The 72,089-nt window shown below is 28.4% G+C and overlaps 2 protein-coding genes across 4 annotated transcripts; both read right to left on the reverse strand.

Annotated features, from left to right (window-relative positions):
- Positions 1-3,909: 3,909 nt before the first annotated feature.
- LOC111628178 (glycerol kinase-like) lies at positions 3,910-8,748 on the reverse strand. Of its 2 annotated transcripts, none has more exons than XM_023371918.1 (2): positions 8,643-8,748; positions 3,910-8,307 (listed from the first exon to the last, which is right to left on the reverse strand). In XM_023371918.1, the coding sequence occupies exon 2, from the start codon at positions 8,301-8,303 to the stop codon at positions 6,654-6,656; it is 1,650 nt and encodes a 549-aa protein (XP_023227686.1). In that variant the 5' UTR covers positions 8,304-8,307; positions 8,643-8,748; the 3' UTR covers positions 3,910-6,653. The 2 variants fall into 2 exon arrangements, with proteins under 2 accessions (XP_023227686.1, XP_023227687.1); XM_023371919.1 differs by lacking the exon at positions 8,643-8,748 and adding an exon at positions 8,370-8,618.
- Positions 8,749-18,060: 9,312 nt separating this feature from the next.
- On the reverse strand, positions 18,061-55,222 carry LOC111628179 (PX domain-containing protein kinase-like protein). 2 transcript variants are annotated; one of them, XR_002757130.1, is made up of 16 exons: positions 55,103-55,222; positions 48,653-48,841; positions 48,407-48,503; positions 43,081-43,158; positions 39,211-39,284; positions 37,370-37,444; positions 36,194-36,298; positions 32,096-32,234; positions 31,078-31,202; positions 26,798-26,915; positions 26,639-26,717; positions 26,091-26,211; positions 25,766-25,852; positions 25,083-25,149; positions 19,939-20,018; positions 18,965-19,095 (listed from the first exon to the last, which is right to left on the reverse strand). XR_002757130.1 is itself a non-coding variant. In XM_023371920.1 (15 exons), the coding sequence occupies exons 1-15, from the start codon at positions 55,202-55,204 to the stop codon at positions 18,761-18,763; spliced, it is 1,791 nt and encodes a 596-aa protein (XP_023227688.1). In that variant the 5' UTR covers positions 55,205-55,222; the 3' UTR covers positions 18,061-18,760. The 2 variants fall into 2 exon arrangements, 1 of the variants encoding a protein (XP_023227688.1); XM_023371920.1 differs by lacking the exon at positions 19,939-20,018 and having other exon boundaries at positions 18,061-19,095.
- Positions 55,223-72,089: the final 16,867 nt, after the last annotated feature.

The following is a 72,089-nucleotide window of genomic DNA, read 5'->3' on the forward strand; positions in this document are numbered from 1 at the left end:
AATTTCGAAGAAAATATTTCAAAAGAATTACTAGGAATTCTTTGGAAATAAACTTACAAAATTACATTCTCGTGAAGCAATACTTGCAATCAATTGTCAGAAACAAAACTTTTAAATGATGATAACTTGTTTATATATATATATATATATATATATAATATAAACAAGTGTATTTATATTATATATATAAGCCTTAGTCTTTTATAAATATGTATACTGTATATAATATTTAAGATTGAGACTTCCAGCATTGGATTTATTGTATAATATGAGGTATTAACAAATCGAAAGTAATTAATATTAAACGAGCAATTATTTATTGTGATATCGCCACATTAACGGGCTGCAATTTTTAATTTAAAATATATGCTCTCCACCTCAAATTAGTAGTATCTTGCCTCTATACATCAAACTTTTCCGTTAGCAATAGAATCCTTTCTGTTAGCAAAATGTCTAACTCCTTTCAGGGGACAATTTTTAAATTTTAGGGGAATTGAAATAACGTATGTTGCGGTTTGTACCGGAAGTTCTTATATAGTTAATCGGTTCCTTTTCCCCCTAATCTTTTCATATCTGGTCTCGGCTTTCATCTCTCCGTTCTTGAGATTAAGGAAAGACAGAGGGAATTTATAGGTCTACAGATTTTTTTCAAATTGCAGCCCAATAATATACTGTTATACAGTATTAAGTTTAATAGTACAGATTATATTAATTAAATCAATTTCAAAAGACCGCCCACCATTTATAGTATTTTAAGGAATGATAAAAATAAGGTTATAAAAGGAGAGCAGGCTGGAATATATAGAATTCCGTATAAAAATGAACAATTGGGTTTAGAGAAAGAATATATAGGGGTTAATTAAATCTATTAAGTTTTATATTTATAAGATNATTTTAATTGCTAACACCTGTATATGGATAAAAAAAAGTACAATTTTTGTAAGATCTAAAATAAATTTAAGTAAAAACAATAAATTAAATAAACCAAATTAAAAATGGGTTTAAAATACTTTTGTCAAAGATATTGATATTAAAAGACCTTAAAACCATTATAAAACACAAATTACACTGTATGAAAATCAAAAAAATTGACAATATTACAACACAATGTATTATAAACGGATGGATGGATGGAGGGAGGGAGGTTGGAAGGGATCTCCAATGGACTACCTATTATGAAGTAGTGGCTGCCAGATCTCATTAATAGTTATACCTTTGTTTAAATTCATTTTATTTTCTGTTACTTTAATAATTTCTTTTTTGAGAATTTTAACTTTCTCTAGTGAGATCTCACAACCTTCCTCATTACAATGTATGGCAACTTCTGAATTGTATACTTATTGTGCATAAATGTTCCCTTATTTCAATTTTTAGTGCTCTTCCAGTTTCACCTATGTATTGATATATTGGTTGGCAACTGCAGGAAATTCTATATATTATTTTGCTGCATCATATCAGTTTTTTTATTAATAATTTCTTTAGTTTTTAACAATTTTTTTTTATTATTAAATACTGGAGCAAGGATGATATTATATTGTATAATATGTATAATGCTTTTAATGGATGTGGGCTTGTGTTGTAGCTTCTCTTCAGGCCTAATTTTCTGTTCAGTCCAACCCTGTTCTTCCACTTGGATTGTACACTCCAGTTGTACTGTACATACCTATGTTTGTTTATTTTCTCTACTGTATAAAGTACTGAGCCTATGGAAAAAAGGAACATTGAGAGCAGGGCTTTGGAGCGACCATTCTTTTTAGTTGCTCCACTCCATCTCCGCTCCGGTATCAAAGTATTTGCTCCAGCTCCGCTCCATGCTCCGGTTAAAATATTCTTATAGGAATTACACTAATTTTGTCTTTGGTATATAAGTATGCATAAAAAAACTTGTTTATTTACAACTAATTTATTATTAAAAAAATTAACATACCACCTCATTGATTTTAATAAATAAACTGGGGAGTCAGGAAGGGGAAGGAATAGCTTGGTCAGGGGATAGTGGAGACTGGAGAGAGAGGTTCCCACCTTTCAAATGGGACATATGTGGAATGGATATAAAATTTGTCAGTGCTTGTGATCACCATTCTTTTTAGTTCAATTATTGTATTTTTAACATTTGTAAATATTACAACTTATGCCACTTCCATTCTCATCGTCTCAAATATTAAATAAATATATATATATAGGAGCAGTGGAGCACTACAAATTTCCGTGCTCCAGCTCCACTCCTGCTCCAAGTAAAAATCCATTGCTCCACCTTCTCCATGCTCCAGCTCCGCTCCAAAGCCCTGATTGAGAGGACTTTTAAAGAAATAGAAGAAATATGTGAAGAGTTTCACAACAATGTTTCTCAACTTGACAGGAAAATAATTTTTTGCAAAGCTTATTCAAAAAAGTCATGTGAATATCTTTTTATTTGCAAAAAATATAATTATTGACATTAGAAGAGGTTATTGTATGATTCTTGACATTTAATCACATGGGTATTTTAACAAAGTTCAGAATGTTAATGCATAGTCAGAAAAAATAACTTCATAAAGTTAATGAAAGTCTAAATTTTCATTTTTTTTTAAATCCGATATCATGCACGAAAGAGAGTCATTTGTGACAGAATGCAACTTCTGAAAAACAATGCTTGTGAGGCAAGAAAGGAACATGCCTAGACCAACTTTTAATGTTACTGTCCCACAATCTTCCCAAGATTCATTCCAACTGGATTTGGCATATACTGTACTTTAGTTGCAAACATACCAAGGAATAAGTTGAAGTTCCAGCATTCAGATAAATAAAACCTTTACTACCATTTCATAAACATAATGATTCCATCCATTGGTATTAAACTATTTAGTACTGTACCCTACTGCACAACTTTGAATGAATCCTACTGCAAACTGTTTGCATTCTATGTACTGTACAATACCTACATTTCAATATTCTATTATTTAATGTTAATACAGTGTGGCCAAAAAGTCACTTGCCAAATGGGAATAATCACTGTTTTTAACCTTTCAGGTACAATAACAACTGGAAGTAATCATGAATGAGTAGGGCTTGTTTTATTGTGTGGGGAACATGGGAAGCTACACAGGAATTCCATCACACCACCCAGAACTTCCAGAGCTCTGACATCACTCTGTAGACAATATCCTAGTAAAATTTAAGAACACTTTCAGTGTTGTGGATGAAAACAAGTTCAAAAAAATAAGTTTAGGGGTCAGCATGATTATTTTCAGTTGTTATTGCATCTGAAACAATAAGAATGGTGATTACCCCCATTTAGCAACACTAAAAAATTATCCTGTATGGAAGTTTGAACTAATGTATATCACACACATTATGTGAATTATTTTATTTTTTTACTTTTATAATCTGTATTAAACTTTTATCAGGATTCAGTAAAGTACTTTAATTTTAGTTCTGTATGCCAATTTTTTCATAACCTCAACTAGCCATCTCACTTGCATGAGCAAAAACTATATCCAAAGATGGCAACATAAACGAGGTTTTATTGTGGTTATATTTAGGTAATTGTTGATGAAATTACTTCAGACTGTTAGGAAGCTATACTGTAAACACTATTGGGAAGCTAAATTCAGATAAGCCTGATAAACTCATCTTTTTACTGAAGAAAAGGGTCCTGAAAGACAAATCATAAACTAGCTACTTTTTTAATGGACTGAATAAGTAAATTCCATGTATTGATTTATATTATGTCTTGCCAACTGTATTTTACTGTACATTTTTTAGAAATTTTGTAGCCAATTATTTCTCAAATCAATGGGAAGAGAATTTCCACTGCTCTTAAGAGACTGTCTTAGTATGTTAAAGACTGGACAGACTTTGATTTTCTATCCCAATTTGATACATCAAACCTGTTTTACCCATGCACTGAGACTTGTTGCATAACAAGTTAGAACCTCATTCTTTGCAGTCATTGCAATCATTTCCCAAACCAAGCTATTCTTTAAGGTTCCTCTACTTATACAATAGTGTAAAGAGATTTCCTGAAGTTCCTCTTCCACTACAAGTTATCTTTATGAGATCCCCACCTTTACATGGTTAGAAGCTTCAGTGTTTTATTCTGATAATTTTAATAAAATGGAGGAGGCAAGACTTCAGTTATTCTTTTGAAATTAGGAGTGTGTAAAAAAATTATCAAGTTTTGCATTATAATTGTAAATTATTGATGTACTGAGTGAGGAGACGACATTGCATATTGCAAATACAAAAGAAGCATTTGCAGTTCCTGAAGTAAATTGGTATAAATAAAACATCTATCTCATTTTTAGTTAGCAGTGTTAAGAAGCTAGAAACTATTAGATTTGTTTTAATTGAATATTAATGCTCCATAGTGTTGTCTGTTTCCAATTTGATTGGTTTCAGGTATGGAGTCTGCAAAAGTCTAATAAAAAACTGATTAGAATTTGCAGATAAATCTTAATTATGAGACAGTTAAAGATATATGTAGGCTACGCAATGGAGAACAGCACATAATTACACTTTCTGTGCTGGTTGAACTTTTCCTCATTTTATTTTATAGTTATTTTGTGTTTTTCTTTCATTGCTGTTATCACTATATATCCTTTGGTTTAAAAACTCAATGTTTGCATGTTAATCATCAACTTTACACTTAGCTGTTTTGATTCAAAATTGTTCTATTAGGATTCATCAAATGAAACCAGTTCATGCTGTCACATGGTTCAGTGAAAGGGAAGGGGAATGAAGTCACATGTGGCATGATAAGCATACATCAATGAACAAGCAGGGAGAAGATCAGTTGTCTTGGACATTTTCTTTTTGGTATGTAGTAGTGAAAACGTGACCAGAATTATTCAGAATCCATCCAAGGTCAAAACGTGGTGCCACCACTTTGAGCCAACCAGTAGAGAAGCAGGCATGCAATGGAAACACCCTGGATCACCAACACAAAAATTTCAAGTCAGGCTTTCCAGCTGCAAGGTTATGATGACTGCATTTTTTGACATTGTGGGGCCTTTGCTGGTAGATGTTAAAGACTCTCATGTGAGCATCAATGCCAGCTGCTATAATGCAACATTGGGCAAGCAAAATAAAGCAATAAAGAATAAAGCAACTAGGCATGCTATCACATGGTGTGATTTTGTTGCACAACAATGCTTGACCACATGTGAACACTGTTCAGGATGTTTTAGCACAAAAAGGTTGGGAGATTCTGTATCACTGTTTCTATAGGCCCCAATCTGTCATCATGTGACCTTTATTTGTCCAGACCTTTAAAAAAAGCTCTTAAGGGACAATGCTTTAAACTCTGTGATGCATAAGTCAAGGAAGCAGTCATCCAATGGTTCAAGAACCAACTAATTGTTCTTTGCAGACAGTATCTATCATCTCCCCAAGCAGTGGAGAGTGCCTGTCTGAATGCCTACAGTAACTTTTTTAATGAATAAAAGTGCATTCAAGCTTCCTCATAAATTGCTTTGTTTAATTATGCCATACCAACAGATATACTGTTTGGTTTGTCTTAATAAATTTACTGAAATGGGTTTCATTTGATCAATCCTTGTATTTTTTTAAAAATTGTCCAAGATTCAACTTCCTAAAACGTTCAATGGAAAATACCAGACATTTGTATTTGTTTTTTGAATGTCATTCTGATGGAATGGAGAGGTCCCAAAAACATTTTATTTAATAAAGCTTTGACTCCTAAAGTTTCCCTTCTGAAATCAGTTATACTCAGAAACTAGTTTAAATTTGCTCTGATGACTTCCTACTGATGTTGAATGCTCACTTTCCATTTTTAGGAGCATGTAGATATAAGTTCAAAATAACATTTGAATATACAGAACAACTCATTATGCCAGCATTAATAAAAATTTACACTATTTACTTTGTTCCCTTAAAATAAGACTTTAAAAGCTTATTTGCCTACAATTTTCTTGGTTGCCTGAACGACTTAAAAAAATACACTCTAATGCACAAAAATATTTTCTAAGTAAAAAATTCTTTTTTGTATTAATTATTTATATCATCTCCTTTTAGCACTAAAATTTTTTTTTACTTCTATTGAATCCAAACCTTGGAAACCTATTCATACTTTATTATATATTACTATTATGACACAAATTCACTTTAAAGGATTATATTACCCTTTAAATGTTACTCTGAAAACAAGTTTTTCCAGTTCAAAGTTTCCTTAAAGTTCAGATTAACTGAAGATTTGATCCAACTTTAAAACTTTTACATGTATGCTGTAAACTGTTTATCATTTGAGTACACTTTAAATTTTTGGTTTAAGTTGAAAGATGGGCATTAGTTTAAAGACAGATCTATTTGAATTGATGACAACTAAAATTATGAAATAATAATCATCTTTACACAATTAATTTTTTAATTTATCCTTATAAATTTGTACAGATAAACAATATTTCAACAATAAAATAGATTTTCAGAATATCACAATTTCCATAGAACTATTTATTAACAACAAAAACTTAATCTAAATTCTAATAAATTTCTAAATTAGTATTATTATGTATATGTAAATTATGGAATTACCTAAAATACTTATCACAATAGTTTTATTGCTACCTCTTGACATCTTAAATAAAACTGATATAAGAACTTAACCTATTCTGAGCAATTTCAGGTTGTGATAATGTAATATTGTCTGTATAAATCTATTTTTCAAATGCTTTTGCTAAAATTAAAAATATAACAGATGAAAATATAAAAATTCCACCAGGTAAAATTTTTATCATATGATCTTCAGTTCCAACAAATTCCATTGAGTTGTCTTCCCAATGAAGACTACGTTCAATAGCTTTTTTCCATTTGAAGTATTTCCTCTCTCTCTCTATATTGGTGATGGTAGGAAGAAAGGTATCTGTAGTAATATTAACAAGTTCTTCCTTTCTTAAAGACCATACTTCCACACCTTTTGCCATACCGGCAGCCATTGCTACACCTAATGCCGAAGTTTCAGGCATCGACGGCCGCACAACAGGAATTCCAAGTATGTCTGCTTGAAGTTGCATTAGTAAATCATTGACCGTCATTCCACCATCAACTTGTAATTCTGTTAATGTAATTCCACTATCTTTATTCATAGCTTCTAAAATATCTTTTGTCTGAAAACATACAGCTTCAAGCATTGCCCTTGCAAGATGAGCTTTTGTGCTAAATTGTGTAAGGCCACAAATAATTCCTCTTGCATCTGGCTGCCAGTAAGGTGCATATAATCCCGAAAAAGCAGGAACTATATATACACCATGAGAGCTTTCAACACTATTGGCTAAATTTTCTATTTCTTCAGACCTTTCAATAATATTAAAGTTATCACGAAGCCATCTAACTCCAGCTCCTCCAATAGCTATTGATCCTTCTAGAGCATAATAAGTTTGAGCCTCTTCACCAAGTTTAAATGCAATTGTTGTTAACATGCCATGGTCAGAAAAGACAGGTTGTCTTCCAGTATTACGTAATAAGAAACATCCAGTACCATAAGTACATTTTGCTTGGCCGACATCAAAACACATCTGACCCAACAATGCAGCACTCTGATCCCCCAAGCAACCAGAAATTGGTATTCCTTCAGCAGGACCACTAGCTATCATACCGTATACTTCGGACGAACTACAAATTTTTGGAAGAATTTCTAATGGAATGTTAAAAAATTTACACAAAAATGGATCCCATTTCAAATTTTCAATATTCATTAGCATTGTGCGACTAGCATTTGTGATATCAGTGATATGAATACCTCCTTTAACACCACCAGTCAAATTCCATATTAACCAAGAGTCAACAGTACCAAATAAACAATTTCCATCTCTAATTGTCTGATTTACAACATCATTGTTATCTAATAACCAGCGAAGTTTCACAGCACTGAAATAAGTCGAAAGTGGTAAACCACACCTTCCCTTCAAATATTCTTTATTGTTACCCGGTGTTTTATTAATAAGATCCGTAACAGTACCCGAATTTCGAATATCCAGCCACACTATAGCATTGTAAAGTGGCAAGCCGGTCCTTTTGTCCCAAACTATAGTAGTTTCTCGTTGATTTGTGACACCAATCGCTTTAACGTCAGTAGGGGAAACATTTAAATTTTTTAAATTATCGAATGCTTTTTCTATACATATATTTACAGATGACAATATTTCTAACGGATCTTGTTCCACCCAACCCTCTTCTGGTAAAAGCTGTCTGAGTTCAACCTGATGATAAGTGATGATCTGTGCAGATTTAGATGCAAAAACAAAAAATCTTGTGCTACCTGTGCCTTGATCAATAGCTCCAACAAGTGGTCCATAATTATTTGGCATTGTTCTGAAAAAATATATAGTTATTTTATAGTTTATAAATTTTAACATCTAAATAAAATTACGTACATTTAGTAATGAAAAATATAAATTAACTAATTTCTTCGACTTTCTTCTATCTCTGAATATATTTATGCAATCGTTAGTGTTTTTATAGCTAGAATCAAAGGTCACAGTTCATTCTGAACAGATTTTAAATTAAATCAGTTGTTTTAATAACAATATCGACTCAATAATTTTTGTACAAATTTAACAAAGAGATGATACACTGATATAAAAATTTCAGCGAGAATCTTAAATATTAAATAATTAGAAAGATTTCCTTTACAGAACAAATCTTACCGTTCGTCCTCCAAACCACGTGTCGCGGAAAGTGCTGCCTCCTACATACATTACCTGAGACCTGCCCACTCATTTATTTTTTCTTACAATCGAAGTTTGAATAATAACCACTAGGGGCGCTGTCATTGTCTGTATATTTGTAAAATTATTCAAAATATTTGTAAATATCTAAGATAATAAACTCACAAAAAGGACAAACAACTCTAAATTAATATATTTTATAAGTCGAAATGGTAGGGATTTACAATAAACGATATTAAGCTCCTCAAAAAAAGTAAATTTATTTATTATTAATGAATTTACTGTATTAAAATTAGACATTTAGAATATTACAATTGTATTATTATTTTTATTATAATAATTTAAGTTCAGAAAAAGAAATTGTCTAATACTAGACAATTCCCGTGAAGGATCCAAGATAGAATCTCTCGCGGCTGGATGGCCGAGCGGTCAAAGGTGGTAGCCTACCGCTCTGGGGACCCAGGTTCGAATCCGAACGGGTCGAAAAATCCCCAGGAATTTTTCGGGGGGTGGTCCGTTCGGATATGATATATGATGGGCCCCGTCCCTCACCACCCGGCAGCCCCATTGTGGGCCTGGCCGGACCCATAATGGGCCTGCAAAAAGAGGCCCTCTTAGTGCCCACAGGGCGGAAAGAGTAAAAAATAAAAATAAATAAAAAGATCGAATCTGATCCGGATTTTTACAATTCGTTTATACTTGGTAAGATTTTCTTTCTGCTCTCTTATGTTGACTAAATTAATTTTTACTTATGGCTCATGCGGTTAATTATGATGTATAATACAAGTGACACGCATGAAAGACTTTTTCTTTTCATATTTGATTGTTTTCACTCTGAGCCGATCCTAATTTTAACTAACAAGTCGGCTCTCCAGCGCGGCAGTATTGTTCTTATCTACTTCTGAAGTCGTTAAAATTTAAAATTAGTACATGATCCATTACGTTTGCGTTATTCAAAAAATATTTTAAGCCCTGGGCCCCCAAGTGTCAAGGCCCAGGGCTTAAAATGACAAAAATTGATTATCATAAATCTTTAATACTTTTTCATTAACAATGAGCACTTATCGTATAGTAAAAAATAGTTAATATTAATAATATAATAATATTGATAATTTATAGTATTATTTTTTTATTGTAATAATTCTAAATATAATAAAAAATGGGGCCCCATTAGACTTTAATAAGCCCTAGGCCCCAAAAAACCTAGATCTGCCACTGTCTACCTGGTAGGCGGAGCTTAGCTACTTTACATAATTTGATGAGTCGTCCATAGTCACGTGGTTTTGAAGGTACTAAAGATGATGTTCATTTTCTGCCGAAAACGGAAGTTTAGAGGGTATTTTGTGTTCTATTTAATCACTTGGCTACGAACCGGCTTGAAATATTTGGTCGAGATAATTTCCAGTTATTTCAAAATCGATATAAATATGCTATTTTATAAATAATAATAATTCGATCTAAAAAAACGAGTTAACATACACGTAGAAACCGTTTAGTTTGAAAGTGGCCTACTTCATTTAGTAGACTACTTCAGTTGCATATTACAATATGTTTTCATTGTATGTAAGTTTTCAACCTGGGTTTTCGTAATTTTCATGATGATAATGTTTACGTATATCTCTGGAATGAAACCGTTGCATCCAGAGATGCGAAGGAAGTAGCATCGTGTATTCTGAAACATCTAAAAAATCCTCGAAATGAAAAACATATTATAGCTTATAGCGATATGTGCGCAGGACAAAATAGGAATATAAAGTTAGCTTTAACATGGTTAAAAGTTGTGCAATGTGTCAAACATAAGGTGGATGTCATTGTACTGTACATAAGTTTCTGTTATCGGGGCATTCATTTCTACCGAATGATAGAGATTTCAGAGTTGTAGAAATGGCATTAAGAAAAAATAATTTTATTGTTTGTCCCCAGGATTATTACGAAGTCATAAAAAAGTGTCAAAAAAGTAAAAACTTTATTCTGAATGAAATGAAACAAGAGGATTTCATTTCAGTTAAACTCTGAAGGACTCGGGTTTAAAAAAAAAAATTAAAGAATGGAGAAACGGCAAGTTGGTCAAAAATATGTCGGATGCGTTTTTTGAGAAATGAACCTATAAAATGTTTTATAACACATCAATTAATGAGAATAAAAAATTTAAAACTCTGGATTTACTACTGCGTTAGAGAGATTAAGAAACTTTAATAATATTGAATTGACACTACTGTACAAAAATGTAATACCGATTTCAACACCCGAATACAAAGATATGATGGACTCATTACACCTTCCTCACCTCACGGACCACTAAACTCACAACATTGAATCCCGTGAACAACTAAAATGAATTTTTTTTTTTTACGATACAAACATCTACAAATAATGATCACAAAAGTTTTATTATACTTTATTAATATGAAATTCACATTATAACAAATTAGTGTGAGGTTTGTTTCTGCTTGTTTGAAATAAGTTTATAGATTCTTGGCTCTTTTCCACGAAGGACGACAATCGCACTCACAACATTATTTATTGATAACAATTATGTTTGGTTTTAGATTCAAATAAAAATTCCCCAATGAATGAGAAAAAGCATCCAAGTGTTTTGCATTTCTTTCGTAATACTTCGCGTAATCTTGAGTTGATCGATGTTCAAATTTCTCTACGGACCACCAAAATTTTCTCGCGAACCACTGGTTGAGATCGCTGGTATATCTTATACGTGCAAAATGGAGATGAATAAATTATAAATTGCGATATTTAATTTCAATGTAACATTTTTTAAACGTGAATAAAAATTATTATTTATATATAATACAATATATTGTATATTGTATTGTTTTATTTTAAGGATATTTTATTTTTTTCAAGGGGGGTTTACGCTTTTTCAATGTTAAAAAAAAGTAATTTCATAATCCTGAAAGTAGCTTAAACTTATCCAGGGATAACAAGAACGTATTATTTTAAAATAATGTTTCTTTTACTAATTGGCTAAGTAAATTTAAACACTTAAAAACATGTTATACTACTATGTTATCAGTTAACAATATTTTGAATCAATTAAAAGGCAAATCTTTAAATAACTCGATTTAAAGATAGAGTTAGCCACATTAATAATAAACGGCTCATATCACAGTTCGGATAAAATTTTCACTTCGAATTTCAAACTAACCGAATCTCTTAATACGTAAATCTTTTTATCTCCGGCCAAAACGAAAGTACAGTTAAGAACTAACGGAATTTGAACTATCGAATTCGAATTAACGAGAATTCCCTGTATTAGAAATCAGAGCAAAACATGCATTGTCTATTTTCTGATTGAATAAATTAAGTGTAATTAATACGGGTAAGTATCGATTGAACATTCTTTATTCAAGAAAGTTTTACATAATATAGGCTATAATTAAAATGTTAACAATTTAGGTATTGATATGAAGTTGTTATAATGAAATTCATTAAGAGGAAAACGTGTTTCCAACAAACTTATAAACTCTGTTTTGTATATTAAAAACAGAAAATTGCAATTAAAAAATGTCAGCAAATTCAAAAATATTAAATCTTTTCTTAAAACCATGTGCAAAAAATATCGAGATGGACGGAAATTATACTTTTTTAATATAATTATAAAATTCGAAAAAAATTATGTCTGAATATAATATTGTAATGTTTTAGAGTCGAAATTTTTTGGAAATTCGAAAAATATATCATTTAAATTTTAAAACCAGTTTTGCTTATATCTTTCGATCGTTATAAATCTGTAGAAATTACAACTTACGAAGGAAAATTATTTCTAAGTATGAATATTGTAATGTACTTTCAGATCATGGTTTCGAATAAATATCGCTGGGCTTAATTAATATTCATATGGTTTTCGTCTGTTGTGAGTCCGAAGATGTGCAATTAAGTGCGCCTTTTGTGTAAACTTCTTTTTACACTCGTCACAAGTGTAAGGCTTTTCTTCTGTATGGATTCTTTCATGAATTTGCAAACTTTGTTTAGATGCAAAGTTCTTCTTACAGTGATTACATGAAAATTTCTTCTGTTTCCTTTTCTCTGCAATTAAAAAAATTGTTTTAAATAATATTTTATCGATGCGTAATAAAAAGTATCTTAACTAAAAATAATTAAATCAATAATAATATTTAATTGTATAATAATTTTTGTATCTAAAAGAAAATTTCTGCATTAAAACACAAACAAGTAATTTTAGAGATGATAAAGTTCGAGTATAAATATATTATGTTACTAATATCTTAAATAACAGCTAAGTAGAGACGACATATTAAAGTAAACAATTTCTGTAAAACATTTTTCAAGTGTATTGATATTTTCATAAATTTTCTTCCTGTATCCTTGCAGTGGTTCTTATGCTTCTTTTATATTTTTAAATGAAGATCATCGATGTTAGTAAAGCAGTATATGTAATATTCAATTTCTCCTGAGAACTTGGAAAATATTTTCTTCTAAACTTTGTGTTTCATCCAAACAACTGGAAGTAATAACAATAAACGTGAAATAAATTGTTAAAAATTTAATTTTACATGACTTTTAATATTAGAATGAATTATTCATATTCTTATTCATTCCTATTGTTAAATGTAAACTTGTATATGTTGAATTAACGCAAAAAGAACATTGTATTTTTAAAAGACTCGTGTTAAGTATACTTCTCTTATAACTCGTTCTCGATAAAAGAAACTCACAACGTTGAAACGTGTGAAATTCAAATTCTTAAGATCGAATCATGAAATTTATTCTTGCAAAACTAAATTAATTTTTTCTTTATCTTCGTTTTTGTTTCCTGTATTTTCAGGGTGAAAATTAGCTAAATGAAAAAAATTAAACGATTTTAAATATCAGACAAATTCATATTCAATGTATATTCTACAGTGATTAAAATTTTTATTCTCTACGCTAAAATATATAAATTCTTATCTTCAACTACGAAGGAAATGTAATTAACCTACAATGCAGAAAATTTCGTAGTAAATTAGTATAAATTACTAGAAAGAAAGAAATGAAATAATCTTAAGGCGATTTATATTTAACATTGAATTGATAAAAGCTGCAAATGATAATGACGACGACGACAATGATGAAGAATAAGATATGAAATATAAAATCATTAACCAAAATACAGTTATTCCATAAATTATTGATAATCATTTTGCAAAAATAATTTTAATTACAATTCAATATCAATATTTAATTGTTGTTCTCTGTTTATGATTTTTTTTCTTACGGAAAAAAAATCAATACAATAAATTTCATAAAAATTGTGCTTATGCTTAAAAATTTCGAAGAAAATATTTCAAAAGAATTACTAGGAATTCTTTGGAAATAAACTTACAAAATTACATTCTCGTGAAGCAATACTTGCAATCAATTGTCAGAAACAAAACTTTTAAATGATGATAACTTGTTTATATATATATATATATATAACNTTTTTTTTGGAAAAGCTTATTTCCATTTACTCTAATTATAGCATTTTAATAATAGTTAATATGTGGCATGTAAACTGAGTTTGTCTGATCTCGTTCGTAGACTGAGAAAGTTTTATAATAATTCTAGATTTATTTTGGTGTCAAGGGAAAAGAAAATAGTACATTAATATAAAATGTTATACACAAAAACGAAATTCTAATAAATGAAAACACAGGGGACATTAGTAGCTTTTTCATGAAAACGATAAAGCGTGATAGATCACATTAAAATACAGTGTATGCTGAATAAGCGAGCGTGTATTAACTTTTAAAAGTTATGACCTATTCTTGCACATCATACGCTACAATAAAAAGAAAACTAATAAAAAATATAAAAAATACTACAGAAATATAAATTTATGGCATTTTGAGCAATATCTTTGTCGGTTGCACTTGCTGATGTGAGTAAGATGGTTGTAAAGGAAAAAGAATCACTTATGACACAAGGAAAAAAAATGTACATCCTGTATTGTATCATCATCGGATTAATTGAAACGTCAATGTAAACATATATTACAACTTACACAGTAGTTTTCATATATTGACAACTTACACAGTAGTTTTCATAGTAACTTATAATGCACCACTGAAAAAATATTCCTGAACAGATTTAATAATAATTTTAATAGGAATAATTATTAAAAAATTTATATAAGCACGAATTTTCAAGCTTGTGTATTTGCAAGTGTTGAAACTCCAAACATACCTGTACGTTTCATATCTTAATTATTAATATGTATTTATTATTAGATATACTATGATATAATTAATTAAAAATACAGTCAAATCTTTGAATAATGGCCACTGACGACAACGTACAACACGGCCGACTAGTGGCTAAGAAGTTCAGTTCCTGAACACTAGGATTTCGGTTGCATGTTCGCTCCTTGCTGGAGCCGGCTGGCCACGTGGAGTTTTCCGGGTTTCCTCCACGTCTGTAACGCCTAAATAGGGGCCAGTTTCCCTTAAAAAGACCTCCCGGAAGGCATCGCCCTAGTGTTGCGTTGCCATAACTAAACTAAACATAAATTCTGTAAGGGAAATAATTATACATATTTAAAAACTAAATTTATTGAATTTTTAAATAGTTTGTTATAATTTTTAACTTAAATACTGTATTTATTAATTTCATTTGCTTAACATAACATTCTATTTTTCACAATTACTTAAAAGTCTAAATTATAATAAGCAGTATAAGGTACGTGTTATATTACTAAAAAAGCGCACACATTCAATATAATACGTTATAGTATATTATGTAAAATGACATAAGATACATTGCATATTTTAAATTGACATAATATATATCCATGCTTTACATATCTTAGGATTTCCGTGTTCTACAATTGTACATACTGTAGCCTATAATATGTCCTATGTTTATGTATAATTTTTCTACTTCGAGAGTTGATACTTTAAAGTCATAAAAAAATGTAAGTGTGTAATCTACACAAAATATAGAAACATTTGAATTTATCACCATTAAAATATGAAAGCACAAGCATAAACATTTATACAGTACAGTACGTGCTATATTCTTACGTGTCGGATAACATTTTTTCACATTGTCTGCCAGTAAAGTTTATATATAATGCCGATTAGGACATATTTCATACACAATATAATTATGTAAATAACAATATATTTTCAATAATATAAAATTTTATCTTGTGACCTTTATTTTATGTCCTGTCTGTTTTTAATGTACATTTATAACCAGCGTGGGTATATAATTATTAAATGATGTATTTTTTTATGATATAGATTGATAAGGAATCATTGCCTAATTATGATTGCAACATATATAACAGCAACCTTGAACTAAATAAAATACTTTCTATTTTAAAGATATAGGCCTACAATGTGTTTAACACGAATTCCTTTATCTAAAGTTTGAGTTATATCGACGATTTCTGACGCAGATTTTTAAGGTTGAATCCAAAGGCTAAATGTCGTCTACGACACTATCTCATAAATATCATTACGTGGAATTTAGACCTGTAATCTATAAGTATATAATATCAGGGTTCAACCTACAAGTCAATGGTAAGAAAATAACTTTTGTACAGAAAAAACTAAAAGTATTAATTATTAATTAATCCAAACACAAATTTTATTTATGGCAACGAATTTTAAAGAAACCATTAACGAAAACAATGCAAATTCTTATTCTGACGGAGGCTATTCTATATAATTATATACAAAATTAAAAAACTGTTATGATAATTGCTGTATTAACTTTAATAGGTTAATTAACAAAGTTTAATTAAACTCAAAAATTTAATTGTGTTTTTGGGTTTAATTATTGATTTAGTTAAGTGTCTTGTGACACGACTGATTTTTTTGTCATTTTGTGGGAATGAAATAGGGCAATATTTCCAAAAAGAGGTAAAATATGGTAATTTTATAGGGATTAAAAATTGATTAAACTCAAAACATTCCATAATTTTCGTTAGTTTAATATGCAATTTATTGTACATGCCTTAAAAAATATAGAAGGTACAAAACGTCTTCACTTCCGCCCTTTCTAACAACCAGGAACTAACAGTCTTCCTTCGCAGAGATGACTTTTTATTGTAGGCTACGACTCTGCAACATATGCTAAACAGTCTTAAAATGTTCAGTGATAAGCCATAAAAACTTGTAAAAATTATATATTGATTTAAAATGGCAGACAGATATTTACAAAATATAGAAAAAAACAAAACGTCTATTTTGTAAATATACAATTTACAAAATAGTACTGTATACATGCCTTATTTTTATAAATTACTGTTTATTTAGTACGTCATTCAAAATTTATTAAGCATGAATTTTTCTCAGGAACGAATCAAATTTTACAAAGCTTGGCGTCAATCAAAAGGAATGAGTGGTTTCGATTCATTATTTCGGGAAATAAATATTTATGAAGCTTCCAGTAAAATATTCTATTTTGCATAAAATGCAAAATGAAAGAAACTTCTCCATTTATAAAATTTTTATACCAAAACAAAGGAATAGTTTGTCAAATAAATCAATGGATTGTCTGTGTATTGAAAAGTTATTTTAATAAAAATGTTTAACAGAAACTTAGTTGAAATATGTAATATAACAGCAAATAAATTTAATTTATTCATTTTTTCAGAGTAGCTACCTACCTAATGCTGGATAACTACCAATTTTTATCAATGTCCCTATTTCTGGTTTTGAACATAGGCAACCTTCACCTCATATTGCATTACGTATAGTATGTTCTACATGAAATATCCGGTAACAGACGGTTCATACGAACTGTTTTGCTTAGAATCATTCATATCTCCCAGGATATTGCAATTCCTCCTGAATCGCCCGGTACAGTACATTGCATGTCAAGAATTTCAGTTTAACTAATTGTTGAGTATTTTATATATATTAAAATAAGTTTCTTAACCAAACTAATTTAAAAATTAATCAAAAAATTCTACAATTTTGTAATACAATTCCAAACCCGGAGGTGGCAATCCTACATATACCCGTTTTAATTATTCAAGTTTCGAATTTTTCAGCATTGAACCTTGTGGCACCTGCTGCAATACCAAAGGTATCGCAAAGACCAATCAAAACCACTGCATTGTGTTATTTAAAAATTTAACTTGCGAGTCGGATTTAAAGTCCATAACTTACATACTGGTAACATTAGTTTTAAATAAAGTTTGACGAGTCACAAAGTGTAATAATTACATTTCATCAGTGAATATAAACTGTCTTAGAGACTGAACTCTTACGCGAGTTGTTCATTCAGTAACCACTACAACACACTAATTTACAATAAATTAATTTTTAATTTTAATAATTTCGTATTTTTTTTAAGTAACATATCTTTAAAATATTTTGTACACTTCAACAATAGTTTTACAAATCTAATTTATACGTGTATATATATATATATATATATATATATATTTGCCTCATAATTTAAACGAAAATATTTTATGCAATAAAAATGCATTATAATAATAGCGTTATCCATGGCACATTCATATTATTTAACAATGGTTGGCAACTGGATAAATATCTAATTCCCAAAATTGTTTTTGTATTTTTACATTACAAAACTTGGTTTGCCGTATCTTTTTATATAGTATTCGTGTGTACATTATAATTTATATATTTCTCGTTGATAAATGTGTTCGGAGCAGCAGTGGAGCAATAATTAAATTTTACATTTAAATAAGTTTGATGGCGATGCTAGGAGTTCGGGAATCGAATTATTATCTAGAAACGACGTTGATGCTTTTTTAAATCAGAAAAATTTAACGCGTGCGAAATGGACACTCTTAAATTCAAAATAAATGTAGAAATAAGTGATGTAAATAAAATTAAATATAAGAATATAATAATTTTTTAAACATAACATTTACCTTTTTCCTTTGATACATATGTGTATATATATATATATTATAACATTTATATAAAATAATTTAAATTGCATTTCTTGCTTTGGTAAATTAACTAGAAAATTTGTGAACCTTATCCTTTGTAAATGCATAGTATATTGTTCACGTTTTTGAAATTTATTTGCATACCTAAGATTATTAACTTCGGTGATTTTCAATTTTTATAAGGATCTATACATTTTTTTAATGTTTGGAATGTGACATTTTATACTTTCGGTGTGCTCCGATCATTAACTGTGGATTTTTTAAGTTTCCCTTTATTGAACGACTGGATGGAATTCAATAGCGCATTCCTGTCGGATGTCTGTTTAGGAAGACTCGAGGATGATGCGGGTGGAGATATGCCACCGTTCGGTACAGGCGGAGGAATTGGTGGGGGTAGTGGGGGTGGCGGGGGTGGTGAAGGAGCCGTAGAAAGTGAGAACAGCGATGACGATGGAATGAGTGGTGGTGGTGGTGGCGGCGGCGGCGGTTGTGATACTGCATTTCCAACTACCATAGAAGATAAGGCCGGCGACGAAGCACTTTTCGGAAATGACTCTTAAAATATAAAATGTTAAGATCAATCAATTTATCTTAATTTTTATTTTAAATAATATTGCTACTTAGTTTTAGCTTATTAGTTATAACTTATAACTAATAATAAAAAAAAATTACTTTAATACAATAAAATACATGCAATAATATCAGGGTTCAACCTACAAGTCAATGGTAAGAAAACTTTTGTACAGAAAAAACTAAAAGTATTAATTATTAATTAATCCAAACACAAATTTTATTTATGGCAACGAATTTTAAAGAAACCATTAACGAAAACAATGCAAATTCTTATTCTGACGGAGGCTATTCTATATAATTATATACAAAATTAAAAAACTGTTATGATAATTGCTGTATTNCATATTTAGATGATTTCAAATTCTTGAAGCTGATATATCACACAAAAGAATCAAAGCAAAGTTAGAAGTTTTGTATTTGATTCCTTTGCATGGCATGTGTTAGCTGTATGAGTCTAAATTTCTGGTCTACAGGGTGTGTCTGATGATGTTGATAATTAGGAATATGCGATGGGAACGACATTCTAGCTTCAAGCATGTAGGATAAATAAGGGTTGAGTTGGGTAGATGGTATTGAGAGAAAAGGTTTGAAATTGAAAATTTATCAATGATTGCATTATCTCTTTCAATAAATTAATTATTAAATAAATATTAATTTTTATTAATATAAAACTTTTACATTAAAAGAACAAATAATAAGTTCAGAATTAGAATCAAGAGTGCACAAACTGCAAAAACTATTTAAAAAATTAACAAAAACATGCATATAGTGAAAGAGAAAAAGAGATAAGAAAGCCTTTTTCTTTTTTATTGCAAGAGCACCTACAGAAATGGGTGTGAAGTCCTGGATGAACACACATTGGAAATGAAGAATTTTGATGTGCCACAAACATCATGATGTGGATCCTAAGACAGTGAAATAACATATTTATTATAACAAAAACAACTCTGAGAGATTTGGAAATGAAGCAAGCACAAACAAGTACAATGTGTGCAGTATGCATTCATTAAAGTAATCAACAAAAAGAAACTGCATGCAAAGATTAAAGATTAAGTTTAATTGGTTCAAAAAGAAGTCAAGCTACTGTAACTTATAGAAACATTTAAGTAAATTTTGCTAAAAGAAACTGAGCAAGCAATTTATTTTTATAATTAGCTTTACACTTTAATAAAAATGCAATCATGGTAAAATTACAGTATTATACATTCATGTATCTCATTAAATCAATGACAGTTAATTGCACAGTTTATTATTTTATAGTAATTTTGATTCAAAATATAATTTAATTTAAAAGTGATTTTGAATCTTTTCTAAAAATTTTCAATTAATACTTAGGTTACAGTCAAAACCTGATCTTATGTCAAAACTAATTTTTACACATCCATTTCTGTTTACATAGTTCAGTGTCAAAAATGGACGTGTGTGTCCCTATATTTCACTTTTCAGCCAAAACTACACATCGCACATGAATGGTGTTTGTATGTGGTAGTAGCCCCAAGTCTCCATTCGTGCACTATGGTGGTTGTGTCTTGATAACTATAAGGGTGCAGGAGATATGGGGTTTAAAGTGGTTGACTTCGAAGATTTTATATTTCGATTTTATTTTAAAAATGTTCAAACCGTTTTAAATTTGAATTTGTTCGATTATAGAACAATTACAATCGTTCCAGAAAATTGATAAAATTGAAAATAGTTTGTTCGACTAGACGTGAACAGGAGACGTTCTGTCTGGAAACAAGGGACCTAATTCTTGCATTCTGTGAAAACAGGTAATGTATTTATCTTAGTCTTCACTATCGTTACTTTTTGCCCAGCGAAGCGGGTCCTTGCAGCTAGTTCTTTATAAAATTTTTAAAATAGTTTAAACATGTTTAATATATAACCAGTAATGAGAACAAGCAGAAAATGCCAAAATGTCAGTGGCATGTGGTGACATTTGATGATAGGGAAGCTGTGCTGGTCCTGGATTCCTTTGCATGGCATGTAGCATCCACAAGCTAAACTGCATAAGGTTGGTGCTCTGTATAGCGCATGAGCGAATGTGTATAATTTGGCTGTTTCACACAATTCAAATATTTTCACCATGGAAGCTATCCTGTATTCAACAATACAGTGCTTCCATTGGGAATATGCATATACAAATTTATATTCAAATATACAATAGCAAGGTTATAATTTTTTTCCACATGTAGTATAGAAATTTGTAATAAGATACATAATGCAGTTATAATAAAATATTAATTTTAAGTAATTCAAAATATGTTAAAATATGAAAATAATTGCACAATATGTATTTATATTTTAGAAAATACAAGGTAAGCAGTGCTTCCACAGCTTCCATGGATGGCACATCACTGCAAAATGTGTGTTATACAATTAAATACATTACTGATATTTAGAAAAATAAATCTTTTTCTTAATATGTTAAATAATACACTGATACTCCATGAATTACATGAGTCAATTTTTCTTATTAGTAATTACTGTCTGTCCCATAATAGGATCAGTATAAGTAATGGTACTTCGGCACTATGGTAAAGAATGCTTGATGGATTTGAATTTAAAGCACACTTAGTATTAGATTAATATATTACTGTATGTTCTTATACAGTAATATATTAGTGGCTTGGCTCAAATATAATATAAACAGAATAATTGCCTATAATTAGCAATGTATGAGACATACATAAATTAATTTGAATTTTTCCTCCATCTTAAGATGCTATTTTATTTATACACAGGTAATAAAATAAACTGTAACCTGAATTCTTCAATAAATAATTACTTTATAGGCATACTCAGGATTATTTTAGCCAGAGTGTGTCAAAATGCCATGTGGACAAATGCATAAAAAATTATATCTAATATGTAGAACTGATAGTTGCTCAGTAAAAACAATTTTATATGTTGTCACCAAGTGTGTATGGTAATAGTTTTTTTTTAGAAAAAGAACATTGGCTAAACTTAATTAGTTTACATCATAAAAGTTTGCATTAAAGAGCCTTTAAAACAATTTAACTGTTCACTTTACATTTTAGACTGTCAATACAAATATAAGTTTACATAATTTTGATGCATAACTATTTATACTAGTATAAATGCATAAAACATGAATTTTAATACTGTAAATAATTTTAACCATAAATTTGAGAATTAGTATAAGTTAAATAAAATAATGAAAATTAAAATATCAACAAGTAAAAAAAAAATACTTTTAGGCTTAGAGTATTTAATAAAATAAGGTTTATTTAGCTTAAATTAAACATAGAAACAGAACAAAAGCTACCTTATTTTTATAGAAAATAAAGTTTAAAAAGCTTCTCTTCTAAAAAATTATCAATAGTTTCTTTATTTTATATTAAATTTATATATTTATCATAAATTAAAACATAATTATGCATATTTAAATTNATTCTCAACATTACTTCTATAACTATATATAAAAAAAGCATCACAAAATTCTTAAGAATATAAATTATTAAGAATTGCTTTGAGATCCTATCAAGTCTTAAAATTCTTATCAACTTATCAGTTAACATACAAATTTAAAAATTCTTCTGTGTAAATTAATTTCTTGATTGATACATAGAAATTTTCAGTCTGTTTTGTATTCAAGACATATCTTCAATGGCTATTAAGTTACTACTAAGCTATTTCTTATCCAGTCTTAAAAATTCTTATTAAAATTTTAATATTTATCAGTCGGGAAAACAATTTTCACCAGTGCACAATACTGAACTGAATATATCAATTGAATTGTCTCTCTAGCATTCATATGTCTCATTGAAAAGCATTCAAAATTTTGTAATTTTTTTCAGAAAAATAAATTTATATTGAAAATCTATAAGGAAAATATCCAAAATTTCTCAAAGCAGTTAATTAAAATTTGGAATTTTGTTTGATTCTAAAACCTTAATTTTTAATTGCAGCTCAATGAGATAAGAAATAGCTAAGTGGTAACTTAATGGTCATTGAAGATATGGTCTTGAAGTCAAAACACACTGAAAATTTCTATTAATTATTTTCAATTCTTTCAAAAATTATTGTATAATAGATTTTTATAGCAAATGTTTATTTTTATTGCATAATATATTTTATTCTTTTAATTTTTGGACAAACTACTTACCAACATATAACACATCACTCAATAAGTCTCTGGTCTAACTAAAAAAAATAAATTTTATTTTAGAAATTCAACTTTATTCATCAACATACTCTCCTTCAAGAGTGATACATTCATTCCAACACTCCTTTAACTTTTCAATGCCTTATTGTAGAACAATTTGTCTTTGCTCTCAAAATAGGCTTCAGTTTCGGCAATCACTTCTTCATTTGAGCCAAATTTCTTTCCCTGGAGCATCATTTTGATGTCTACAAAAAGCCAGTAGTCACTGGGGCCTGATCTGGAGAGTACGGTGGAGAGGAAGCAATTCGAGGTGTAATTCATTCAATTTAACCATCGTTTTCATCAACTTGTGACACAGGGCATTGTCTGAAGGAAAAGCACTTTTTTCTTTTGCATGTGAGGGCATTTTTTTCTTGATTTCTACACTCAATCGATCCAATAATGCTATGTAATGTTCACTATTGATAGTTTTACCTTTCTCAAGATAGTCGATGAACAAAATACTATGCACATCCCAAAATACAGATGCCATAACCTTGCCAGCTGACTTTTGAGTTTTTGGTCACTTTGGACGACTTTCACCGGCTGCTGTCCACTCAGCTGACAATCTTTTTGATTCAGGTGTGTAGTAGTGGATCCATGTTTCATCCATTGTCACATACAGATGCAAGAAATCCTTTTTATCTTGCTTGAACAGCTCCAAACAGTGCTCTGAACCGTCAATGCCTTGTTTTTTGTCTGGTGTGAGCAAATGCGGCACCCACTTCGAAAGCAACTTACACATGCTCAAATTTTTGTATAAAATTGTAAACACACAACCTTCTGATATCTTTAAGGTGTCAGCTATCTCACGCAACTTCACTTTACAGTCTTTCAAAACTATTTTGTGGACTTTTTTTTTGTCTTTTCCAGAACAACTGCTGAATTTGGGCGACCAGAGCATTCAGCATCATCGATGTTTGTATGACCATGATTAAATTCAGCATACCAGTCAATAATAGTTGATTTCCCTGGTGCAGAGTCTCCATAATGCTTATCAAGCCACTGTTTGGCTTCAACAGTATTTTTCCCCATCAAAAAACAATGTTTAATCAACACACAAAATTATTTTTTATCCATTGTTTTGAAAATTACAAAACTGGGGTCACTAAAACCACTGTAACCTGTAAACTAATTGTCAGAATGTCATGAAATTTTGACACATATCTTTGAAGGTTGGTACTACCAGAAATCATATGGATCTGCCAACAGTGTTGCCATATAGGTGTCAGACTGGAGACTTATTGAGTGATGTATTATTTGCATTAAATCACAACTTAAAGAGCAGTTGTTCCAGAAATTAAAAATTAACATTTACAAATGCTAATGCTATCTACCAATTTAAATTTTCTTGTTCAAATCCTAAACATTAACATTCCATGATTAAAAATTAATCTTTGTACATCAAATTTTTGAATTATTTGAATAAAACTGAAAATCTTTATTTAAACAATTAAAACATTTGATAAATACTTGTAAAAGAATCTAATAAATTTCAAATTTCTTAAATTAAAATGCTTTGTTTGAAAAAGATATTTTAAAAATGTTTCTGATGAATTATTAGGATTTACATTAAAAAGCCATTAATGATATGAGATCAGACATTATTTGAACTGTGTTATAAAATATTTGATTTAATTTTAATTTTAGACATTGATCTAAATGCTACATGTAATAATTGCACATAATCCAATTTTGAAAAATTAAGGTACATTTTATAAAAATGTTGGCTTGATTAAACTTACATAAAATTATCATAAATTTATTTTAAATTTGTATATTATTTATTTCTTCAAAAACATACCAGGAGTAGTAGGACTTGGTGATGGGCCATTTTGTGTTGCAGACACACCTAATTGTAATTTTTGCTGCTGTAATAAGAATTATACATTTTAATCTTCAAATCTAATTATTGTAGTATAATTAAATATTTTACTTAAAAAATCTTCACAGAAGTACTTTAATATTTTTCTGAAACATATTTTAATAATTACTTTTGAAGTTTGCTTTTATAAAGCTGTAATAGAATTGAATAATTATGCATTTTTATTTATATAAAAATGTTATTCATTAATTAGATAAAAAAATTATTTAACAATCTACATATTATTGATAGCTGAATAATTTTAAAGTGAAAATTAATGCTACTGATGTGTATTAGTATTTCCTGTATTACACAAAGATTAATGAACACTCATTCAAAAGTGTTTTTTTTAAATATCCATTACAAAGATTTTTGAATTATTTACTTATTTATTAAATTAGATTCCTCTTTAATTTTTTAAAATTAAATTCAAATTTAATAATATAGACAATGGTTTCTATCTATTTTTAAAAAATTCAAGTTTTATATATTTATATAAAATTATTTCAGGTTATATTTCAAATAATATAAAATCTGCATCATTATATAGTATTGTACTAAGCATTGTTATTCATTTATAAATAATAATGCAAACTAATAAATAAATTCATAAATATAAACACCTTTCGCCTCTCATCTTGTCGTTTTTTCTTATTTTCTTCTGAATTCAACTGTGCATGTACTTTCGAAAGTCGTTGACTATGCCTAATCTATATATAAATATAAAACAGTTTTAATAATCATTAAAGTATATTAGGATATTTTAACAGTATCAGCATTTGATAGTGTTAATAATATAAGTATTGAAATCATCATTATTCTTTGAAAATATTCAATTTTTCAATCCACAATAATTTGAATTCTCAACATTACTTCTATAACTAAAAATTAAGAACTAATATATAATAAACTAAAGTTTATTATGTATTAATAATTTACATTACATACCACACGTTGCTCTTCTTTTAATTGTTGATGCATTTGTTCAATAGATAGCTTTATACTATCTTTTAATTGTGATGATATTTTTAAATGTCCCTTCTCAACATTTGTTGCAATTGAAAAGAATCTGAAGAGATAAAACATTATTCCATATTTCATGTTTACTTCCCATTTAAATATCAGAATCATTCAGAAATTAAAATATAAATACAAAAATAAAATTTGATATACATTATTAAATTTATTTGATCATTTGTATTTGAGAAATAAAATATTTATAAAATTTATATTATTCCTTTAATGACAGCTTATCAAGTAAACTAATGCTTTATCATTAAAGTCATTATATTGAAAATCCTAATATTTGAATGAAGAATTGTGTATTTTTTCAATAATTTCTACAGCTGACAAACTAAAAGGACTAAAGTACTTGGGATTAAAATATTCTAAATATTTTCAATAAAGCATAAAATTATAGGCCATAAACAATACCAATTTGGGAAAGCAAATTTAAGCAATTATATTTGATTATAAAATAATGAATATGTACGTACGGATGAGATAAAAGATTCATAACAGAAGGAAGTCCATTTTTACATGCTTCTTTTGTAAGTATTGCTTCTAATACAGATCCTAACAAATTACAGCCATAATAAGCATTAAGAAATTTAAAAAGATTTTTCATTCTCTTAGAATATAAAATTAATGCCTACTAAGTTCTGCTGGACAAGATGATGGAAAGTTATCACAAGTTGGTGTAAAACATGGAATTCCAAATGTCATTTCATACAATAGATGACCAAAGGAGTATACATCAATAACTTCTAATGTCTGAAAATAAAATAAAACTTAAACAAGATCAAAAAAATTTAATATATTATAAACTGTTAAAAAACATATCAATCAAATGATTACTTCAAATTAAGTATTTAATTTTTTATGACATTATAAAGATATAACAATATACAAATAGGAATGTAAACATCTATAGTAAAATGATAATTTGTATACAGTAAAGCGTCATTTATCCGAAAGTCAATCATCCTAAAGAATTCCAGTCAGCAAATTTAAATTTTCGCCAGTGCTGTGGCGTAGCAATCTTTGGCTATGTCTTAGGCTACTCAAATATTTTACGTTTTTGATACTAAATTAACTTCTGAAGTATAATTTTTTATTGTTTTTATATTTTTCGATATATTTATTTTGTTTGTACAAAATAAAAAAAATAATTTTTAATGATAAAATAGTCTTCATTAGGCTTAACTTCGGCGAAAATACAACATGAAGCGACACGCAACAGAGAAAAATTTCAACATGGGATAGGTTAATATATTTTTTCATACATAATCAGTTATCTGAAATATCGATTTTCCGAACAACCCAGTCCCCAATTGATTTGGATAATCGATGCTCTACTGTAATTTATAACAAGATTTGCATTACAATTTCCAATATTTCTTTTATTATAATTCTGATACAAAATATTTTATAGTAGAAAAATCTAGTTTTAAAAAACGAATGTGATGGTTCATGATTCACATTTTCAATAAGCCATAAATTTTGAAAAATTGACTAACATACAATAAGTCCAAGATTTAGAGAGAGTTTAACTGGTATCATTGTATGAGTTCTTTCTTCCACAAACAGCTGTAAATTGCAGTGACTCCAAGTCTAGAAAAATCTTTGATATACAAGATATGACCAATATATAGTGTATATGGTATACAGTAGACCCCCCTATAACACAGAATTATCTACTGTTATAGGAGGGTCTACTGTATTTCAGTTCTAACCTATTGTGTGTGTGTGAAGGTTAACTGTTAAGGCAAGTGTAAGCCTAAATCAGTTTTGAATTATGTTCAAAATGACTTATAAACAATAATTTATGGTATTTTATTTTTGTGAGGGCCTTCAAATAGAGTTATTTTACTAAAATTGTCAAAGTAATATCAAAATATAGATAATCTCAAAAAGGAACTCATAAAATCAATATAAGAAATACAAATAACAACTTGGATTATTTATGAACTATTTCAAGACTAATTAGATTATAAAATTTTATAGGTAGTTCCATCATATGACAAGAAATTTAAAGATTAAAATCATTTCAATTAAAAAATAATTTAACAACATCTGTAAGAAAAAAATAATACAAAGTTAAACAAAATTGCCTGCAAATCAGGCAGATATGCTACTGATTATGTTTTACAGACTTTTAATTTAATCTTTATCATCTTCATCATGTACACACAAATATATAACTTAAAAACATAATATAACAGTAATGATCAAAACTTTAGTGAAAAATTTCAATATAATTTAATTAAATATATTATTTTATTAAACTAATATGGACTTAAAACCTAATTTATTTAAAAAAACCAGAATAAATAATTGAATGAATGAATGAATGCTAATATGGAAATTCATGTAGAAAAATGTTAATTTACATATTAAGTTATGCAGGATAAACATAATTAAAGTCATCTGCAGACACATCTAGCAGATAAGATTTAACCAAATTTAAGAATATTCTTTAGAACACACAAAATGCAATTTTCACATAATAATTAATTAAAAGATTGCCATCAGAAGAAATTTGGCATTGTAAATGGTGTGTGTAAATGATGCATATATATAAAACTGCAATTTTAAAAATGAACAAGAAATGAAAATATGGAATATCATCATTTTACTATGCTACTAGTTTACATAAAGCAGTTACTAAGTCAGAGTCAAAATTTGTCAGGCTGTAAAGAACTGTTGTTCTGAGAACTGTCTGATAAAAATCATACCATACTCAATGGCAGAATGATCTAAAGATATCTCTATTTAAAATGAACTTGTTTAACATAGATTCCTTACAACATAGCTGATAATAGTTAACAATCAGCATTTGCTTTCTCCAGCATAAGCATAAAGATAATATTAAACAAAAATATAGTCAGTAAAAAAGTGAATAAATATTTAAAATTACTTACTTATTATGATTTCTTGATAAATTTTTTATTAATATCAAATTAATCATAGACCAGATTTAATTCATACAGGTGTAAGCTGTAATGTGTAAGTGATCCTTAAAGATATTATTGAATGAAAGTGAAGTATCCTCAGTGAGATCCTAAGCTTATCTTGTATAGTTTATGTGTAAATATAACTTGTTTGAGCAATTAATCATCACTATAGAAAGTATTAACAGTGTTAATTGGAAGTCTATCTATCTATCTATATATATATAAGTCTTTTTTTTTATAATCTTGAGATATGCTAAACAGTTTAGTTGCTCTGCAATTAAATCATATTTGTATATTGATTTAATTATTCTTATGTAAAATTAAGCACTACCTTATATTGAATATTGTTCTGTATCAGCTACTGTAACAATGAACTACATAAATTCTGGATTCAGGCTTATGTTAACTGTAGATAATGAACATTAAGTGTGTGGGGGGAGGATAATTCAAAAGTCACAGAAATTTTAAAAAATTAATAACTCACAAACTATTTATAATACAATGATGTGGTTTTCACAGAAATGCTTAGAAAAAAGCACGATCTTTTTAGGTATAATAAAAATTTTAGTATCAAAATAGTTATATTTCTTGCCATAGATGGCAATGTGTGCCAAAACTGAAATCATTTGTAAATTTGTTAAAGTAAGAATAAAAAATAAAAATGTTCTTAGTATTAAGATCTAGTAACAACTTCACAAATTATATAATCTTATCAAGCACCATCTATGGCAAGAATAATATCAAAACAGTTACATTTCTTACATTTTTATTACATATGAAAAAATCTTGTTTCTTTCTAAGCATTTCTGTGAAAACTGCATTATCTTACTGTATATAGTTTGAGTTATTAATTTTTTAAAATTTCTGTGACTTTTGAATCACCCTGTACATAATGTTCATTATCTACAGTTAATATAAGCCTGAATCCAAATTTATGTAGTTCACTGTTACAGTAGCTGTTACAGAACAATATTCAATGTAAAGTAGTGCTCAATTTTACATAAGAATAATTAAATCAATATACAAATGTGATTTAATTGCAGAACAACTAAACTGTTCAGCATATCTCAAGATTATCAAAAAGAACTTACTTTTATAACAACTGAAGACATTTACAATATTTTGTAATATTGTAAATGTCTTCAAACAGAAAACTTCATCTAAATTCTCATAGATTTGAAGTTAAACATTATTTTTTATCATTCTATTTAGAGAAAACTGAATTTCACTGATATAATGTGTTTTCTCTTTCTCTTTTACAATTTTTCTAAATTGTATGTGTATGTGTATTTGAATTTTAACTAAATTCCTAAATTATTCTGAAAAAATATACAAAATAAAATCACAAAAATTAACTAGAATCATCTACATTGGTTAATTTTATGATTTATATATAACTAAATCAGCTAAACAAAGTTCACTGCAACACCAATGATTTATACTGGATTATATCTGCAATTCACATGCTCACTCAGTTGAATCAAAAACATTATGCAAATTCTTGTAAGTTCTATTTTATTGAATAAGTTAATAATCTAATTAAATTAGTGATCACTTCAATTAAAGAATATAAAATAAAATCTAACACAAGTGGAAGATCATTTGCACTTGAAAAGTTGCAAATTATTCTGTAAAAAATTTTTCTAAAATAATATTTAGTAGGAGTTAACACTTAAAATCTTTTTTACTATAGTTTTACTTTTTATACATTTTATTTATTTTTTGTTCATTTTGTATTTTACATGTTTTACTGGTTTTATAATATTGAAAACTTTGGATACTGTTTTAATCTTATTTGGAAATTGTTTTATATTGATTGTTAAAGGAAAAGGCATCTATTTGTCCAAGCAACATTGCCTTTATATACAATAAATAATAAATAACTAAAATGTAAAATCTCTTTTTATTCAATTTGGTATTTTAAGTATAAATATAATTAAGATTAAAAATCTTATGTTAATTTCTAATGAAAGACATACTTGTACTTTACGAAGTTGCACAAATAAAGGACGCAGATAAGCAGGTTGTCCTAAAAGCTGATTTTCTATTTCTGAGATTTGACAGGTATTACCTTCAATAAATACATTTCCAGCATGTAGATGGCCTAATAAATAGATTACATTTGTAATTAAATAATTTATAAATGTTCTTTAGAAATTGATGAGAGTAATAAAATAATTAAAATAGTAATAAGATATATAATTAATATTTTCTTTTCTTAATAATCTATTGATATTAAAGGAAAAATCAGTTTAATAAATTAAATAAAAAAGGAAAATTAATGTATATGATTTCTCAGCTAAAATGAGCATTTGAAAAACTCAAGAGAATGAAATCTTGGAGATCAAAGAAAATGAAGACTTTAAAAGGGATTTGCATAAAACTAAATGATTAGTTGCAGATGCATCACTTACAATGCACACACAAAATAACCAAATTTGTCTATTTTTCATCTTAGTTTTTATGTAAACGTCTGATAAAAGAATTAAAAAATAGTTTTATAAACTTGGTAACAACTTTTTGCAACACTTTTCAAAAACAGATACTTTATAATTTCACATAGGGTTCTAATACTGGGAAGTTTTGCTACATTAAATTTTACTACTATGTTCAAATTATTTTTAATTGTAAGAATAATATAAATTCACATATTATTCTTTGTACAAAAATTACTAAAGCTCATTCTTAAGAAGCTATTTTCATTATTAATGTTTTAAAAATATTTAGCTTCATCTGCAGAAAAATACAAGCTTCAAAACATTTTAGAATATAAATTAAAAAAAAGAGAAATTTAATATTTTCTTTTAAAAGTTTCATTTAAAAAATTGATTTTGTATAAAAACCACTGTATTCCTTTGTTTAAATTATATTTAATTTTGTTAACATAAAAAGTTTGAATACTTTCTTCTTCTATTTTAATTTTAAGTAAATGTGACACAGGCAATAACATCCTGTCTTAATTAATATATATTTTAAAAAATGTTTTCTTATACAAACCATGAGGAATGCCTTTTTCATGAAGAAATTTCAGTGCTAACAAAACTTGTCGACCATAAACTTGAATTAATTTAGGAGGAAGAGGTGAACAAGTTTTTGGCTTAGCATACTTCTTCAAAAATACACCTTTTGGTTTTGTCTAAAAAAAAATATTTAATATCAAATTTAATATATGCATATTTCAGTTATAGTTACAATAAGCAAAGTTTTACAAATATAATGATATACTGTATTTTAACTTATATGTTTTGATACTTCTAATTCTGATAAAATTAATTATTATTATTACAATGTGCAGATTTCACTAAATTTAAAAATGATGATTATTTGGTTTGTTAAAAACTAAGGCAATGAATAGCATTCGCAGGCATTTTATTTCCAAACTGGCATATGGTAAAATGTAGCAAGGCTATAATTAAAATTCCACAAACTTGATCCCATTTTCCATGTTAAGCTACACTATCACAAATTGTCTATATTCAAAATATTTCAAACTCTTGCCTCATTAATTAATTTGTTTAAAAATAAGGTCTTAATTATCAAAATACTTTCACTCTACCACATATACTGGTGTATGTCAATGTGGCTTACAAATTCACTCAAAATTTTCAGTTCAAAATTATGGTTTGGACTTATACCTGACATAAGTCAACTCTCCAAACATATAAAAGATGCCAGTAGAATAGAAGTGAAATATACATATAATGAAAGCTTATAACAAGACCATACCACTTATATTGAAAGATGATATGTTAGTGTTTCAATAAATTATGTATTTATGTTATATATGTAATACAAAATGATGTGGATGCAGACTATACATAGACACCAAGCAGTAATGAAAATCTTCAATAACTTATCTTGGTAAAAATTCTTTTGTACATTTCTGCCATTACATATTATTAAAATCCAATAAAATATTAAAAGTTTACACAGCAAAGTGTCAATAATATATATGGCATAATAATAAAACACTGTATTATGCCTTTCTAAAAACTTAAATTTACACAGTCTATCATGATACTCATTAATATAGTGGTTTCCAATCTTTTATACAGTATGCCTCTCCAATCAGGGCTCACGTGCAATGTCGCTTTCCCAGCATATGCATAAGTATTGCTCTGTATTCAGTATTTATTTGTTTTTATTACAAATTAAATAATATCACTACAGTTTGATTGAAAATATGAAGCAAAAATACAATTGCACTACTAAAAATACAAATATATTGGGTTGTTTGGAAAGTAATTTCGTTTTTTTACCACTAGACGGATTAGTCGTATTTTCCCTGCCATTTTCATTCTAAACTGTATTATCATTATATATTTTGACAGCTAGCATTTTAAGGCTTATTTGTAAAAAATTTTGTTTGATTTTGTGCAATTGTTTATTTTTTGTGTCCCATCAAATATGGAAGATCAAAAGCAGCATTTTCGGCATATTTTGCTCTTTTATTACTGAAAAGGTAAGAATGCTGTTCAAATGAGAAAAAAATTATGTGACGTGTATAGAGAAGATGTATTGACAGAACGACAGTGCCAAAACTGGTTTACAAAATTTCGTTCTGGCAATTTCAATATTGAAGATACACCACATTCTGGATGGCCAGTTGAAGCCTGATTGAAGCAAACTATCGAATAACAACACATGAAATCACTAAGAGATTACATTTGCCAAATTGAACTGTTTATGATTACTTGAAACAAATTGGTTTCATTTCAAAGCTCGATATATGGGTTCCATGTGTTCTTAAAGAGAGATGCTCTCTTTGGTGGGATTTTAAGATAATTTTTTTTAGAGCTTTTACCAGACAATTTAACAAATAATTCAAAAGTGTACTGCCATCGAGTAAACAAATTGAGTAATATCATCAAACAGAAAAGGCGGCCAGAATTGATCAACAAAACATGTTTTACCATGATAATGTCAAATTTCACACAAGTTTGGTAACTCGTCAGAAACTGTTATAACTTAGAAGGAACGTGCTATCACACCAAGCATATTCACCAGATCGAGCACACTCAGATTATTATTTGTTCCGGTCTATACAAATTTTTTTTAACTGTAAGACATTTACTTGAAATGACAATGTCAAAAATCACTTGGATCAGTTTTTTATAAGCAATGATCAAAACTTTTATGAATGTGAAATCTTACTACTATCAGAAACGATGACAACAGGTATTTGACCAAAATGGTCGATATATAATTCAATAAAATATTTATTTATTATAAAAACATTGTTTTTTCCACGGAAAAAAACAAAATTACTTTCCGAACAGCCCAATACCTACCTACAGAACTTTGCACACATAAAATAGGTAATATATGTACAGTACATAGTATATAACCAGGAATTTATTCCTTCTGAATAAAGTTATAATAATGCAAATTAAAACTGGTAACACCAATGTGAAATTTGAGCTTGTTTTGAATTACACAAAATAATCAATGTTTGGTTCTAACTCTGTCAGTCCCAAGTGCAGGTCATTTTACTGCAGGAGCTATGGCTTTTACTCTAGTTACAAGGCCACTATTCTTCCCTGCCATAACTGCAGTACCATTGGTGCATAAACCTATACAATCAATCTAAGTCAAGCCTTCAGCACAGATAAATTCATTAAGTAAGCAAATATATCTTTCCCTGAAGTTGTTGTCGGGATCATTTTATAAAACAGTAACTCTTCTCTTATATTTCCTTCTGCACCTTATCTCACATAACAAATAAGCTGAGTCTGTGATCAATTGATTCATTGAGTTTCAATGTAAATATTTGACTTTATTTTACTTGTTGAATTAACTGTTTTCAAATACATAGCCAAGTCATCGATTTGCCATGAAACTATTATTTGACAGTGGAATAGTTCATAATGCCTTTGCAGCTGCCTCTACATTCATAATGCAACACATTTCTAAAGCTGCCAGAAGCAACAAATTCTTGGCAATACTGTGTGATTTCTCACATTTAGCAATTTTTATTGCCACTATATAAAAAGCTTTTAATGCATCCTGCAATACCTTGGCTTCTTTTGACATTATAGTCTTCTGCTGTTTCAATTTCATCTCTTTTTGAACAAAATACTCACAATCCTTGTGTACATAATTTTCATGCACTATTTTGAGATATCTTTTAAGGCTGTCATTGGTGAGAACTTGAAAACAAATGACACATTGGGACTGCTGAATGCTGGACTTGCTACAAAAACAAGAAAATTCGAACTTGATAAAACTTGTGTCATATTGCCAGCACTTTTTCTTTTCTTAATCCATTAAGTTCACTTTGGTCTGTAGATTCTGCATTTCTCATGGTTCTCTTCAAATAGCAGTCCATTATAAATATCAAGATGATTGGTTGTTTAGTTATTAGATTAAGTAAAATATATGGTGACAGTCCTGACAAGCATTACTTATGCAATGAAAAAACATCATGTGCTTGTGGAAGGCTATCATGTTGCATTTGTCCATTTTATCACCATACAGTTACTCGTCAGTCAGCCACTGAATAGTATTACACACACAAACTCGTGCCTCCCTTGGAAGGTGCACCTCACTAGTTAGAAATCAGTGCATTAATGCATTGACAATTATACTGATCTTATCAACATGTTATAGTTTCACATTTGTCTTAATATATCAATACTACATCATTAACCAGATGATCTAAAAAGCTATTATCAATTCAATACAATATTAGTTTGTTTTTAGTAACACTGGTTTAATACTGCTAAACTTTTTATATTCTGATTTTATCAGTGTCATTAGTCATTATATTTAGTCCTTGAATTTAAAATATTTTAAGCCAGTTTTCATTTACTCAAACATATATTGCAACTTGCTGGAAAAGCAAAATAAATTACTATCTAAAGAGTATAAATGAACTGAGTATTAATTGTTATATAAAACTTTTAAAAAATATCACTATTTTTACTTCAATTCTACAGGATAAAAAAATAAATTTTAAAATTGAAAATTTTTTAAAACTATATTATTACATTTTTTTAAATATATCCAAAATCCTATTGACTTCCAAATTAATTTTCAAAATTTAATTGGGCAACCATCACATTAATAAACATAAAATGCAATAAAGTAACTTACTTTACATAACATGTCACGCAAACTACCATTCTGTTGATAATTGCGAATGACTAGACCACCATTTTCACTTATGCAAGCAAATATCACAGGGCATATATGAGGATGCTGAAGATAACACACATTTTAATTAATTACTAAATAATTCAGTAGCTTACAAATTTTTAGACAAACATTCACAGATAAATAAAATAGAATAGTCTAACTAAAAACATTACAAGTTATAATGTAACAAATTCTTTTTCAGAATAATTAATAGTACTTTAATATATTGATTATAAACATATCTATTATTAATATATTAGATCAGGGGGTCACCAAACTATGGCCAATGGGCCAGATCTGGCCTGCAAGGTCAGTTCATTCAAGCCTGCCGCCATACTGTGCCACAAATTAACTAAAATATAATTATTTATATGGAAATATCATAGACTGTAGATGAACTTACTATGTAGAAAAAATTAAAATAAGTGTAAGCAAAAATGCCAAAATTGGTCCAATTTAATTTTTGCACTTGATAGTAATATAAATTTTAGGAAAATCAGTGAAATGAAAAATTTGGTGGCTTTTTGCGACTTTCGATATCAGAGCACTTTTTATGTGAGTACCTGCAATGAAATTTCTAAGAGAAGCAATTACAATCTTGCTGCAGCCATTGTATTTGTGTATTTGTAAATAAATATGTTGGTTTTCTTTATTTTTGTTATTCAGTATACTGAACAAAATGGTTATGTGGCCCGTGCTTGTCATTCTCTCAGTTATCTGGCCTTCTGTGAAAAAAGTTTGTTGACCCCTGTATTAAATCATCATATGATAACTTGGTTGTTGTTTTGTTTCATGTTTCTTTCTCAGCTGAATATGAACAAAAACAATTATACTTATTCTACTTAAATTTTATAGAAAGCCTTCTTAGACTTTCTACAAAATTGGATAAGCATTTTTATGGACTTTACATCCCCAGCCTTAGCTCTTTCTAGTATTTAGAATTTTTAAAATTTATCATATGATGTAAATAACATATCAAACAGTATTTTTAATTATTTCAAAATATAATCATAATAATAAAATAAATAATATTTAAGTGTGAGTGACAAATCATTTTGTAATAAATGATGATAATAGATAAATAAGATAAATACTTAATAATAATGAAAAAAATCAAAAAGAAAAAATAATAACCTGAATTGTATTTAAAAGCTTCATAATACTTTGTAAGTCTCTATCTTCAAGATTTTTATCTATTCCAAAGGGTTGCTAATCAAAGAAAAAAAAATATATAAATTTTCACTGATAAATTACATATTTATATATATAATAGAATAGTTTATTGGTTAAGACAAGTTTATTTACTGCTAAAATTATTAAATAATTTTTTACAAATATCAAAGATATGAAATATTTAATTAATATTCTCTTGAAATATCAACAATTAAAACTATGATTTTAAATATCAACAGTATATTGGCATATAAAATTTTGTTATCTTGTATTTATCATGTTTATTGATATTTTATATATTAAATCAAAATATATTGCAAACAGATAAACATATTACAAGTATTTAAAAGCAGAAATATTAATAAAATATTTTTCAAATATACTAATATTTAATATGAATACAAAAAACATTTGTCAAATATAAGAAAAAAAACTAAATAAAATTTTTTAATACCTAGGTAAAAAAATATCTTGATTTGAGATCTTACCTTATGACATTTAATAAATCAATTATCAAATTATTGTTATTAATTTTATTATTATTATTATTTTAAAAGAATTTTTAAGCATAAGATGAGGGATTCCCAACAGGGTTGATATAGATCCCCTGGAGGTCAATTGGAGCCAAAGAAAAAGTCAGATACTTATTGTATTTTTCCAAAATTTTCAAATAAGAATGACAATAATCATTTGGGAAATTCAGCAACTGATTTAATAATTTACTTGATATATTACAAAAATTTTGGAAATATAATTTTAAGGGAACCGAAATGAATATTTTCTATATGGGAAAATGCAAAAAAAAAAAGTTGCAAATAGCTGAATAAGATTATATGAGATAAAAATATATACATATTATAAATTACTGGCTGTCCAACTATTTTTTTTTTTATGACAAATGCAACAATATATTTAAAAACTATCCTACATTAAAACCAAGAGTTCTGATAGAATAAGTCTTTTTTTAAATTCTCATTTTGTGTAGCTGTTTGTCTTTAGTTTATTAAGCTATCAAATCTGTAAAGCACTTTTAATGAATATTTTTGAGAATTTTACTATTATTTACTTACTTATTGAATTATTTCAGAAATAAATATGAATTATTTTTATTTTATCAATAAAACACACCTTTAATAATCCAGCAAATAAATATTAGTAAAATAAAAATATTTTCAATAATTTCTAATGATCTTCAGTTAACATAAAAAACAGAACACCAAAATAGAATGTAAATATGAAAATAAAAATATAAATAATGGAAAATATAGTTGTGGTTGATAAAGTAAACAAACACAGAAATAATATAAATTAAGCTAAATGTCACTTTACAACATAAATATGTATTTTATTCATTTTAAATTAATACAGATAGTCATTGGTTAATGCACTTTCAGTCAGTACTTATTTGTTTTAAGATAGTTAATTACGAACAATTTTTATGCTACATGCCATCACTTTGTAAAATGAAGTTTCTGTATCTAGTATAGACTTTTGAGAGTTCACTTATTCAGTTACTTTCAGTGTATTACCAAGAAATATTTGTAATTATTTTTTATTCCTAAATTATATATAAAGATTACATATCATCAGTATATATATAATTATTTTTTTAAAGTCACTGCAGTTTTTTTCAATTAACTTAAACAAGATATAAGATTGTTATAGTTGATAAATATTTCAATATTTTACTTATTTTTTAAATATTTGTAAAAAAAAATATATAAAACTTAAATCATCAATTAACAAGTAATTTTTTTTATTACAATAAAAGTTGCAAAATAATTTAATTAATAAAATCATACCCAAGATAACAGTAACCTTTGTTTTGCATCAGCTTTAGGTTTAATAAGAAAATATTCTTTCCTTAATCGCCATCCTAAAATAAACAAAATATTTCAAAATTAATTTAAAACAATATAAAAAAAAATATTTTTATAAAGATTCATTTATATATATAAAACTTTGTAAAAATATAATCAGACTTTGTCTATTAACTACAAACACACTAATATACAATACATATGGGGTGTCCACAAACATCTATCCAGGGGTAAAAGAGATCTTTCCAGCAATGTACTAGTGCTAAAAATAACCAAAACTATCTATCCAGGGACAAAAGAATAATTCATTTAAAAAATGCCACAAACTCTGCCCAGTGGCATTTTTTAATGAATATGACTATACCTCGAATATTGGCCAATATCTGAACATCCTAATCATGACAGTGAACAAATGGCTTGTTATTAGTGCAACTACATCAGGTTTGGTACCAGCACAATAATGAGCAATCTCATACCTGAACAAACATGCATCACAGCTAACAGAGTGGTTTGGCAATCGCTAGATAGGATAACATGGCCAACTGTACTCCATGACTGACCATCATGTTCCCCAAACTTGACTCCTCTGGATTTTTCCTTTGTAGTCACCTAAAAGCATCAGTATATGATGCATACCCAGCAGTGCTGCACAATATTGATAAAATTTCACATAACAGGTTTGTAAATGGTGACACAAGAAATGCTACGTGCCATCCATAATGCCACAACTAAACTGGCTACATCTTTGTATTGCCACCGAAAGCAATCATTTTGAACATATTCTCTAACAAAAGAAAATTCACTTTTTTTATATCCATTTCTGCAATGTCTTTGCAGTCAGATTCTTTGTATGTTATGCTAAATTATCTTGATTTAAATTCACTTTGGTTATTTTAGTGCTGGAATAAGCTTGCACCACATTCAAACTCATGCAATGCTAGAAAATCTCTTTTGCTAGACAGATGTTAAGTGGACACCCTGTATATGCATAATGAGTATATATATGTATCTCTCTCTTCTTGGTGCCATATCAGATTTCTGACGTCGGCGACACCCGGCGCAGATTAGTAANAAAATATAATCAGACTTTGTCTATTAACTACAAACACACTAATATACAATACATATGGGGTGTCCACAAACATCTATCCAGGGGTAAAAGAGATCTTTCCAGCAATGTACTAGTGCTAAAAATAACCAAAACTATCTATCCAGGGACAAAAGAATAATTCATTTAAAAAATGCCACAAACTCTGCCCAGTGGCATTTTTTAATGAATATGACTATACCTCGAATATTGGCCAATATCTGAACATCCTAATCATGACAGTGAACAAATGGCTTGTTATTAGTGCAACTACATCAGGTTTGGTACCAGCACAATAATGAGCAATCTCATACCTGAACAAACATGCATCACAGCTAACAGAGTGGTTTGGCAATCGCTAGATAGGATAACATGGCCAACTGTACTCCATGACTGACCATCATGTTCCCCAAACTTGACTCCTCTGGATTTTTCCTTTGTAGTCACCTAAAAGCATCAGTATATGATGCATACCCAGCAGTGCTGCACAATATTGATAAAATTTCACATAACAGGTTTGTAAATGGTGACACAAGAAATGCTACGTGCCATCCATAATGCCACAACTAAACTGGCTACATCTTTGTATTGCCACCGAAAGCAATCATTTTGAACATATTCTCTAACAAAAGAAAATTCACTTTTTTTATATCCATTTCTGCAATGTCTTTGCAGTCAGATTCTTTGTATGTTATGCTAAATTATCTTGATTTAAATTCACTTTGGTTATTTTAGTGCTGGAATAAGCTTGCACCACATTCAAACTCATGCAATGCTAGAAAATCTCTTTTGCTAGACAGATGTTAAGTGGACACCCTGTATATGCATAATGAGTATATATATGTATCTCTCTCTTCTTGGTGCCATATCAGATTTCTGACGTCGGCGACACCCGGCGCAGATTAGTAAGTAGTTAATAATATGTCAAGGTGTTACTAGGGAAGGTTAGTACCCAGAGTGGTTTCCCGTTGCCTTCTCTGGGGCGCGATGTTACGCGAGGGGAAAGAATGCCTTCAGGGAAGACTTTTATGGGGAACTGGCCTCCTATTTAGTCGTTATCAACAAGGAGAAAACCTGGAAAACTCCAAGCAGACAGCCTGTCTGATCGCGGCGCAAACCCACGACTGAACTCCCAGTGTTTAGGGTACGAAGACAGCTCGGCCACTGGTAGGCCATATATATGTATAATAGTAAATAAATAATAATCTAAATTTTTCTATAAAAGTTTAGATTTATTTAATTATCATCAAGTCTGCAAACCACAATGAAGCTAATTAATAATTTAACCATGAAGGTAAGCAGCTTGTTAGCTCTTACCCTATTATGACAATAGAATTAATGTAATATCATTGATAAAGTATTAACCTAATTAGTGTAAAAATATAAATTAAAATCCAGATCCTACAATAATACATCATCATGTAAAAATCAAATTAATTCTACAAAAATAATAGATTATAGATGGCATTTATAAAAAATTTTTAATACATTAATTTTATGGATTAAAAGAAATGAACCATGCTCAAAATAAACTGTTTTATTATAGAAATGCTTGAAAATAAAAAATTTAACAATATTCATTTAAAAAGTTAAAAAGACAAAAGAATTTTAAAAATATATTTTTTATTTTATAAATAGGAAAAACTTTTTTTCTTGAGATAACTTTACTCAGCTTTAAAATTTAATTTTTTAATTAGAAAACATTAAAAACATCTTCTAATAAGCAAAATCACTAACTGAATATCTGAATATCCTTGGAGTTACCTTGCAATCTTCAAATGGGTGCAAATCATTGGACATCATTACTCATTTTTTTAAAGGAAATGAAAGTTCAAAATATTTCCAAACAATAAATTCACTAGATTTTTAATTCTTGACATCATTAAACAAAGTTATAAAATGATTTAAAATTAATATAAGGCATGCAAAAACACATACGGATCTGTTTTGCTGACTCAACAACTAAGAAGTTGTAACTTGTCAGTTAAGAGTTCTTTAATATATTTTAATTTCTTTTAATTTATTCAGAATAACTTTTGCTTTCTGTTATTTGTAAGTTACTTAAAGTACAATGAATAAAATATAAATAAAATAAATAGAACAGACTATAAATATAAATATTTAATATAATCAAAGTTCCTAGGAACTTGTTTCATTTCCTGGGAAATATTTTTGTTAATTTTGAAGTTTGACTTTTCAAAATTTTAAGACCCAGGAACCAAGCTTTACTACTTATAGCTTTATAAAATATTAAAATCAATTTAATAGCATCAATGTATAAAATGAATTTTATATTACACTTTATTTTAAGCAATGCAGTAAAAGTATTATTCCTATGATAGTTTTTATTCAAATAGAATTTATCTTGCTAGAACCTTAAACTGTCTTTTAATCAGAATTTATTTGTCATAGAAATATAGTCTTTTTTATGTTATAAATATATATGAAATATAATGAAATAGTTATAAATATAATGAAAAAAATGCATTAAAGAAATATTTTTAATGCATATTCTTTATTTCATTGTAACAATAAAAATTAATTAAATATATATAACTGACTTATTACATCATCATCATAATGGAATAATTTACACTAGAAATTATTTTATATACTATATACTCTGTATGACTGTAAATAGAAAATAAATAAATATATGTATATATGTATCATAATAAATTTTAATTGGGTGTAATTAAAAGTATGTTAATATTTAAAACTATTAATAAAATATTTACTAACTTCTGTCAATATCTATTACATACCTATATCTGGAAAAGGTTCAACTATTTCCCATCTCAATTCTGATCGAAAAACCATTGAAACATGTTGAAGAGCTATCTCTAAATTAAGAAATAAAGAATTTATATATAAATAATACAAAAATATATAATTATATGCATTACTTAAACTTATTAAAATAAAACAGCTGTTTATCAATTTAAAACTTGTTTAATTACAAATTGAAAATTTTATATTCTACATCAGTATTTAAGAACTTATGATGTGGTGCCCAGAATGAAATACAAAATTTGTATACGAGAATACAGAGCATATCATCATTATTTTTATTTGTAAATGTTAAAAATAATAATTATTACTTCATGTTTTAAAATAAATAAATTTAAAATTACTTCTTACTAAAATAAAATATTAAGGAAATTGGAGTATGACGAAATTCCATTAACCTGGCATCCAGTATGACAGAAAACCCAATAAGCAACCACATCAAACTTGTTGTTGGGGTTATCAGTGCATTGTTCTTTACCATCATCATCAACAACTTCTGATATAAGCATTGTGAAAACAGGGGAAGACCAAGATGACATGATGATGTGCTAGGTAAAATCAGTTAGCTTGTGCATTTTTCTAAAAACTTTTTCCAAATATATTAGTGAATGGGTTTGATATGAAAAGCAGAAATATTTAGCATACTTGGAATCAATAAGTATCACAGGGTACAATACAACAGCTACAGTATTTTACTTTGATAATTAGAGTAAATTTGTATTTATATGCAATAAAAATGTACAAAGTAAGAATAGTGTGTTCTTGTTTCAAGCCAACTAAAGGCAGAAATAGCATGAAAAAATGAAAATGACATGTTAATTATTATTAAAAAATGCATTTATACAGTTTTACATGTCAATATATGTAAAACTGTATCCAGGAAAACAAAAAACCTTAACTATCTGATAAGGCAGTATCTATCTATCTATATATATAACCCATTCAACAGGTGTCCGTCCTTCCTTCCTTCCGTCCGTCCCGTAACCGTTTGATAACCGACACTAGAGGCGCCCCTATCGTGTGTCATATTTCAAACATTCAAATTAAATTAACAATTTTAATTATTATTTAAATTAACAATATAAATTATTATTATTCATTTGGCCAATAAATTATTATTTGGTCAATATAACAATATAAATAATTCAGTATATTTGTAATAGGAATTTATTATTGTCACGGAATGCCTGTAATGTTCACTAGGGGGCGAATAACGAAAAACCGGATAGATTTGAACCGCTACGATAAAACGATAAGTGAAATAGTTAAGCTAATATTTTAATATAATAATAGAAACCTTTCATGGCACGACCAAAGAAATACGCCACTGTGGGGGAACGTAAAGCTGCCACTGCTGCGAGACAAAGGGAGAGACGTGCGCAGGAAACATTACAGAGAATAGCACAATCAACACGTGGAGGCTTGCAGAATGAAACTCATGAGCTCAGATCTGCAATGTTGCACAGGCAGGCAGAAGCAAAACGACACAGAAGACAAAATGTCACAACAAGGCAAATTGATTCCAAATAATTATACTTTTTTTACCAACAATGTTGTGTATACAGAAGTTTTATGATGGGATAAATGATGGAATACAGAACACAGCTAAAGAATATCTTCAGTCTGTAATACAGAAATACTATTTGCTGTGTATTGATCTGTTAACATTACTTTTTAACATGAACATTTGTATATATTTATACTTGATTTTTTAATCATATTAATTCTATTTATTTGAACAATTTTGAGTAAAGAATAGATTCACTTTCTCATGTACAAATACTGTAGTTGGCTGTTTGTGTATTGATATTTTAAGTTTAGTTTCTAAGATGAAGAATTGTATACATTTATATATAAACTGCATCAAACTTTTAAACATTAAGCGCACACAACTTTCATATATTAAGTGCATTAAACATGCCTCAGGAATTTGTAATGCTGCTGGAACGCCCACTAGGGGGCATCCCGGGCTACTAGTAGTCAATAATTTAATACCGTGTTGTTCTGACAATGCCAAGTTAATGGAATTTCACTGTATTTTTAATAAAATATTAATGTTGTAAAGTTACAATAGTAGTATAAGTTTCAAAAATAGTACAGAAAAAAAATCCAAGCAGCCATATGACAAAAATATTCACAAATTTGACTTCAATTTATACTAATTTGACATTTTCATTCATTTGTTCTAAATTCTGATTTTATATACAATATATTTTTATGACTTAAGTTCACCTATCTGCTTTTATTCATTTTCTTATGCCATTTTCTAATTTACTCTAACATAAATTTACTCTATTTTTTTGTACTTTTCCCAGCTGTTACTTATAATAGAGGGAAAGTATGACAATTGGTCAAAAATTAACCCTCCAAGATTTTTGAATTCAGGGAATCTTAAAATGTTAAGAAATGTAAAAAAATTTTGGGGTTTTTCAATATGTGTGGATGTTGGAGTGTGAGAGTATGAGATTCATTATTAGCATTTGCAATTTTTTAAAAAACTTGTCTCTACCCTCAAAATTAAGTTTTTTGCCATTTCATAATAATATAAAATATAAAAAATTTTTAAATAAAAATCTCATAACATATGGTGCAATACAGTTTTAAAGTTTAACTAGGAAAGTTATGCAACTCTGTTGGATTTTCTTGTGTCTTTGTCAAAATATATGGCCTTTGTTGTGTATTTTATCTATTTAAACATAGTTTTGAGATCCCTAGAACATAGTCATACATCAGTATCTCCAAAGTTTAATACAGATATTTTGGCATACATTTTCAAAAAATTCTAGACAATTTTTTGAATAAATTTAAGCAAAAAATCTAGAATTTTTTATTTCAGCAAAGTTATTCAGAAAATATTTTAACTTTAATATAAAAAATAAAAATAAAATGAAGAATTTAAAATATATTCTAGCATTTTCTTTACCTAAATGCTACTGACAAATGAACCAAATTCATTTTTAATTACATATTATTATTAATTTAATTAAGCAAATATTAAAACTATGCAATTGAAATTAAACCAAAAATGCAAAATTTACTGATGCTTGTAAAATGTTTAATTGCAGTTCAAAAAATTTATGAAAAAATAAAACATTAAGAACTAAATTAAATTCATATATCTATAGAGTTAATAATAAATTAGAAATATCAAACATGAATGACTTCATATTCCAAAAATCAAATTCAGGTTGAATCCATTTTTTTATATACAATATTTCCATAATAAAATACTTCATTATTATAACATTTGCAAATATGTTAACTTATATATTCATGCTACTTAAAATTTATTTGAAACTAAATTTTCATTAACTAAAGTTTTTTTTTTTACTTAAATTTGATTAAGAAATCATTTTTTAGAGTTTTGAATATTTTCTAAATCCTGGAGATACAAATTTTCTAAATGATAACAGACAAAATTTAGATACAAATTTCCTATTTTCTAAAGTCATTAATTAGTGAGAATTTTTAAAATAATTTAATACAAAAATGACAACTTGTTTCACTGTTTCACAATTTTTAACAATTTTATGACTTTTTACATGAAAAAATAAAAAGTACAAAAAACATGTTACACCAAGTCTAAACAGTGAAACAGTCAAAAGCAAATAAATGTCCACTAACTAAAACCTAAAATCAGTGATAATATTTTTCTATTTATACAACATGTAACAAAGACTGTATATAAGCAAATTATATTTTTCCATGCTTTGATATATTATGTCAGTTTAATGTTAAATTTAAAAAATGTTTTAAATATTTTACGTAGAAAATGTCACAATAAATTTACAACTGAAAAAAGAATATGTTTAAAATGCATTTTGTCCAGTAATATAACACCAAGTGGTTTTTCTTGTTAATAAAAATTTGCAAGTCGTGCATAACTATGAAATTATTTTAAAATTTAATTATTCAGTAAATTATATTTATAATAAAAAAATAAAAATCAAGTATAAAACAAATATGCAGAGAAATAATAAATAAAAATTAGCTGAATATATAGATGACATAACATCTGTAAATACTACATTATACAAATAATAAAATGTACATAAAATGACAAAACAAATCTAATATTATTATATGACTTTTAAAAAGCCAAAAACAGAAGCAAAGTTTGGTCTCTGTTCCAATATATTTGAGAAATCTAGAAAATAATTTTTGCAAATTAATGATGATCTTGGATCTAATGAAAAAGAAGTCATTGTAAATAACTAATTACAGTGTTATTATTATTATTATTATTTATTATATACTTTTGATTTATTATTTGTGTAAAATACAGAAAACCTTACAAATTTAAAATGCAAATAAATATTTATTTTAATGACATATATACTTTGAGACACAAGAATAAAAGACATCTAAAAATTCTTGAATTTAGATGCAAATCCAAGAGCACTTAAATCAGTTTTTTATATTCTATATTATATAACCTTATACCTATAACCTTACAAGGATAAACAGCTATTGGAAGAAGGAGTGATCTATAGACTCCAGTGTACATGTGGAATACCGAACTATTATGTTGGTGAAACGAAGAAGAAACTGAAAATAAGAAAATGTCGGAACATCTGGCTGCAGTGAGACTTAAAGTCAATACGTCTCCCGTGTTTTTACATTGTCACGCGAATAATTGCCAAGTTGATATTAATAATGTAAAAATCTTAAATAAGGAAAAAAATATAGTAAAAAGAAAATTCAAAGAACACTTCATGATAGTTATGTAAAATAATGTTATGAATTTGAATAACAGCGTGATACCCGCAGAATGCTGGGAAGAGTATATAATAGTTGTAAATGCAATAGTACTTTTGTTAATGATGTGTCTTCTGCTGTATTACATTCTGATTGTACTGTGCTACACACAAGTCTGGTAGTAGGAAACCCTGCTGAAGAAGCCAAAGAAAGGCGAAATGCATTTGGGGTGAAGTATAGTGTTAAATAAAATATTTTTTTCTCTTAAGTTAACCTGTTTGTCCTTTTGTTTTTATACCAGTTTGTCCTTTTATAAGGACTTGGAATTTTTAAGACTCCAAAACTCAGAAAAGAAAGGAGAATTATTTTTCTGTATACTAGTGAATAGTACAATTGGGTAAAGACAATTTATCTGACTCCATCGATTTTTTAAATATTTTTATTGATATTCTATATTGTTTTATACTCCATTAAAACATATATTATTCTCTATTATTTCCATAATTTAAATTTTGTTTTATTAATCAACAGCATTTTTAAAGTAAATTATATATTATATAAACATTTTTTTAAAAGTCATAATAAAATTTAAAAATTTATTACCTAAGAAGTTCTGTGAATAATTTTCTGGGTCTAAAAATCTTTTAACTGGTAATGATAAAGCTAGCATTGGATGTGATAAAATTGTATTCATATATTGCTGAAATAAATTACAAAAAAAAATGAGAATTTTAAAGCTCTTAAAACAACATTAAAGGACATTTCTAAATTAATAAGAAATATAACACATTAAATATTTATTACAAATATTAATTAATCTATCCAATTATATCATCAAAGTAACGTTACTTGTAATCCTTGCTGCCTTTCAGCTACAAATTCTCTGCCCAGTTTTCCAAATACTCTTTTTGGAGGGAGAGGTAATTCAACTCCCGATATTTGCAGCATATTATTTAGTGCATCAAAGTCACTGTATCGACGAGATATTTGCCATGAATTATCTACAAAAGGACCTCGCTGCACTCGAATAATATAAATCTATAAATAAAAAAATTTAATAACAATTATATTATTTTTTTAAACAAATTTTTGGGAAATAATTGCAATACAACCAGCAGTTTTTCTGATTTCTTCATTAAGGTATTTTCATGTGACATTTGAGTAACTTGATAAAGAGAAAAACATACTTCTTGTAATGTAGGCCACACATTATTGAACCTAAACTATAAGCTAAATTTACCTATTGATTTGGTAAAAGTAAAAAAATTTGTAACAACAAAATGACATTTTAGATACTTAGTTATTCATACATAAATCTATATCAACAGAAATATTACAAGAAAAAAAGGGAATGTTATTGTCATTTCTCCTCATTTAAAATCCAGTTTGTTATGAAAATATATTCAAAAATAAAAGAAAGGATTTAAAACATGTGGCAAGTACTTATATTTGTTTTGCATATTTTAATGAAAACTGTTTATTTTTATCAATAAGTAATTTTTAAATATGATTCAATTCCTCAATTTATATTTAGTAATACAGTATTAAAAGAAAAAACTTCACACACTTCTGAAAAAAATAAGAAAAATCTTAGTAGTGAAATATCTGCATGTTTCAATTTATAATGAACTTAATTCTGTTCAAAATAAATTAAAAACTTTTATACTGTTGTAACATTATATTAATATTTGAAATTTAAAAATGTCATTTGCAATTATAATTTAAAAATAAAAATTGGATAAACTTATAATTAATTTTAATTGTAATTTCTACAATTAAATCTTAATATGTTCTAATGTGTAAAGAATAAGAAACAAATAAATATAATACAATTATATTTACATATTAAATTATACAAGTTTAAGAATTACTAAACTCAGTTATAAGAATTTAGGTATTTATTCTGTTAACTTAGGAATTCTTTTTATAAATTTCACTTACAAATTATATAATGATATGATATTTATAAAGAGAATTTTTAAGGTGTAGTGAGAATATCTGATTTTTACATTAGCAACAATAAATTAATACAAAATATAAACAGGAAGTTTACCTTAATGTCAAAGAAATAAAATGCAAAATTATTGATTGAAATAAATTTTTGTATATTCTGTAGAAGATATAAAAAGTTATAAAAAATCTATTTTATAAGAAATTCTTGTTATAGCACTTCATCATTATATAGTTAATTGTCATCTTTATTTCTTACAAATTTGAAATCATTTCAATAATTTTCTCAAGTTGAAGAGGCACATAATAAATACAAATCTACAAATAATCCATAATGATCTTTACAGAACTGGATATTACTTACAAAGTTTTATTTACATGCATAGTGTCCTTTCTTATTTTCTAGAATGATGCTTACTTCTTCATAAAAGTCCATAATATCTATAACACTAGAATTAACTAGAAAATTGGATCTTAGTTAAGTGATAACATATTCTCTTCATAAGAATCATTATTGAATACAAGCATTTTTGCTATATCATGTGGTTTTATAATCTGGCACCAAGTGGTAAAAATCTCATTCTATTATATTTTTTTACATCATTATATAAATTTTAATATGAAAAAGTTGTTATAATACAGTAGCCCCTCATAATATTACACATGCCAGGAGACAAATCAAATGAGCAATATATGAGACGGCACAATATAACCAATGTATCCACCTGTTTTATTTATTTTCAATCTCCATGCTGACTTATTTTTTGTAGGTTGTATTTTATAAGATGATAGTTTCAAGATCAATGACTAGAATAAGGTAATATTTCTTTGCAACCATTCGCACTCTGCAAAATTCAGTAGCAATCATTTTTTTTTAAATTATTGCTTAAAGTGCTTTTATAGTTGGAAGACAAAAAAAGATGCAATATATCCAAATTAACATTATAACAAGGTGCAATATAACAAAGGGCTACTATATTTCATTATAAATGTAAATATTAAAATATAACATATTTTTCTTAAAATAAAAATTTAACTTTTAAATAAGAACATAGTTCTTTCTTTTTATTTAAAGGAAAAAAAATTATATATAAACACATTTCTTCAATGATGAAATCGTCCATTTTATTAACTAGAACTATCACATCAAACTCTTCTTTGCAGATATTTGAAGGAGCCAGTTTTTATTCTCTTTGTCACAACACTTCAGTCAATACTGTCACAATAAAATATATTTGTGTTTTTTACAAATATGCAAGTTTTACATCATCACTTCATAAGCTATAAGCAAGACAAACAAAAACTCCAGCACCTTCAAAATTATATCTGCAAAGAAAGGCTTGATATAAGTATGCTTCTTATTGCTTGGAACTATTCTGTCATGAAAGAAATATGTTTTTACATTTTTATGATTCTTTTAAACAACATATTTTTATTAATAAAGCTACTATTGCAAAATGATTGACCTGAATATTGAAATTACAATATTAGTGCATAATTACAGCATTATTTCTTAAATATAGTGACAGTCCACTCATCTGGCAAACTTGGAAAGGGTGGTAGTCCAGTTTCTAATTTTCCTGTTTTCTGGATACATGCTAAATATATACGTAAAATTTAAACTAAACAATGGAAAGTTAAGAACAGAAATTGTATTTAACAGATACAAATTAATCACTTCTAAAGCAATGTCTGTTTCATCATTATTAATCCTCTTAAAATGTAGAATACTGTGTTAGTGTAATATTTAGGTTGAAAATTAAAGAAAGGAAAGTAAACAACATAATGGAACTGGGGTCACGTGACGCATACATCACGGAAGCAAAATGCAGCTACATAGCAAACTACAGCTATATTACAGCCTACCAAATTCAAAACTAGTCTGTTTTCTGATAATTCCAGATTTCAGAGAGCAGATAATTGGTTTGTTACTGTATTAAATAAATCTAATATTTTATTTATAGTAATATTTCATAAATGATGTTTTACCATTCCTTATTATAGTTCAGAAATAATTAAGGTCATACTTTTGATTAAATATTTACTACTATATCATTAAACACTTTTATAGATTCAATAAAAACCTAAAATACACTGTTCATAATCAAATTTTTATTCCTCCAAGAGAACTCTTCCAAGTGCTTTAAATAACCAAAATAGAAAGAAGACTAACAAAGTATATTGCTAATAACTAAGTTTGCTAGTCTAAATTTGTGTATGATACAACTTTCATATTTTAGCAACTTTTATTAATATACAAATGCTTTCAATTATATTAAAATACTATGATTAATTTAATTAGTACATTGTTTTTAATGTTAAGTGGTTTAATCATAATTATGATTTTAATAAAGCTAATAACTGTTGCATGTTAAAATTTTCAGAGAATAAAAATATGAACTGATTATTATGTTTGCATGCATTCTGGTTTAGAATTAATTTGGATTATGCAACAGTTTTTTAGCTTTATTAAAATAATGTTTATGATTTTAAAACTTAACATTAAAAACAATGCATTAATTAGGACAACTTATGAACTTGAAACTCATTAGTTGTTTCCAAGCTCACCCACTCTTTTGAGTACAGTTCTTTACCAGTTGAAAAACAATAGTGAAGAAGAGGGAAAGAAGTTCTAATGAGGTTTTAGTGAAGTGAAAATTGCAGAATTTACTACAGAAAGACTGATAGAAAAAAAATATTAATCAGACAAAGTGTGTACCATGACTATTGACCTGCCAAAGAACTGTGAAGAACATTTTATGACTCCTTTTATACTCAAAATTCATTTTAAAAAACACATAATATGCACATTAGAAGAATATCAGCACCAAATTTCACTCTAGCAATTTAATTTTGAAGTAAAATTTTTTTCCTGAAAATACAAATAGTATGTAAACCAAATTTGATTGAGATTTGCCCAGTTGTTCTTTATCCAGAATTCTAAATGCCTACTCTTTAATTATGATCACCCTGTATATTTCATTTTTATATTCCTAAATTTAAATTGTATTTCTATAAGTTAAAATATTTTTATATAGCAGATTTTTTTCTTCATAAAACAAATTTATTAGATGCATTATTATTAAAATTATCAAACCTATTTTAAAAAGGTCAGCTACTAACTCTGATAAACATTTTTCAAGCTGCTTTGCTTCCTCGTCAGATCACTGATTCAATTTTAACCATTCTTTCATGTCATTAAATGATTTATTTGTATGATAAAAAATTTATAATACTTTACTACATAAAGCTTTTAAAAATTTTATGTTATTTGCTAAGATATGCATTCTTATTAGAAAATAATGCTTAAAATCAAGTTTGATTTTTATTACTGATATGAACATAAGATAGCAATGAAACATGTCAAACATACTAAATATTTCTAGACATTGGTTAAGGTTGTAAGTCTATATATATTTTTTGTTTTGACTTAATTTACATAAATTATCAATTGTAAAACAGTTAGAACACATCTTTCTTACTAAAAGTGAAAAAAAAAAAAAAAAATTGAAAAGAAGCAAATTCTACATCAAGGATAAGTCTGAAATGCATATTTTGTAGCAATTTGTAAATAGGGAGTGTTCTAGCTGGTTTGCAATTGAAAATTTATGTAAATTAAGTCAAAACAAATAAAAATGTCTAAGTCAGTTTTCCAATCTAATTTATTTTACCACAATCAAACTAACTCAAGTAACGTTGATTAGAAAGACAAACTACTACTTTTTTAAGTCTCAAAAAACAAATTATTCTTTGAATTCTTATTTAGAATTCACCAATATTTATAAAACAAAGAATTTTTAAATAAATGGTCTTATATAATATAGCATAATTATATTAAAGAGTTTATATATTCTTTAGCCAGAATAATTCAAGAAAGCCTTGAATCTAACAAATCATATTATAAAATCACAGAATTTACTTCATATTATTTTATCAGTAAATAAATTATTTTAAATTATGTATGTGATATAGATTAAATATATCTGTTTTCACAGATATTTTCTTATCTAATTCATAACAGATCTACATTTATACTTCTAATACTGGTAAAATTAAACAACAGGTAAACGATTTAATGCCTTTTTGTGAAATATTAGCCCACTGTGGTATAGCAATATTCTTTTGAAGATTAAAGAAAACATTAAGAAAAACTCAAATATTTTCTCATCACTTTGAGGTGCTTCTTAAAGACACAATTATAATTACTAAAAATACATAGATCAGATCAGTAATCATCGCGGACGATGTGATTCTTTATTTTATTTGGTAAACTTGCTTCGATATCTTATATAAAATGTTAGGAGAGTAAGCTTATAGGAATGAATAGATCTAATTGGATGATAAATATCAGAAAAACATATATATTAATCTGCAAACAAAAATCTAAAGCAGATATTGTAAAAAAGTGCTAAAATCATTTTGCTTATGAAGACAACTGCATTATTTTTTTGTTTTTTTAAGTCTTTGTCCTAAGAAACACTTATTATTATGCCCATAATGGATGCGTTCAGCAGACAACAGTTCTGGAGCTGTTGAGTATTTTTCTGCAGAACGCCCTCTACAGTAGCGCTCTTTCAGGACACGTTTGGTGTTTTGATGTCACATTTGGTAGTACCTTTCATTTATGCTACCTATTGCTATCCAAAACTGACTAATGAGGGTTTTTGTTCCAACGCAACATCCCTCGTCATTCAGCAAATCTAGGTTGCTACATAACAGCTACCGATTTGCTCAGTTACTGTTGAATCTGCCAAGTGCAGCCAATGACTTCAACTTGGCATACAATGGCAAAATCAGGTGACAAGAAATAGGACTCAACACAATAGAGCCAAGTCACTTGCAAAAAGCATCCAAGCTGAACTTGGATCTGGATTCCTCAGAGGCAGGCACATGCTCAGCTGCTTCAACTATTTTGTTGCCATTTCATTTTATTAACTTTCAAATGATGATGATAATTTTTTATTAATTTAATACAAAAATTTCAATCAAAAGGCATAATATAGTACAATGATCACTCATTTCATTATTATTATTTTTTTAATTATATATTTGTATTTTCTTTTAATTATTTATTAATTAAAGAATGATCAAAATCCAAATGAATTGATATTAATTTTAATTAAGGTACAGAAATCTTTCTTACAGATTAGAGTTAAATTTAATTAAAATACACTTTAATGAAATGTTAAAATAATAGACTTTATCCATTTAATACTTAATTAATCATTTTAATAAACCACAATTAAGTAAAAGGCATTTTCTTGTTATGATTACATTATAATTTAATTACACGAAATACATTAATTATTTCTTATCAAAACTTTAGGAAATAACGCACAAATCGCTTACCGTAAAGTCTTGTACATTTTCAGCTGCTTCGATAGTGCATGTTAAACATTGCGTGTCATCTAAATTCAGTTTACTCTCCTTCTTCTTCTCAAACACCGCCATCTTGAAGGCGTCAATCACTGAAATGCTACGCCCCCTTTGCTACAGAATAGCAAAAGTAAAAAATAAATAAACAAATAAATAAATTTTTAAATTTTATTTCTGCAATTAAAAAGTAATAAAAAAATTAATTGAAAATTATAAAAATTAAAATAATTAATTGAATGTTACTGTATATAAATTTAAAATAATATTACGCATTTTAGTTTAATTTTAAATATAATTTGTGAAAATTTATTTTCGTAAATACTATATTATTTAACAAATTTTTTATAACTTTTTATTATTTTATAATTTAAAGATTTTACAAATAAAAAAATTCTGTAGACTAATTTAAAGTATTTACTAAAATATTCAGAAATTTTTAAAATAATTTATTTTTGAAACAATAAACATTAAATAATCAAATAATGATAATATCTTATTTTATTTTATTTTTAAATTAAAATATTTATAATTGGTAGAGGCTTTCTGTTTTATGAAACTTTAACTTATTTTTTAATTTAAAAAATGGGGGAAAAGATCTAACAGGATAACATAAATAATTAAAATCGACTGATAAAATATTTTATACTATTTTTATGTAATAAAAATAATTTAAAATATTTTATCAGTCATAAAATCTTCATTATCTTAATAAATCTTAAAAATTCATTATCTTAATAATTAAAAAGTTGTCAATGAAATTTATTTTATTATATTGACTGTGTTATATTTTATTATATTACAAGTTAATAATTTTATTAATCAAATTGAATAATTAAATCTCTTAACAACAGATGGCTCTGAACTAAAAATACAGTAAACATAAGAACAAGATTGTAATACGAGATATACAATACTGTACATTGTAATTACAGCGTCTTTGGATCTAAATAAATTTAATCATTCATTTATAAGAAGAGAAATGTATTAAAATTCGGGAAATGTTAATAATGAATTAATCATTGTTAATATATTTCGCAAAAGATTTTGTCAAAAAATTTTCTGAATAAAATGTAATTGCGAATGAAATATTATTTATGTTGTCTTTGAAACCGTGTTAGATAAATTTGCTAGACGTCGAACTCAAAATTGAGTTTTTAATAAACACTTGGCTCTATTTCCATCTCCTTTTAGTTGATACGTGGCATTTGTACGTTTCGGACATAAAACCCCTCAATATTATTTATTAAAGAAATAATTTTTATTACTAAATGTTGTAAAAATGATTATTAAACTTCAAATTTATTGATATATTTATATTCTATTTTTTATATAAAAGTTTTAATTTTGAATTATATTTACTCGTAGTGCCATCTTGCGATGTTTTTTACAATTAATTATCATTTCTATTGTATTTATTTTTTTAATTTTATACTAATTTTACTGATAAAACTAAATAATAAAAATTAATATTTACAATATCTAAGACAATGTTTGTTTATAATATCAATATTCACACATTTCTTACGTACTAGAATAATTGATAAGAATAAATTAGACCGAACCTAAAATTATTGTACATACTTTGTCTTAATTGTAGTACATACAATATGACAATAAAAAAATTCAGAAAAATAAGAGTAATATCAATCGAAACTATAAAAATTGAATTAAAAAGTGGCATTCGACGGAAAAATCAAGAAACAAAGAATAACAGAGAATGCAATCTGTTGCAAATAGAAAAATATGAAAGAATGTATAATAAAATATTGCAAGAAATTGTGTTGAAGACACTACAGAGATTTTGACAAAAAATTGCATCTCAGACAAGACCTATAGTATTAGTGCCATGTACAACTTTTTGCGGCTTTTAGTGAGATCTTAATATAGAGGAGAAGGTGGTATTATGGAACCCCAATTACATTTTAGTGAATTGTAAACAAGGTATTATAACTACACCCACATTTTTCGTGCGAAAAGTACTGGTAACTAGTAAACTAAGTGTTCCTAATTGGATTTTTCGCTAGTGTAATTATAAGTATGGTTTTTGAAGGGTTTTGTACAAAAAGTCCGAAAGTAGGCCTAGAGAAAATCGGGTAGTAATGTAGAACCTTACTGTATATTTTCAAAAAATGCTTTAATGTAGCCAATAGGAAAGGACAAAAAATGTTAAATAATTACAAAATTATTTACTCCAATGTATTTTATCGCAAAAATGCTTTTTAATAGAAAAATATGACCTCCATCAACAATATATATTCCAGCAGCTCTTTTTCGATATTTTCAGGAAGAATTGACTTTCTACCTAGTGTCTTTTTCCCGAATTGCTCCGGACGAATGTCTGATTGCAAAGAGAGAGTTCGGAAGAGTTGAGTTCCATATTACTGTAAAAGCACCAAAGGGCGATGCGTATTTCACGCATCGCCATCTCGAATTAACTTATGTCTGTAAAGACCAAAATTTAAAAAACGTGAACATCACACAGATTAATATGTACTCCTAAGTCTCTGGAACGGAATACATGCACCAGTGAACCTACAACTACACGATTTATATTTTAAAAATAATTATATTCACTTAGCATTCAAAACTTGTGAATTTTGAAGAAACAAAACAAATCTGCTAATTAAATACGGACAACTGTTTAACTGAAGTAAAACGGGTTTTCCCCTTGCTATGGATGTCTGCCTAGTTAAGTTCAGCCACATTCTGCTACAGTTCGCCTTTATTATCAGTTCGAAATGGGGTGGTTCCATATTACCCGCAGTGTTCCATAATACCACCTTCCTCTACAGCATTATAAATTAATCTTCTGTTATAAATTTTAAGTTATAAATATGAAAGGACTCCATCAGTTTTTCAATATACTGTAGATCTGGGCTGTGCCGACAGATAAGGCGGAGGAGCAACTGCCACAGGCATCAAATTGGAAGGAATACTAAAAAGGAGTCATAACATTCGGAGAAATTTAAGTAGTTTTGGGTAAATTTTATTAAATAAACGTACTTCTGTAGCAATTTTTATTTTTTACTTTTTCGGCTCTGTTATATATAGGGGAAGGGAGTGCAAGATGGAAACTACTTACCCACCCCGAACCGCGCGACGAAGCACCCAAATCTCCATGCACACAGAGACACTTGGATATCTTGTATTTATGAACGGCGACTCAGATCGGTTGGTGCCACGAAGTGACGTGTGCAAGTATTTCTTATTTCGCAGCAGATTATTATGCAATCATTGGACTTTTGCAGTGTTATTATTTATACCTACAAGGTAAGTATTACTATTTTGTTTTTATACAAAGTACCTATTAGGGACAGATTGCATGAATTGATATTTAAAGAGGGAAAAAATTCAAGGATTTTTAAAGCGTTGATATTATTATTGGCAATGGAAATTTGGGCAAGATGGAAAATTGCATTTTAGGGCAAGATGGAATAGTTTCCATGTAGCAAGCACAATTATTTTGATTTCTGTTATCAATTTATCTAACTAATTGAAGATGTAATTGTTTCTAGATGGTGAACAAGTATATAAGAAAGAGCAACAGAGGTTGTTGGACTGAAAAAACTGCAAATGGCGATGGATGAAGGTTTTGTGTATTACGTGGAGAACCATGTGTGGAACCGCCCACAGATGACTGGGTACAGTATCCAGTGTGTTGTGGTTGGGCACAAGAACTATGTACAGACACAAAAGATGGATGTTTTTCGTGTGTCGATTGTAAAATGTAGGGATATCCTAGGTATGAAGGCAAGATGGAATTTTTGACGTTTTTACTTCATGATTCCTAATAGGTTTTATGCTTAATATTAATTATTTTTAATTACACAGTTTTTTAACCATCTAAGATCTCTGTCGAGACTGATTAAAATAAAAGCTTTATATTATGTTGTTTTATGTTTTTTTACATCATAAAGTTAAACCTTCCATCTTGCCCCCTTCCCCTAACAGAGGGAAAATATGCCGATCGGTCAAAAAATGACCCCCCCTCGAATTTTTACATTTTTGGACTCGGGGCTTGAAATGACAGGAAAAGAAAAAAAGAAAAGAAAAAATAATAAATAAATAAATAAAATAAAATAACCATCGGAGTTGTTTATGTATGGATGTTAGTGAGTTTGTATGGAGAGCATGATTTTGTTCACCCTGTTTGAAGCTTAATAACTCCAGTGTCTTTTGTCGAAAATTTCTGAAATTTTGCAGAGATGTTTGTGTATCAGTGGGATTGATGCTATTAAATTTTGGTTGAAAGTCTAGAGGGTAAGGAGATAAAGAGGGTTGTATATCGAATCTCGAGTAAGGATGGACAGAATAACGATTTTACTCGTTATTACCATTTAAATATTTTATTGAAATTAAAATTATGCTACTCGTTGCTGGAATTTTATTAAAAACTTTAATAAAAGAAACATATTAGATAAATATTTATCTTTAACTTAAATTTGTTTATTTTAAAAAAATATTATATAGATCAGGCGGATTATCTCTAAATTTGCACGCCAAAATCGTCAAATCTATTAAGCAAAATGCTCTCACATGGCCAGAGAGAAATGGAATGAGCCCTTCAGCGTTTGAAATTTAACCCTAGCGGACACCGAGTGAACTACTCGCGCCATATTGTGGCATTCAAAACAATCGTGATAGCTTGACTGATTGCGAATACACTACTATTTTTACATTTTCACAGCTGTGCAGCTCCAAAGCATAGGCAGGATTGAGACCTTCACTTTGGGGCCTTCAGATACGAACACGGCCGTCGTCAGTGCCCAAACTGAATCTGGACTCGTCGCTGTAGACGACCCGGTTCCATTCCATTGTGGTCTAATTCCGTCGGGAGCGACATCACTCCAAATGGAGGCGACAGTGGGTGATATCAATGGCAGCATACGTAATGGCATATGTGATACGAAATGTTCCTCACACAGACGCCTCCACATGACATGGTACGGGGACAGAAACAGTGGCCTTTAATAATGGCGCCACCTGTTTCCGGATGACGGAAAATAATACGGTTGGCTGTGTTCGTGCTTATCGTAGGACCAGTGGTCCTCTCAGGCTAGTAGTCTGCCGAGGGCGTCCTGAGCCTGGGCGCCGTATGTGAGAGCATTCTCTTGTCCACTGATCCCAACTCTTCAGTGTTGTCAGAATGGTCTAGGTGGTGGGATATTCAGCGAGATAACCGCCCGTCTTCTCTCAACCTAATGATCCTTCCTGTCTCAAACTCTGTTGTTCATATGGTCTTCAATTGCGACGTAAAGGCAACTCTAGTGATACAGCGTTCTTCTGCAACAGGTAAACTACAGACAAGATGCCTTTGCACGCTTTTTTATAGATCAAGGAAGACGCTTTTTAACGCTCTCTGCTGGCATTACGAAATCCCATCATGTTATAACTCTAATCATTTCCATATCTGCTTGAGACTTAGGATTGCCTGCATGCCAAGTTTCGCAGCGATACGACAAATTCTTGGTGCGCTAATTTTTGTAGCAATGTGTGTATGTTGAGACTGATTACATACTTACAAATCATAAACTAAAATTGCCCAATTGATTTGCATTGCTGGAACGCTGTCAAAAGTAGTCTAAACGAAAAGTTTTTGCTCATTCTAGCAACAATGTCTCTAGTTCTTTAAGCCGTATTAAGTCATAGTAGTGATTAGATTACACTTTTACAGGAAAGTTTGTGTAAAATGAGTTATATTTAAAATCTAATTTATCGTGAATATCTGTTATTAATTAATGTTTCATCTCGATAGAAATTTGATTTTATTCTATATTAATTTTATTTATTTATTTAATAACAGAAGATAGTCTAGTGATGATAAAACATTTCTAGAGAAATGCCTGTTTCTTTTCTTATCTCTTGTTACGTTAATTGTATTTTTTTCCCCTTTGGATCGAGCTTAAGATATGGGCTTAAGTGTAATATAATAGTTCTTTCACTTAAGCCCATATCATAAGCTGCTCGTTTTGTTATTTGACAACTATAAATTTAAAATAATTTATTTCTAGCTTCATCATCAAACGCTCTTATTATATTTAACGTTATATTTCTACCTTCGCTTCTGTTTTCCCTCTTTCGTGAATTGAATTAATTTTTAAAATAAGAAAATCAACAAAAACAAAATAAATTTAGAATCTTTCAACAAGCGAAAACTCTCAATTAACTACCTTGTAAAAACTGGATTGTTCCTCTACTGTAGTGCCCTTATATGACTAAAAGCTATCTTGTCGCTTGCGGACTGTATTATGCTTTTTTTTTTATTTTAAATTGACAGCGTTTCCTAGCACTCAATGTAACGATATAAATCTCATTGTGGGATAGGCTAATTCATAATGAATAAAAATATAGTCGACCATATACTCCTTTTTTTAAAACTCTTTCCGCTTTGTGGGCATTAAGAGGACCTCTTTTAGCAAGCCCATCATGGATTCGGCCAGGCTTACAATGGGGCGGCCGGGTGGTAAGGGATGGGGTTCGACAAATCCCCCGAAAAAACTTTTCGGGGGATGGTTCGTCCTGATTCGATTCCGGGTTCCCCAGAGCGGTAGGCTGTCATCTTGACCGCGCGACCATCCGGCTGTTACTATATAATCTTAATGTGCTATAGCCAGATGGCCGAGGCGGAAAAGGCATTAAGGCTTGATCCAGGCTTTAAAAAGCCCAAGTCTGGAACCGCGGAAATTTTTCACGTACTATTAATCTCGGAAATATCACACTCTATCCCTCTCAACGTGTCAGTCGCTAATGTGAGTCTGGCCGATGGGGATAGTATAAAGACCCTTTTAGTGTCTAAAGGGCGAAAACAATTTTTAAAAACTTAATGTGTGACAGAGAACATGAATCATAAAAGTTTGTTCCACAGATATCGAGTTCCGTTCTTCACACCAGACTCTAATCTTCATTGCAATCCCGAGAATTTTGATAAAATGTTTCTTATTCATGCTACGCATAGTGTGTTGGTGTCTCATGCTAACAATGTGCCAAATTATTTTCTTATATAATTTAGTATAACATTGATAATGTTTTGAAAGGAATATATCGATAAAGTAATAAATTAACATTAAAAAATTCTNTTTTATGTCTGTATTTGAAGTGCTAGTGATATACAGAGATATTTTATGAAATTAAACGTTTAAAAGCTAAAGTTTTAGAATTAATTGGTGAAATATAAATTCATAGTAAAGTTATAAGTTTACTTGCAATTATGAAAATGTATTACTGTATTTTCGATGCAATGAATGGATTTAAAGTTAATGTTTTGTATTTATTGTTTTGTTATGTTTACAGCATGTAGTTATGTATATATATACGAAATTAAGTTTTGTTGTTTAATTTTTTTTGCATAATTTTGCCGAATAAGTTAAATCGATATAAAGATCATTTTATAATATTGTTTTAAAGATTAGTCATGTGTATCTTATTATTTTTGTTAATTTTTTAAATTTTATCTATAAGTTTTTGGAGTTTATTTTAAGGATAAATAAATACAGTAGACCCTTCTATAGCGCGAAGATACGATCCTTGTTATACGAATTTTGCGTTGTAGGAACCCTTGGGCTGTGATTGGCTCACGTATTTGACACGTGTGAAGTTTACGGACTACGGCTGTTTGAAAGGTTTTCTTTCATAAAATTAATCGATTCTAGACTAATTCGTCTCAACATTTCCAAAATACGTATAATTTTTTTGGAAATAATCCGTATAAACTACGCTATAAACAAAAAATTGTAGGATTACTTACCGAGTGTGCACCATTCGACATCGCCGTTGCTCAAGCTTGTTTTCGTCGCGAAACAGCGCAGCAAACCGCGGCCGCGATTTCAGATGTTATTTTTCTGCGAAAACTTCGTTGAACTTTGGAGACATCATTAATATAAATAATTTTAATCGCCGTTGAATAAGAAATGTTTCTTTCACAAGAAATGTATAAAATTACAGTACTGTATTAGACTTACGGTACCTAATTTACATACTGACAGACGATAGTTAGCGTAAAAATCTCCGTAGCGTGGCGCCACGCTAGACGGCGGAAATTATATATTTAATTATAACAAAGTTACAATAAGTTAATATATAATTATATATACAGTACCTAATTTATATATAATTAATATATAATTATATGTACAGTACCTAATTTATATATAATACTGTACAGACGATAGTTAAACTCAACTTACCCGCCTAAACTCTCCGTAGCGTAGCGCTAGACGGCGGAAAATAGTTCGGCTGCTGGTCCGTGATGACGAGTTGGTGATGACGTTTTACCGCGTTTTACGCGTCCCTTTTAGCATTTTGACGCAATTTTTTCTCTGCGTGATAGGAATCTACGTTATTGGAACCCGCGTTATAGTGGTTCTACTGTATTATAAATAGTTTATTTAAATTTTTTATTTCGTAAATTTCACAATGTATAAAATTGATTCTTATTAGTAAAAACCGTCTTTAAACTTATACATAAGCTTTCAGAGAATTCATGTGTTTTTTACAAAGGTTTCGGCACATTTGTGTTTTACTTCTCTTAATGAGGTTTTTTTAAAAATCGTTTAAAGCGTGAATTGTAGTTTAATTTTAATAATATATGTATATTATCTATATTAAAAACCTTTCATTATATACAAATAGAAAGAAATTTTTGATGTTGTACTGGGACCTTGTGCATCCACAAATTGCGTCTGTGCCATTAAGAGTATAATGTTCAGGTCAACTGACTGGACGAAATTTTTAAATATTGAATTTTTGTTCGGGACGTTTTGAAAGTATATTTTTTTAGCATTTTGGTAGCTAAAGTTTTATGAAATGCTAGTTTTTGACTATATGCTTATGTAAAATTTGACGTAATTATTCTGTCATTCTGTATTCTTTTCAGACTACGCATTATGTTCGAGGCCGTATTCATGTTACTCTTGATGTAGATATTTTACAATGCAAGATTAAACTATTATTTCGTTATTTAATTTTTATTAGCGGAACATAGTATCATTACAAAGAACACTAGTATATTTCATTCTATCTCTTCTGCCACGTACACATCGAATGCTGCACGTTTTCTTCCGGGTCCATCTGCTCGATTTGCTTGGGCCAGACCGACAAGAGCTCTGGCAGCTTCGTTGCCCGAATTCGATCTCGATACACCAAAATCCACTCCCTTCTTACTTCTGGAAGTTTTATATCTTATCATTTATATGTTATATGCTATTTATATTTATATAATAAGGTTCATGGATCATACGGTTTAAGATTGGGAACAAATTAAATTGCAATCTTAAAGCTGTTCTTACATTTTAATTAACAAAAATTATTATTGACAATGAAAAATTAATAAATAAAAAGGTCATTTTTTACTTTATCATGTGCAAATTTAATGAAAATTATATAAGAAAGTATTACCTTAATATCACTGATTGATAGGGAGAGAGAACAGTCAATACACATAAAATGAAGAAAAATTTTTTAATATTCATCTTGAAGAAATCTGTATAAGAAATGAAATAAATTAATACAGTATTTTACACAAGAAATAGGAAATTCCTAATTTTTCCTGTCAAATTTCACAGCTTAAAATAACATTTCATTTTAAAATTATTTTTTGATTACTTGTGCAAAAATTTATTTCAAATTAATACCATAAATAAGATTTCTGTTTGTTAAACATCAAGCGATTGTACAATACAGTACAGATATTGCTTTATATTCGTTTAAGTTTTGCTTCGGAAGATGGAAAGCAACAAATCAAATAACTTATTATGAGAAATTTAAGTTAAAATATTACTCGAAATATATTTTAATTACGATATAAAACACACCACTTTTTATATATGACTAATTTCTATTATTAAATTCTCAGAAGTAATTTGTATGCTATTTATAAAGATAACTTATAAGACTTACAATATTGCAACATAGAAACGAAACGTCTGTTATTTTAAAAAAAAAAAACAAAAAGAATTTAAAAGTTAATAAATTTTGAATTATAAATGATTTACTCAGAGTTTTGAGTAAGAGCCTTATCAGTAAAAAGAGAAAGAATATTAAAATTCAAATACTGTAGAATGTCCAATAATATTCACCTTCCAACAACGGGCACCTCTAAACGGCTGCCATTGTTTCGGGAACGTTTCATTTATGATATGAATCCAAATAACCAGTAAACAATGGCCATTTTTTGTTACCATCATTGGTTAGATTATATATGAATGGAGCCATTCCCGAAATTATTATTTATTTATATTATTTTATCCAGTTTATATTATTCTGTAAAGAATACTTAAATGATACTTACATTCGAATTCAATGTTCGAAGTAAAGATACTCGTCTTTCCCCGTTTTTATAACACTACGCATTGTTATTTTTAACACTTGAATGATGTCGAATATTTCCGAATTTCATTCAATAAAGATTATGAGATCGAAAAAATCTTTTTTTTTTATCCATTTACTCTAATCCTACTTTTCTATAAATAGAAAAAAAAACAATTATTTTATTTATATAGTTTAATTTGTACTTTAGCTTTTAAATCTGGTTATTTGTATCCATTTATTGATTTCCTCCAATTTCTACATTTAAAACAAGAAAAAGAGATATTTTATAAATTTTACAAACATTTATATTCGTATAAAATTATTTATTTAAAATTAATATTTAAAAAAGTTTTAAAATCTANAACTGCTTGTTACACACATACAGGAGTTATTAAGCTTCAAATAGGGGGAACAAAAGAGTTCCACACATATACGCGCATACACACACTAACATCCATACAATAGGAAAATTACATAATACAAGGTTACCGGCGAGCAATTTAAAGAATTTTTAAAATATGTTCGATTAGTCACTTGGTGTGATAAATCCTTACCTAACCTTTGTAGTTTAACCAATTACTATAATATAATATAATGGCTATAAGTACGAAATAATCTAATAATATTAATGTTTGTACTTATTTTTTGTTCGAGCAACGCCAGGCTTATCTGCTAGTAAATTTATATAATTTGAATAAATTTTATTTTTCTGTATTTGATTTTTTAAATTAAACGGCAAGATATCTCCAGCATTTAATACCAAATAGTATATGAAAACTATTCCGTATGGAAAAACATGGGGTAATACGTAATCATCGGAGCAGTTCCTGGTGAAATGCAAAAGGTACCATCTCATCTGGGCTGCAGCGGGCCGTTTATTACGTGTAAAATTTTGACAAATAAGAATAATAATCAAAACTTTTTTGATGATGATTAACAGTATAAAAGTAGTATATACAGATATAAATGTAAATATTGCATATCAAATCCTTAATAAAATAAAACAATATGTTTTATTTATTATTATTTAATTAAGGATTTGATGTGTTGCGATATTTAATTAAGGATTTGATGTGTTGCGATATTTAATTAAGGATTTGATTTTCTGCGATGTTGTTTTTACACCTGGATGGTCAACAACGGCCTTAGTGCTGCTCGTCCATTTGGTATTGCCGAATATGGCGATAACATTCGTATTATGCCCTTTTCCCTGAATACAACCGTGTTGCAATTTTGTGCAAACCGTGTTTGAACACTCTCAAAGAGGGAAATTAAGACAGTGTACCTGTCTGTAAATCTCTAGCAAACACTCCTAACTTGCGCTCGAATGCTAAAATCTCCTCCAGCTTGCTTCCTTTCCCTTGAAAAGTTGTGTTCAGCGTGTTCAGGTGCGGTCATNAACGGCCTTAGTGCTGCTCGTCCATTTGGTATTGCCGAATATGGCGATAACATTCGTATTATGCCCTTTTCCCTGAATACAACCGTGTTGCAATTGTGTGACCAAAACTTAATAGCCAAAATCAAAGCTTGTTCTATGAAAAATTTGATTCGTTCTGCTGTAAGTGCCAAGGACAGAGAACCACTTAAAGTGAATTCCAATTAAATTGTTCGAACTAATAACAATATGGCAATATGACCTCGGCTTTTTTTTCTTTGACTCTTTCTGCTCTACGGGTACTAAGAAGGCTTTTTGATCAAGACCATCATGGTTCTTCCAGGCTCAAATGAAACGGTTGGGCGAAGAGGGTACACCTGACAACATATCCGGATGGACCATTCTGAAAAATGCTTGCGGTTTACATATTCCAAGTGTCTGATACAGAGAAGGACTCAAAGTTCAATCTTTATTTCTTTTTTTTATCAGTGATGGGTTTAAAACGTAGTTAGGAGCGATGAATATCATTGAAATAAATTATTAGGCCTACTTAATGTAGTTAAATCAAAAAAACTAAATATTAATCATAAATTATATTGATACCTAGCAATATAATTTATGAATAAATAAATTAATTCTTACCCATTTGTAATTAGTATTATTTGTAATTATAATTACACCATAATTAAACAAGAACCAGTCATTCCATTTTCACATTCGTATAAAACCGTTTAAAAAGTAGAATAAATAAAAAATATAAATAAATTGGAGTCGATTTAAAATAATCAATTGTCGTCTTGATCTGGTCTTAAAATAAAAATTCAGTAAATGGATAAAGTTTGTTCAACAACTAATCTATAAACTGATTTTAAATCCTTCGTAATCTTTATACATCGAATTCGGAAATATTCACATTATTCAAAGGATAAAACAAACAACGTGCAGTAGCTATAAAAAGAGAAACTGAGAACATCAACATCACTTTAAACATCGAATTCGCAGGTATGTATACAAAATTTTATTTTATTTTTAGCAAAATATACACAGTAGTTTATCAAATTTAGATGTAGATATATCGAGAATTACGGCAGAGACTCCACGCCAAGTGAAAAAGTCACTGACTAACTATATACTATATATAGGAATTAAAGTTGCCAATTTTCGTGGTCAATTTCTTCGCCCTCTAAAGGCTTATAGTAAGTCTGAATATCTCCATAATTGGTTTCTTAGATAGTGTGCAATTGACAATATAAGCAATTGGAAAGCGCAAAAATCTCCAAAAAAAGCTGTACTTTCTTTTTCTTCATCCATCAATGCAGACGTCCCTAGAGAAAAAAAACTACTGGGTCTAGAAAGCTAAAATTTTAAACTCAAGTCTTTCTCGTTACCAGTGAGGCGCTAGCGAAACTTCCGAAATACAAAGGGTCGTGAGGGATGGGAAAATTAGAATCAACTTTCCTGACTGGCATTTTTTACTAACTATAAGTGTTAGCCATGGCTATCAATCGGCAAAATTAATCTCCAAGCACCCAAATTATAAATGTCTAAATATGGTCCTAATATACTGTTACCATAAACATCAATTTATAAAGGACAGAGAGACATATTATACCAATATTTTTATATTGAAAAATGTCTTCCTCCCAACATATTTTTATTTTATAGCTATACTACAAAAATCCAGCAGCGAGTTTGATTAACTTTCCCGGTAACAATATTTAAAACTGCTTGTTACACACATACAGGAGTTATTAAGCTTCAAATAGGGGGAACAAAAGAGTTCCACACATATACGCGCATACACACACTAACATCCATACATGAAGCACATCAAGTATACTTCATTTTTATATCTACTCAAAACCTGGAAATGTGTTTTCTTACTCATTGTCATTGGTTCGACTCCCCAATATACTGCATATGTATATAGATCGAAATAGGTTTATATTGTAACTCAGTCTTGTTCTCATTTTTAGATTTGGATCGCTTGCCACGGGGTAACGTAATGTTTATCAAGGCACTTTTCATGATAAAAGACGAAGCTAGAAAACTATTTCTTTTTAATAGCAACGTATAATTCCTTAGCTTAGACAATGAAATCAATGTTATATTGTTACATTATGTAACTATTAAATTTTATTCTTAGGGGGAGAAGAAGAAGAAGGGATTATTTATTTAAAATTCCATCAATTTAAGATTAGCTTGATTCAGAAAATTTTAGTTTAACTTTGTTTGATGGGATACGGCAAAGCAACACTTGCGCGATCTGCTAAGAAGGAGATGCCCCCAGTGAGGGCTTTCTATGAGAAACTGGACTATTTAGGCGTTAGACACTTGAGGAAAATTCCAAAATCGACTCTTGGCCAATCCGTCAAGCGCAAACCAGTGTAGAAAGGTTTTATCGAGTGTTAAATGGGGTGACGGGCCACAATTTACAAAATACATTTATGCTAAATATAAAATTACGTTCAATGCGAAAGCAACTCAAATGAATTTAAGAAAAAGAAAATTAACAAAATTATCTCAGTTTGCTCGGATGAAATTAGATTAATGAAATGTTCTTCAATTAATTTTTATTTCCAGGTTATTTCGTATTTCTAAAATGAACTGCAAAAATCTTCTGTGGATTTTGCTTGTCGTGGCCGTTCTTTCTTCTTCTTACGAAACTATGATATCAAGGTGATTTATTGTAATAATTAAAATTAGAACAGAAATTAAGTAAAATAATTTAAAATTACAAAGTTTATTGCATTAATTAAGAATTGTTTAAAGAAATTCTATTTTTATTTAATTATTTAACGAATGTTTTCATGCTTTCAGAATGAAGAAGGGAGTTGATTTTGGTCTAACCAGATCGAATTCGGGTAACGAAGCTGCCAAATTTATTATTGGACTAGCTAATGCCAATCGACCAAACGGACCTGGAAGGAAACGGGCATTTGAGTTGTATATCCCGGAAGATTTAGAATAAATCATTATCATAAATCGCTTCATTATGTCAATGAACAGAAGGTTAATAAAGGTTAAATTATAAAAAAATGAGGTTTTAATACATCTTAATTGTTACTTGCTAAGATTTATACAAGAAATTCAAATAATAAATATACAGAGTGAAAAAAAAGTCTTTTCCTCGGATATGTCGGGCCCCATCTTTAATTAATAAAATAAAACTTCTTACAGCTATTTTAGAAAGAGAAAAATTTTAAACCCAAATAGTTTAATAGAGATGGATTTTTCAATTTAATCATGTATCTAATTTTAAATAAATCTTATCAATTTCTCCTATTTAAACGTGTGAGAATTGTGCGCTATTTTCCGATTATAAATGACATTGATGTTCATATCGATGCGAGACATTTTCAGTTGTAAGTACAGTAGTTGTAGGCAGTTGTAATGAAAATCCAATTTTACAGATGTATGACGATATAAAAGGAACAGATAAGTGAGACTGCATCAATTTTTTTTTGCGGTTGAAATTCATTTTAAATTTAATGTGTTTTCGAAGAGATTGAAGAATTTCTTCATCGGTCTTTGTCTATATTCCCAGTCGTCATGTCATTCTACAATGAATTTGCAATCCAGTTCATTAACTGATAGTTTTTGAATTCGGTGCGATGTGAAGGGCCATACGAAAACGCGAAAGACAAAAAAAAGCAAGATTTGACGCACTTAAATCTCGTAAATTATAAATGATAATCTAATGATTTAAATATTGTTAGATAGAAGGTTTAGGTTCGTATCTAAAATGTGGGTAATGGGGATAAGCAATGGCGAGGGGCTTCTGTGTGAACGATAAAAATGGTATAAGAGAGAGAACGTTGAAATTGATGACGATTTGTAGAGAATAACAAGATCTACAATGTTATATAACAATAATAAGAGATAAAATAAAATTTGTAGAGTTATAAAGTCGAGAAGTGTGCCGAGTTGACGAAAATTTTTATAATATCGAAGAAATTGGAAAGGAAATACGAATAGAAATGTAAGAAACTTATATCACGGAAAAAAACAATTCAAAAGGAATCAGAAAAGCCAAAATTGAGTAATGCCGAACGATGCATCCCTGTTGTCGTAAGCCCTTGTACTGTACAGTACCATAAGATTAAAGATAGATCCTTATAAATCTTCTTTAGAGTAGTGATCTTTTGTGCAGATTTTTGCTCTAAAAATGCCATAGAAACGGCGTCTTTTAAATGGACTGCTTTCTTATCTGTTGTAGGTGTACTATCAACGGGATTCCTGCTAATGTAAAACATATACGAGAAAATCGGAAACTTGAGAGAGTGGTTTCAACTGCACCTTGACGCGATTCTCTGTTAAGTTCGACTCGACTGTATAACTATTAAAATTTTTCAAATGATTTAACCGTTTGTACATAAATAATTCATCAATTGCCACAATAAAATATAATTTAAACCAGTTTTTTGATGATTGCATCAAACCGTGGACGGAATAATCACGAAAAATGGACTAAGACAACGTAACACATGAACGATCTGCCAACGGGAAAATATCTATCAGATTTAAGTGTTAAACATGTGAAGAAAATCCAGAAAACTCCACCTTATCAACAAACTAACTGTAAGTGTTTAGAGGTTTTACCCATTTGGCCAATGGTGGGATGCTAGTCAATCCATTAAACTATCGTTTTATGGAGAGTTAACAGTATCATCTAGATAATCTGGAACTTTGTTTCTATTCTCATGGGTATTGCTTGATCCAATCTGGATCAACCAATACATGAAATTAGATTAACTCAAACTACATATATTCTCATTACTGATTAACTTGACTTATACAGAAGGCTGATAATTAAAATTTACCTGATAATAATACTTGTGTACTAATAGTCGAACGTTACAAAAATCAATTAATGATAAATAATATCAGTCGAACAAATTATATTGTGAAATATAGTTTTTAAGTATCTCGTATCAATTAAATTGTGAATACCTTATCAGTTGCTTAAATTTTAAAGAGAATCACACAAGTGAATATGATATTAAAAATGAAAATACTGTAGTTTATTAATAACTAGCTTACCCGTCGCGCATTGCTGCGATCTCAGAAGAAAGGAAATTTAAGCAAACTCGTCATGACAAAATTCAATTTACATTTTATAATTTTTATTAAAACTTATTATTATTACATTATTATTTCGAGTCGATATTAAAATTTGGAAAAGGGGGGATACCTAGATCGATAAAATACGCGAATTTCCTCCTACAACTTCGGTTGTTGTTCGGGGTACAGTTGAGGTTTTAATGAAGTTCGAGCGAA

The sequence above is a fragment of the Centruroides sculpturatus genome, unplaced genomic scaffold (assembly GCF_000671375.1).
Source record: "Centruroides sculpturatus isolate CEXI.00-Female unplaced genomic scaffold, Cexi_2.0 scaffold503, whole genome shotgun sequence".
NCBI classification, from domain to species: domain Eukaryota; kingdom Metazoa; phylum Arthropoda; class Arachnida; order Scorpiones; family Buthidae; genus Centruroides; species Centruroides sculpturatus.

Excerpts from the sequence above, each read along its gene's own strand:
- LOC111628178 (XM_023371918.1), bottom strand. The coding sequence starts at position 8,303 with ATGCCAAATAATTATGGACCACTTGTTGGAGCTATTGATCAAGGCACA.
- LOC111628179 (XM_023371920.1), bottom strand. The coding sequence starts at position 55,204 with ATGGCGGTGTTTGAGAAGAAGAAGGAGAGTAAACTGAATTTAGATGAC. Across the intron at positions 48,842-55,102 it reads AAAATGTACAAGACTTTACG|ATTTATATTATTCGAGTGCA; the intron begins GTAAGCGATTTG and ends TTTTATTTATAG. Across the intron at positions 31,203-32,095 it reads TGAAAAAGGCATTCCTCATG|GCCATCTACATGCTGGAAAT; the intron begins GTTTGTATAAGA and ends TCTATTTATTAG.